The sequence below is a fragment of the Dendrobates tinctorius genome, unplaced genomic scaffold (genome assembly GCF_039654945.1).
Source record: "Dendrobates tinctorius isolate UK_male_01 unplaced genomic scaffold, ASM3965494v1 ptg000012l, whole genome shotgun sequence".
In the NCBI taxonomy this organism is placed as follows: domain Eukaryota; kingdom Metazoa; phylum Chordata; class Amphibia; order Anura; family Dendrobatidae; genus Dendrobates; species Dendrobates tinctorius.
This window is the reverse complement of record NW_027361680.1, coordinates 1,965,066-2,026,013: the sequence shown is the minus strand read 5'-3', so window position 1 is coordinate 2,026,013 and position 60,948 is coordinate 1,965,066. Positions and strand designations below refer to the sequence as shown.

The 60,948-nt window shown below is 46.5% G+C and overlaps 1 protein-coding gene across 4 annotated transcripts; it reads right to left on the bottom strand.

Moving 5' to 3' along the window:
• Window positions 1-215: 215 nt before the first annotated feature.
• Window positions 216-51,169, bottom strand: UCK2 (uridine-cytidine kinase 2). Of its 4 annotated transcripts, none has more exons than XM_073557947.1 (7): window positions 51,031-51,169; window positions 25,917-26,076; window positions 16,389-16,485; window positions 13,318-13,460; window positions 9,434-9,531; window positions 7,127-7,175; window positions 216-1,197 (listed from the first exon to the last, which is right to left on the bottom strand). In XM_073557947.1, exons 1-7 carry the CDS (start codon window positions 51,097-51,099, stop codon window positions 1,055-1,057), a joined length of 759 nt encoding a protein of 252 aa, XP_073414048.1. In that variant the 5' UTR covers window positions 51,100-51,169; the 3' UTR covers window positions 216-1,054. The 4 variants fall into 4 exon arrangements, with proteins under 4 accessions (XP_073414048.1, XP_073414047.1, XP_073414046.1 ...); XM_073557946.1 differs by having other exon boundaries at window positions 51,004-51,168; XM_073557945.1 differs by lacking the exon at window positions 51,031-51,169 and adding an exon at window positions 50,566-50,710.
• Between the last annotated feature and the right edge of the window lie 9,779 nt (window positions 51,170-60,948).

The window sequence follows — 60,948 nt, the reverse complement described above, 5'->3', positions numbered from 1 at the left end:
ACACACAACCCATTACTACCTACAACCAGATGCCAGCATTCATTCTGCCAAAGGTGGCATAAATCACATAAGTGGCCTGATACACAGTGGCATCTCACCTAGACATAAGGCTAGCGTCTTAATTGTTTTTATACAATAAGTATTTTAACCCTTCTTTGCACACCTGTCTTATTGCATTGCAAGCCAAAATACAGTAATTCCACAACTCATTCAAGTAAAATTTTAATTTTTTTATTCCAATGTTTGTACTTTATATTTGTGGCACCCAGACAGCAGACCATATAACGTGATCCACAAAAGAGTAGATGTCAGTAAATATTAAAAAAAAAAAATTATATCATCATAAGCAATATCACATGACAAAGTAAATACAATAAATATTTGCCAACTTCAAAAAGAATGAAAATTGAGTTTCCCCTTGTCCACAGCACTGGCACGTGAGAAGGGCAAGAGTTTTGGTCTGCTGGGTAGGAACCGCCGATTGCCATAAACCCGCTTAAAGGTCGAAACTAACAGAATCAAATGAAACTTCCATGCCACCTCAATGGAGGTTCCAGGTATAACCCAATACATGCTCACCATTTTCTCTCAATGAACACTTTGAATGCAAAAACCTTTGAGAATACTTTTGTGGCAAATAACTATTGTACAGAAATTCACATTGAGACAAGATACAAATAATTAGATTCCACGAGATGTATGAATTTCATTTTTACAGTAGTCACTGAGCGTTCAAGTTTGGATAACCGAAGCCACCATACCATTCCCCTAATTCAAAGGTACAAAAAGGGAAAAAAACAAATAAAAAACCCTCACCCTGGTCAGCGTACTAAGCCACTGATTTCAACTCCCGCACAGACACCAGAAAATTCCAGCAGGTTTGGTTCTAGTCGCAGTAGTCAAGTAACACCGTACTTTCCTTGCACAGCACTGTCAGCATGTAATACGCTGGAAGAAAAGCCTCGGCGCCAGGTCTCCATCCTAGCCTCATGGCAGAGCTGCAAGGAACGCGGATTGGTTTGCTTGTGGACAGATTCCTTTGTCACTGGGCCCGTTAGTGAGGTCGGCTGCTGCTGGACTCTGAGGAATGCCTGCTCCGATGGCTGCTGTAACCGTTCGTATAACCATTGCTCTGACGCTTTGTTAAGCCACCATTTAAAATATCCTGGATGTGCTGAACAATCAAGTTGATTGCAACTGTGACAGAATTAAAGCAAAATAGTAACAGTCATTAGGGTTTTATTAAAATACAGTTCATATCTATACATTTGATAAACAATTCGGCACAGCACGCTACAAAGAGTTTGTTGCCTAGTGGTAAAGGTTCTAACAAGAAGTATCCAGAGAAAAGACAAACAGAGGGAGGTTCAGAAATTCTTGGCATTTCAGCAGATTCCATGCAGCAGGCATCATCCCCACAGCGGTCTTATCACAGACCGATCCTTCAAGACAAGGCTCAATCATCACTTCACAAGAATCAATGAGATGTGAAATTATTGAAGTCTCATGGTATGTGGGCTGTGAAGAAAAACTGAGAAAGGCCACACTGAAGGATGCGGCCTGTCCATGCCTTACATGGTTGGCCAAAGGTGCAGCTACCAGATGTGGCATCCCCATGTGATAGCTGATCACCATGCCAGCATCAGTGGACAACTATTAGAAATGACCAGGAAATAAGTCGGCACCTTTCATCTCTTCCAGGAGATGTCCGGTCTAAACAGATAAGTCTGTAGTCAGCCTGTGTGACTGCAGCCTAATGACCCACCCCCAAGCGCATGGACTGCACTGCAAGGAGTCACAGTTTTCTGAGCCATTATAGAGGCCAGTGGGTATAGGGTCTCCATACACTTGTACTGAGTGAGGCTGCACTCACTAGAGTGCGCATAACAAAGTACATCACCATCGTTCCCGGCATCGCAGAGCACAGTGCGTGTGCTGGAGATACAGAGGGCTGCGGTCACACAGTGACTGCACACAAGCGGGAGTCACACATAGCAATCTCGCTAGCGAGATCGCTGCTGAGTCACAAGATTTGTGACACAACAGCGATCTCACCAGCGAGATCGCTGTGTGTGACAGCGATCAGAGACCGGCCCCCCTGCCGGAATCGCTGATCGCTGCAAGAAACCTCTGGACATATTTTTCGTCGCTGGTCTCCCGCTGGTCAGCACACATCGCTGCTTGTGACAGGCGGGAGACCAGCGATCAGCTGTAAAAAAAAAAAAAAAATGTTCTTCTCACCTTCCGACGTCCCGCCCAGCCATCCTGCCTCTCTCCACGCTCCCGGTCCCAGTGATCCTTTGCACGTATGAGACGTCGCGCTACCGCGAGACCGTGACATTCTCGCAAGGGATTACTGGGACCGGAGCGTGGAGAGAGGCAGGATGGCTGGGCGGGACGTCGGAAGGTGAGAAGAACAATATTTATTTTGATTCTATTTTTTGTTTTTTTACAGGGATATGGCATCAGCGCTAACGAACACAGCGATGCCGGGCGCTCGGCATCACTGTGCTGATCGCTGGTGAAGCTGCCTGTTTGACAGCTCACCAGCGATCACATAGCGACTTACCAGCGATCCTGACACCTTGATATCGGTGTCGGGATCGCTGGTAAGTCGCTGTGTGTGACTCCAGCTTTAGTTTTAGACCAGATAACCCTTTTAACAATTATATGGCACAAGTTGGAAGCAGGCTCATGCAGCAAGCCCACCCCACACCCAGCAGTTGATGGCTGTGTATTACAGCCAGGACCTGCCGCTAACAATTGCGGGTGCAGCTGAGCTCCGCCCACAATTGTTAACCTGTTAAATGCCACTGTCAATCTCTGACAACAGCATCAACAAGACTGAGTACCCACAAGAGTGAGTATCCTTACTTCTGCCCGTTAGTGAGCGCGTGACGTGATCACGGGGTGCCGATGGGTTGGCATGACAGCCGGGGGTCAGCCGATGACCTCAGTTACTGCAATTACAGAACTCTGAGATCCTGCCTGAGGCCGGATATCAAAGGAGACAGACTTCTGCTATGTGCAGTGCTGCATATAGCACAAGCAATCGGACAAATCGCATCTTAAAGCCACCTAATAGGGCTAACAATCAGTAAAGTACGAAAAAAAAAAAAAATCACCACCCTTTCACCCCCAGTGAAAATAAAGATACACATATTTGGTATCGCCACATTCAGAGAAGTCCGATCAAAACATAAAAACAATTAACCTGATCAGTAAACATCATAAACAGAAAAAAAAAAAATTCAAGAACGCCAAAATTAAAGTTTTTTGGTTGCCACAACAAATATAAATAAAATGCTGTAACAAGCGATCAAGAAGTCACATCTATTCCAAACGGTACTAATAAAACCGTTGTCTCGCCCTGCAAAAAAGAAGACCTTCAGCTCCACCGGATGAAAAATAAAAAAATGTTACGGGTCTCGCAAAATGGCAATAACTCTCACATTTCGTTTTCACCACTGAAAAAAAAACAAATGCACATTTGGCATCGCTGTAATCGATAAGAATCGTATTGCATGGTCATTTTTACCACAACGTACACCGGAAAAAACACATTTCTAAACAATGTCAGAATTGTGATTTTCTTGTTTTCATAATTTTACCACATATAGGCCGGTTTCACATTAGCGCTTTTTAAGCGCACGCACGGCCGGGGGTAGCTCCGCCCCCGAGCCGGCTCTCTGCCCGGCATGCCCGCCCCTTGCTTGTAGCGCCGCCTACTAGCGGACAGCGGCGCCTGCGATCGGCGCACCCTATCTTTAGCATAGGGTGCGCAGGTCGTGCGCAGGCCGTGCGCTAGTTGCGCTTTGACCTGCGCTGCGCACTTTTGACGGTGCGCCGTGCGCGCCAAAATTGAACTTTTCGGATTTTGGCGCGCACGGCGCACCGTCAAAAGTGCGCAGCGCAGGTCAAAGCGCAACTAGCGCACGGCCTGCGCACCCTATGCTAAAGATAGGGTGCGCCGATCGCAGGCGCCGCTGTCCGCTAGTAGGCGGCGCTACAAGCAAGGGGCGGGCACGCCGGGCAGAGAGCCGGCTCGGGGGCGGAGCTACCCCCGGCCGTGCGTGCGCTTAAAAAGCGCTAATGTGAAACCGGCCTTAGTCATTCAAAAGTACAACCTGTCCTGCAAAAACACAAGCCTCATGTCTAAATGGACAGAAAAATAAGGAGGTATGGCTCTGGGAAGAAAGGGTGGAAAAACGAATGTGGGCTGTGGTGACAAGGGGTTAAAGCGTAACAGTCATTTTCATTTTATCAATCAATAATACACATGAAAATAAGAAACTTTGTAATATATCTTATCTTTCTCCTCTTGGACTGAGGTTTCATTCTCCATTCCCAGGTGAAATCTGTATTCAGTGAAGACAAACTTTACCTTTACTGGGATAAAAGGTGACAGTTGCCACTGATTCTATATACAGGGGAGGGGAGGAGCTCCAATTCTAGCTCCTCCCTCTACTACGAAGAAGGTGACAGTTGCCACTGATTCTACAGATGGGAGGGGCTCCAATTCTAGCTCCTCCCTCTACTACGAAGAAGGCGACAGTTGCCACTGATTCTATACAGAGGGGAGGGGCTCCAATTCTAGCTCCTCCCTCTACTACAAAGAAGGTGACAGTTGCCACTGATTCTATAGAGGGGAGGGGCTCCAATTCTAGCTCCTCCCTCTACTACAAAGAAGGTGACAGTTGCCACTGATTCTATACAGAGGGGAGGGGCTCCAATTCTAGCTCCTCCCTCTACTACAAAGAAGGTGACAGTTGCCACTGATTCTATAGAGGGGAGGGGCTCCAATTCTAGCTCCTCCCTCTACTACAAAGGTGACAGTTGCCACTGATTCTATACAGAGGGGAGCGGCTCCGATACCAGCTCCTCCCTCTACTACAAAGAAGGTGACAGTTGCCATTAATTCTATACAGATGGGAGGGGCTGATTCTAGCTCCTCCCTCTACTACAAAGAAGGTGACAGTTGCCACTAATTCTATACAGATGGGAGGGGCTCTGATTCTAGCTCCTCCCTCTACTACATAGTTGACAGTTGCCACTGATTCTATACAGAGGGGAGGGGCTCTGATTCTAGCTCCTCCCTCTACTACATAGAAGGTGACAGTTGCCACTGATTCTATACAGAGGGGAGGGGCTCTGATTCTAGCTCCTCCCTCTACTACATAGAAGGTGACAGTTGCCACTGATTCTATACAGAGGGGAGGGGCTCTGATTCTAGCTCCTCCCTCTACTACATAGAAGGTGACAGTTGCCACTGATTCTATACAGAGGGAAGGGGCTCTGATTCTAGCTCCTCCCTCTACTACATAGAAGGTGACAGTTGCCACTGATTCTATACAGAGGGAAGGGGCTCTGATTCTAGCTCCTCCCTCTACTACATAGAAGGTGACAGTTGCCACTGATTCTATACAGAGGGGAGGGGCTCTGATTCTAGCTCCTCCCTCTACTACATAGAAGGTGACAGTTGCCACTGATTCTATACAGAGGGGAGCGGCTCTGATTCTAGCTCCTCCTTCTACTACATAGAAGGTGACAGTTGCCACTGATTCTATACACAGGGGAGGGGCTGATTCCAGCTCCTCCCTCTACTACATAGGTGACAGTTGCTGTTGATAGATTTTATATTGAGGATGAATCTTGTCTTCAGTGACAACAGATTTTACCCTAGAATTGAGAATCTGGAAAATTAATGATCAGCCCAAGATCTGCTAAGATATATTACAGAGTTGATTATTTTATTGATTTAGGGAATTCCCGTTTACGGCCAGGAAAACCTCGCAACATATACTGCTATTCACCAGACAGAGGCCAATAGGGTGTCCCATCAGCCTCTGTGTGGCAGGTGTGGCTTGCAATCTACTTGTTGAAGAGTGGACACAGCCGACAGCCTTCTTCCTACAGCAAAGAAGGTGACCATGCAGTATAGAGTGGGCAGAGGTATGCCGCCTACAGCAGGCCATGTACTCTGCCTCCTCTGGCTCTCAGCTGATTCATAACCACAGAACACATCACATTTAAATCTGCAGGAAAACAAAGCCAAACAAGGTGTCAGTATCTGCATTTAACCCCTTAGTGACGGAGCTAAATTTTTTAAATCTGACCAGTGTCACTTATGTGGTAATAACTCTGGAACGCTTCAACAAATCCCAGTGATTTTGAGATTGTTTTTTCGTGACACATTGTATTTTATTATAATGGTACATTTAGGTCAATGTTTTGTTTTTATTTAGAAAAAAAAAAATTTCAGAAATTTGAGAAAAATGTTTAAAAAATTAGCAATTTTCAGAGTTTGAATGATTATCCCTTTAATCCAGATAGTCATACCACACAAAAACATTCATAAAATAACATTTCCCTCATGTCGGCTTTACATCATCATCTGCAAAATGTTATTTTTTTGTTACATTTTTAAACCTCCTAAAATGCTATCAGTAATTTTTCATTTTATCAAGGAAACTTACAAAAATTTTTTTTTTAGTGACCTATCCAAGTTTGAAATGCCTTTGGGGGTCCTATATATTGGTAAACCCCCAAAAGTGACACCATTTTAAAAACAGCACCCCCTGACATATTGAAAACTGCAGTCAGGTAGTTTATTACCCTTCAGGTGATTTTCAGGAATTAATGCAAAGTGGCGTAACAGGAATGAAAATGTGTATTTTTACCACCTAAATGCCACTAACTTCTGAACAGGTTACAACAGCCGTCAGACTCTAAGGCCGCTATTTGGGCGTGAATTGCCATGGCAAACATCAGGACCACTCAATCAAGATCTCAGGGTGCCGATGGGGATAAAGAGGGAGAAGCCCTCACACTCTGTTAACCATTTATATGAGGTTGTCACTATTGACAGCAGCATCTAAGGCGTTAAAAAGATTTGGACGGTGCAAACACTGATCGTGGATGATGCAGCAAGTTGTCAGCTATAGTGTACAGCCGACAGCTACTGGATTGTCACCTGTATGGGGAGGCTAGTCTTATATCTCACGTCAGTTAAAAGACGTATTGGTGGTCATTAAGGGGTTAAGGAAAGAGGGGAAAAAAGGGACAACCCCTTTAACACTCCTACACCCGATTTGACTACTCGGCAGCTGTAACTCCTGCTACTTACCCAGGTTGTCAGCGCCTCTGGGAATGATCACATCTGCATATTTCTTAGTCTACAAATACAATAAGGGGGAAAGTGATTAGTAACATGCATTAGAGCCCTCATGCAGCAACTCACTGGCCGCGACACGGACTATGGCAAGCACCTCCAGTCGCTTATACAGACAGCGATTACCCCCCATGGACTAGGCATATTTTGACCTTAATGAGCAAACATGGTTGCTCTTTTCCTCCTCATCACATTCCAGAAGCCATGTTTAATTTCTAATCGACGTGGGAACGTTGTGGGTCGAGTTGCATTTGTCATCGGCAATATGAAAAAAAAAAAAAAAAGTTGAGTAAAAAGTTACCCCATTGGTGTGGTGGTGGGGGAAACCAGATGACACATTTTGACTTTCATGCTTTAAACTTAAATTGTAACCGGTTTACATTTTTAATTTCATAAATCCATATCCATGAAAATAACTTGCAAATGTATCACTTTAGACAAATCTGCTTCTTTCTCCTCCAGGACTGATCTTCCATTTGAAAGATTTTCAATTCAGAGATATCCAAGAAGTATCATTTCTCCTTGCGGAGAATGACATGCTAAGCACGTCCAGATGAGGAGGCTTAAAGCCGCAATGCTCCTCTGGGAAATATGCTAATTATGCAAATTGTCTCTTCAGTGAGGAAGAGGACTAGAACTCTAGTGCCACCTACTGGAAGTTGCAATCCTAAAAGTCAATGTCGACCCTTTAAGGAGCCTTGTCTGCAAATTGAGATTCTGGCTTGGCTTTTATCCTAAGTCATGTAACAAGGCTCGTTAAAGGGTCGACATTGACTTCTAGGATTGCCAATTCAGAGGTAAAAATTTGCATTCAGTGAAAACGGAGATGGGGATCCAAGGGGTAAGATTTCTCCTTGTGAAAAGTAACATGCCAGTGTGAGGAGACCTACACGCCTGCTCAAATCACACGCTAATTGCATTCAGCACTCGATATCTGTAAAGACTGAGCTGTCATCTGTATGTATACAGCAGGGCATACACACACACACACTGCTGTATTCCCTTTATAATGTGAGTACACCAGCATCCCCAGTCACAGACCTCGGGATGCAATGCAGAGAAATGATGGCTCTGCGCACCCCAGAACAATGACCAGTGCAATGCAGGCAGAGAATCTCTGCACCATTAGTATAATGCATACAACGGCTTAGCAGGCAATGCCTTACACCAAAGACTGCATGACTCTACGGGCTTTATCCATGGGACAACTATGGAGTAGAGTTGAGCGACTTTGGTCGGATCGGGTTTCATGAAACAAAATTTGAGTCGGATGAAACTGGTCCAACTAGGGCAAAAAAAGTCGGCGTTTCATCTGAAACCCGACCCCAATGCAAGTCAATGGGGAATAAAAGTCGGCATTGAGCGGATGAATGTCATCCGCTCAATGGAGACTTTTCCCATTGACTTGCATTGGGGTCGGGTTTTGGACGAAACGCCGACTTTTTTTGCCCTAGTTGGACCAGTTTCATCCGACTCAAATTTTGTTTCATGAAACCCGATCCGACCAAAGTCGCTCAACTCTTCTATGGATCTTTCATGATATGGACACAAGCTGAACTTTTACAACACCCATGGTGAGAGTAATTTACACACCATCTCACCTTAGTATCTGTGCAATTATTATTTATAATCTGTGATACACCCATCACTTTCCCATGAGGTGCTTTTTCCATTTTCAGTTATCGGTAGCAATTTAAATCAGACTGCTGGTTTTAAAGCGTTGTCTTTGGTGCTATGTACACTTTTATTCCCTGCAGGATCCTGTACAGATCGCTGGGGCTGTGCGTGACACTGGCGGGTACAGCTCTGTGCTCACTGCTGGCTTGCAGCCCAGCACAAGACATGATCGGAAACATAGTAAGAAAGGAGCAGAGGAATCTGAAGGGGGAAGTGATCACTATGACAAAGCTGGTGCCAGCACACAGGGAGCAATGCAAAAAAAAAGGTATATGGGGTCATTTAGGGGTAGTATCCTTAAGCATTTATGGAAAAAAGTAACAGTCAGGGTTGTGAACAACCTCTTTCATGGTTTTCTGTATTTCATAGGGTTAGAATATTGTATAATTTATATTGTACAGAAGTTAATCACATGGAAAAAATAAGGCTCAAACTAATTTGCTCTCCCACCACTCAATTGCCAATAGGTGCAGCATCTGTAGAATTATATTGCTTGGATCAGGGCCAGTCCCAGCAGATGTAACGAGAATCATGTACATGTCCGGACGTGGGAACTTACTGTCATCAGAATGTACAAATACTTACTGGTAGACAGAATTCTTCAAAGGCTGGCTTCACAAATTTTATATATTGTGAAAGGACCTGCTCTAAATCCCGGCCTCGTTCATTGATGTCTCTCAGCACTGAAAAAAGCAAATCACTTAAATCGCAAATACAGTACAATATAACAGTTTGCACACCATTTTTAATTGCGAAAACTCAAATTTGGTTTATTTCTTTTGCATTTCACTTTTATTTATTACTCCCAGAAAGGGACTTGAACATATGGCAGTCCACCCCATGAGACAGTCACTGGTAGGATCTGATAAGCTTTGTTGCATGCAAATAACCAAATTGATCTGGCTGCAATCAGGCTGCATGGGGCCAATGGACTAATGTAGGGAGGTCTACCAACACCCTTGGTTGTCATCATCAGGGTTTGAACATCGTTCGCATAGATTGAAGTGATCCTAGAAGTATTACTCAGCCTGTATTTTTCAAAGCACTATCGAGTTCAGGACATTCATGGATAACGCAATTAATACAGGAGATGCACAGGAATATTGAATAGGATCTAACAAGGAGCAAAGATCAGACAGGAAAGAATATAAAATTATAAATGTATGTATGTATGTATGTATGTATGTATGTATGTATGTATGTATGTATCACCAACTAATCACTAAGCATCTCTCATTTCACCAGAGCTGGTTAAAAGTAGCTGAGCTGCGATTGGTTGCTATGACCAACAGTTTTCTTACTGCATGACAACACCTCAGCAGACAGACATGGTGGGAGAAATCTAGCATCCCCAGGAACATAAGCTCCCAGCCATTGTCTACCCCCCAGAAAGGAGCACAGAGCACATGACAAATGAAACCCCCCTTCCGTGGATCAATGGTATACAAGTTAGGGCAAATCCACTCAGCGTTTTGGTACTGACCCCAGGCCTTTATTAAAGGGATCTCCTGGGTGGAAGGCAGGGCAAATCCATCCAGTGCTTTTGTACTGACCCCAGGCATCTCTTAAAGGGATCCTCGGTATGGAATTCAGGGCAAATCCATCCAGCGCTCTGGTTCTGATCCCCGGTATGGAAGTTAGGGCAAATCCACTCAGCGCTCTGGTTCTGACCCCAGTCCTCTCTTAAAGGGATCCCCAGTATGGAAGTCAGGGCAATTGCCTTCAAATGCTCTGGTACTGACCCCAGGCTCTCTTAAAGGGATCTACTGTACAGAAGCTGGGGCAAATCCCTCAGCGCTCTGATTCTCACCCCAGGGTTCTATTAAAGGTATCACTGGTATGCAAGTCAGGGCAAATCCACTCAGCGCTCTGGTTCTGATGCCAGGCCTCTCTTAAAAGGGATCCCCGGTATGGAAGTTAGTACCGTTCCACTCAGCACTCTGGTTCTCACCCCAGGCTGACGGGATGATGCGGAATATTAGGGGGAGTAGTCCAGTGGCTGTGGCTGACGGGATGATGCGGGATATTAGGGGGAGTAGTCCGGTGGCTGTGGCTGACGGGATGATGCGGGATATTAGGGGGAGTAGTCCGGTGGCTCTGACGGGATGATGTGGGATGGATGTGGGATATTAGGGGTAATAGTCTGGTGGCTTTAATGGGACGATGTGGGATATTAGTAGTCCGGTGGCTCTGGCTGATGGGACAATGTGGGATATTATAGTGAATGTGGCTATACACTCAGATATATGTGTGTATATATATATTTTCATTATAATTCTGACCGTAGTTAGTTACTATGCCCGGGCTCTTCAGCTCATTCAAAAGAGTTTTCTTTATTTTCCTGACTATGAAAATTGTAGATTCACTCTGAAGGCATCAAAACTATGAATTAACACATGTGGAATTATATAATTAACAAAAAAGGTGGTGATATGTCGCAGACATTGGGGGAACCAATGCCCTTCATATTCTACAGTTAATAACTGGGTTGCCAAATTTAAAACGGCCACTTCAACACCAATGATGAGGAACGTCCTGGACGACCAAGAGTGGTTGTTCCGGAGATCATCGATGCTGTGCACAACCTCATACTGGAGAATCGGTGAATTTTAGCTAAAGCTATAGCAGACATCATGGGGATTTCCCGTGAACGGGTTTGTGTAATTATCCATGAACATTTGGACATGAAGAAGCTATCTGCAAAGCGGGTCCCCAATTGTTTGACAACAGATCAGTAAAGAATGCGAGTGAAAACTTCCCGGTCTATTTGACAGCATTTCCAGACTGATAATGTCCTGTATCGACTGAGGTCTAAGGGGTAAGATTTCTCCTTATGGAGAGTGACATACCAGCTCTGGCTTGTCAAGGTAAGGAGGCTTATTCACTGGTATGTCACTCTCCACAAGGAGAAACCTGACCCCTTAGACCTCAGTCCAGAGCCTCTCACCTAGCCAAATCAGTTCTCATACTTTGCACTGACAAGGGCCAATAGCCCGAAACACCGTGTCTGCAAATTGAGATTCTGATTTGGCTTTTATCCCAAGTCATATTACAAGACTCGTTAAAGGGTTGATTGTGACTTGTAGGATCGCTACTACCAACAGGTGGCGCTATAGAATTCAAGTCCTCTTTCTCTCTGAAGATGCAATTTGCATACTGGATCGATTGGTCACTATGGACGAGACCTGGATTTATTTTTAGGACCATGAAACCAAGGAGCAGTCAAAAGAGCGGAAGCACAGTGGTTCTCCTTGCCCAAAGAAGTTCAGAGTGCAAAAAAATCAGCCACTAAGGTGATGGTGTCTGTGTTCTGGGATAAGGAGGGGTGCTGCTAGTGGACTACCTTCAAAAGGGTTCCACCATCGATGCAAGGTATTACATTGAACTTTTGGGCCAATTGAAGGCAGCTCTGAAGGCCAAAAAGCGCAGCAAGCTGTCCAAAGGAATCTTGTTCCTGCAAGACAGCGATTCCGCTCACACTGCACAAGCGACCAATGCAAAACTGGCAGAGCAGGGCTTCCAGCTGGTTAACCACCCACCTTAGTCACCAGATCTAGCTCCCGCATCTGTTTCCTAACCTGAAGAAACATCTCAACGGTACCAAATTTCACACCATTTCTAATGCCATGGCTGTTACGGATGCCTGGCTTGAGGCACAACCAAAATCCTTTTTGCAAGGCTTACAGAACTTGGAATACTGATGTAAGAAGTGCGTTGACATCAGTGGACAGTATGTGGAATAAATGCTAAGTTTCACCTTCATACCTTGTTTCTTTCTGGGTAAAGCCAAAAGACTTAGCAGCCCCTCGTATATATAGTTAGTTTTCAGTGTGCTAGATAAAATTTTCATCCATTTTGGACCTGAACTCTCCCATTTTTTTCCTTGAACCCCTTTTTTGAGGGATTATGGGGGAAGACAACCACTAACCACTCCCCCCATAAACAATACTGCAACATGTGAACAGCACCATAGGCCAAAAGTGGGTGTGTACCACCCCCCCATGAAAAATGAAGATATGGCAAGCAGATAAAACAATCGTGTTGAAGGCACCCAATGCCATGTTCACATTGTATTTTAGGCCATGCTCAGTGACTGTTGGCGCTCACCTTTGAAGGATTTGGAGAGTTGCGCTGCTGGGACCATTGACTTTAATGATGCAGATTGACTTCAATCATTCTCTATTGGACATCATGATCCGCAGTATTCACCTGTTTGAAGGGGCACCAAGAACTGGCCAGCCGCACTTTGGTGCCTGCTGAAAAGGATGTGACCCTAGCCTGCAGCATTAAAGTCAATGGTCCCGGCGGCGCAAACATCCGAATCCCGTTTTCCCATTTTCCATGGCTTCAGACATAAGCCCCAATGGAGCTGCTGACTATAGTGTAAAATACAACGTGAATATAATTGAATACAGGAAGTAAAAAATTTGTTGAATATCTTCACACGCGCAGTCATTCATCAGACGCACCTCTTCTTGACAGCCTTGTGTCTGCATCGGTGTCCACAAACAGTTTCATCTGGAACACGTCCCTGATGTCTTGAACATAAAATGCCAGAATGCCCTCAAAAAGTATAACGTCCGCTGGATACACGGTGACAGATTCCTCTTTCCTAATGGGAAGAAGGATTATGCGACAATGCAGTGTAAGCAAAACCCAGCTCAAGGGGTATGGTGCCACACACATTAAGCTGAAGTCTGTCTTGTGAGTAACTTCATACACAGCCATATTGGCCATTGTGATCAGCCTGGTCAAACATAGTCTATCACAATAGCCCAGAAGATTATTAATTTATTGTTTTTAACATATATACATAAATCATAAATAATCTCCATGGACGAATCCATTGAAAGTCAATTGTGACCGTCATCGGTCAGCAAAACGGTCAGTCCCTTACTACCCGATGAACGTTTATTATGGCTGAAATCGTCCATTTAAACCAAGGTCGATCATGTGCGTGGCGTCGTTCTGTCAGAACTGCTCTCTTCAGGTCAGAGCATCAGAAAACTCCCAATTAGCAGGTCTAATCCTACCAGAGCAAAAAGCTACAAGTGGCTGCAGTAAGGATGGAGGAGCGTGGAGCAGAGACCATGGAGGACTAGTTCACAGGTGTATCATGAAGAGCCCTCTGACTGGAGCCTCACAATACACTGATTAATAGCCAATCATCTAACAATTTCACTTTTTTTGTATATCGACTTCGGAGACTCATCAATGACACATTGGAATACTATGTATAGCAATGCACTTGGTATAGAAAGACTACATGGCAGACCTAGGAGGCTTCCATTACACCGCTGCTGTCATGTCAGCCCATCACTCCCAACCAAGGAGACTGCTGCAAGTAGGAGATCGGCTTTCTCTGTAATCCAGACCCTCATCGCTGATGTAGGCAGTTTTCTGCCACTGCCAACTTGGGCACAGCCTCGGAACAGGCACCAGTACTGTGGGAATGACCAGCTTTTGGTGGCGTGCTATTCTTTAGTGAGATGGATTCGCTAAAACTATGCTTTTGTTCCATTTTATTCTTCATTGGCACTAGAACATTTCCTCCAGCAGTAGGACACGTCTCACATGGCCGCCCTGAAGATTGCCATTCATAAGGGGGTAATATTCCTGTATAAGTATACCAGTACCATCATATACTGTGAGGGAGCAGGGGATCTCAGTCTTGCCTTATAATCCTCCTACCGATGCATGGGAGCTTGTCAGATAGAACATGATACCCCATACTCCGTGAGTGGACTTATCAGAAATTAGCAGCCTACTCACGGAGGGCAAGTGTTACACAGTATCCTGGGTTTCCTGGTTATATCTACAACCATCTGGGCCTAAGCCATCCCGTTCCGCCAACAGCCATCCAAGTCCAAGGACTGTGTGAAGGTCACTGGAACCGACTCCTTACCAACTACCCGGATCTAGGACCCGTCTCATTACGGACTCTGCTGTAACCTTCGTTATCCCTTTTGGTCCCGCTGGGACAGCTGCCACGTGTTCGGGGTCTAACTGGAGGTAGCACCTGTGTCCTCCGGGTATTCCATTCTGGCCCTGCCTGAGGGGCTTAACTACGGGTGCCCGGGGCTCACTAGTGACGCCCCCTTCAGAGCCCCCCGGACCGTGGTCCCGAGGTTCCACTTAAAAAATAAAAACGAATGTGAACTTCACCATCTCTGCCTCCGCTTCCATTCGTTACAGCCAGATCTCTTCTCTCCATCATAACATGCAGGTTATATGGCTCAGACACTGCATTTAAAATGTAATTACAAAAGGGAGAGCGCCCCCATCTGTGACTATGCTGCTGACGGGTGGACAGGAAGCGTATTGTGTCACACACTTCCAAACCCCTGGCATTTGGTCCACCCACACATATTGCTGGATTCCAAGACTTGTGGGTGGTACACGCTGCAAGATCTAGACAAACTATCCATGACCCGAGACGAAGGAAAACCAAGTATAGGATCATTTCAGAAACTGGTTACTTTACTTATCCGGTCCACCCAATAATGACTGTATAACTTCCCCAATCAGTGAACTGCAGACCACCTTTATGATGGGGCATGGGAGGGGTGCAGATGGCCATCAGAGGGGCCTTTCTAAATGGTTTGCACATTCTGCTATAGGGTGAGGTCCAAAACACAAAATCTAATGAGCGTGTATGACAAATGACATTTCAGATTCAGTGAATACTGCTGAAAACATGAATCTGCACTGCAGTGGTCTACCTCTCATATGTGGACATAACAGGGCCATGTTTTGATAAGAATCACACTAATTTTAGAGTAGTGGCAATTAAAGGAAATACATTTTGTCATCCAATCAGGGGCAGCATAATGTAGGGACAGAGACCCCAATTCCAGCAATGTGCCACTAACTGGGCTGCTTGCCGTAGTTTTGATAAAGTCAGAGTTTTAATCAGCAGGAGGTGATCACTAGAGGACTATTAAACATGCTGTCACATAATCCTCCACATTCATGAGCTGTGTATAACTCTGTCCCCATCACTGATTACCAGCTTTCTGCCTATGCACAGTGTACACAGAAAGCTGCCAATCAGTGGTGTATGTGGAGTTATATACAGCTCATCATTCTGAGCTCTGATAGATCTGCCAGAGACAACAGTTCAATTCTACCAAAACTTCAGCAAGCAGCACAGTAAGTGACATTGCTGGAATCAGGGGCTATGCCCCTACCATGCTGTTCTCAGCAGAGAAAAATCCTGGTGATAGATTCCCTTTAAAACTAATTTTACTGGAATGCACTAATAAATATCAATGCAAAATATGAGCGGTATATTTCAGTGAACCTGTCAGCAAACAAGACAGTAATATGCAAAGACATTTAGAAATGCTTTGGTGCATGAGGAGGGCATTTAATGAATGCCATTGCCCCCACCAATATCCACTGGTGGTCTTGCTATCAAGGAGTCAAAGATTTGCCAAAAATGTTTTTCTCCCCATTGACAACCCATGTTCAGTATGTATACATCGATGTATTCATGTCACAGTACATGTAACACAATGCAAGCGCCTCCGCCGATTACCTGGAGTGGGTAACAAAGTCATACACTGGGATCTGGACTGTTTTTCCCTCCATTAGCTCTTGGAGAGTCTTCAAGATAAGTTCATTGTCAAAGGCATCTGTGAAAAAAACAATTAATTGTAAGGAGGCAAGTGCTTGTTATAGAGAACTGTACGCTGAACTCCGGTGTACGTATACCCGCTGTTCGTACAACTATCAACCAAACTTAAACTCAGCCATTTGACAAACTACTGTTTTCTCTTTCACATACCCCAATTCTCAAAATACAGTGTATTGCCCCCTCTATCATCAATGACAGCTTGAAGTTTCTTGTGGTAGTTGAGGTTCTTTATTTTCTCAGATGGTAAAGCTGCCCACTCTTCTTGGCAAAAAGCCTCCAGTTCTTGTAAATTCCTGTGCCGTCTAGCATGAGCTGCGCGCTTGAGATCTTCCCAGAGTGGCTCAATGATATTGAGATCTGGAGACTAAGATGGTCACTCTAGAACCTTCACTTTGTTCTAATGTAGCCAATGACATGTCAACTTGGCCTACGTGTTTTAGACCGTTGTCATGTTGAAACGTCAACGTCAAGTACGTCATATGCGCAGCTTCCTGGCTGATTGCAAAATTTGCCTGCAGCATTTGCTGATAACATGCTGCATTCATCTTTCCTTTAACTTTGACCAAGTTTTCTGTGCCTTTGTAGCGCACATCCCCAAAAACATCAGCGATCCACCTCCATGCTTTACAGTAGGAATGGTGTTCCTGTCATCATAGGCCTTGTTGACCTCTCTCCAAATATAACGTTGATGGTTGTGGCCAAAAAGTTAAATTTTGGTCTCCTCACTCCAATTTACCTTGTTCCAGACGTTTTGAGGCTTGACTCTGTGCTGTCTTGCATATTGTAGGCGAGATACTTGTGACAATGGCTTAATTCTGGCGACTCAACCATGCAGCCCATTTTTCTTCAAGTGCCTCCTTATTGTGCATCTTGAAACAGCCACACTGCTAGTTTTCAGAGAGCCCAGTATTTCATCTGATGTTATTTGTGGGTTTTTATTTGCATCTCAAACAAATTTTCCTGGCAGTTGTGGCAGAAATTTTTGTTGGTCTACCTGACAGGGGTTTTGCTTTTACAGAGCCCCTGATTCTTCCATTTGTTAATCATAGTGTGAGCGCTGCTGACTGGCATTATCAATTCCTTGGATATCTTTTTGTATCCCTTTCCTGTTTTATACTGTACAACTACCTTTTCCTGTAGATCCGTTGACAATTCCTTTGCTTTCCCTTTGACTCACAATCCAGAAGTGTCAGTGGCTGGATGAAAGATGCAAGAGTCTGTCTGGATCCCAGAAACTCACTCAGCTTTTATGAACACACACTGATTACAAGCAAACAGGTCACAGGTGAGGATGTTACCTTTAGTAGCCATTCAAACCCATTTGTGTCAACTTCTGTGCATGTTATCAGGCCAAAATCACTAGGGTATGTGAAATTTTAATCAGGGTCATTTGGATGTGTTGGGTTGTCATTCGAAAACACAGTAGTTTGACAAATGGCTTCACCCAACCACTAACCATGAGTCATCATTCATATTCTCTGAAAAAAGGCCCAAAATGGCAAAAATTCTGCCGGGGTATGTAAACAAACAAATGACATTTTGTGCCAGTACCTAAATCAATGACTACATAGGAAACTAAAATTTGGAGGATTTATAATTTGTACCAACTACATTCAAGGAGTCCCGTTTCGTCTACTAGAATCCCCTTGGGAACTTCTTACACAGGACTGCCACCATCCCTGCTCCAGTATGTAATGGTTGATAACCATTTTCATTTGAGGCATGGTTATATAACTTGCAAATCTATATATCTATCAATCTATCTATCTATCTATCTATCTATCTATCTATCTATCTATCTATCTTCCAGTTGCAGAAATAAAAAAAAAATAATAAATTTTTTTTTTTTTTTTTTCTGCAACTGGATGGTTTATTGCTCGAGGGGGGGGGGGGGGGGGTAAGAATCTGCTTTCTACTAGAGACTGAGGAAACTGGCATCATGTAATATGCCCCATCACTTAGAACATGAAAAGCTGTGTGACAAAGGAAAGACTGCTGAACTGTTTAACAGAAAAAAGAAGAAAAAAAAAATGAAAAGAAAAAAAAACCAGCAGATGTTTTGTGCTTACAAGAGACTTGTTTAACAGGAAACCTGTTCTGGCCTCAAGGAGAAAAAAAAAAAAGTGGGCAGTGTGGAAGCATCACTCAGCAGGCAACAAGTTGTTACAACAGCTGTTCTTAAAGGGGCGATACAAAACTAATATTTTAATCCTAAATTTTTTATCTATTTAATATCATCTAGTCTCTTTTCTAATATACTTAAAGAGTCCCCATTGTTCCCACTACTCAGATTTTGGCTTGTTTGATAATGTTTCGTTTGAGAATCCCCAGTGCATGCTGGGATACATGAGCAGTCTTCAGGGGCCAGAGGAGAGGCCGAGATCACTGCTGCAGCCTCTGCCTACTCCCGATGAAGAGTCATCTGTGATGTCCGTTTCAGGGACTGGGCTAGTCCCTGCTCTACTGAGCGTGCTCAGAAGCAGGGCTGCGGAGTCACTAAGCCAAACCTTCGACTTAGACGCCCTCAATTTCCCTGACTGCGATTCCCCAGCATTGCCTCACTACTGAGCATGTACATAAAGCGCAGGACAGGTTCATCCCAACCAAGAACAGAGATCCTTAGATCAGGAATGGAACAAACATTTCATAACTTTCCCAAATTCTGGTGAAAATTTTTTACACCATATCCTGCATTGTACTGTACCCAATTTATTATAGACTAGCTTGGCAAGCTGGTCAAATGTAAATGTATTTCATGAGCTGATGAACACACACAGGTATTTATATATGTAGATTGGTAATACAATAAATTGGTTTGATAAGTAGAAGCCAATAAATGTTTTCTGGTTGAGGTGCCACCTGCTGGTCATTGTGTCTTTCTGCAGGTTTATGAAAATGAATGTTTAAACTGTATTTAGTGATAAAATCATGAATGTGTGGTTTGTTTGGCCATTTTCTTGCTGAAGGGAGCAATTTTACCTTTCAAATGGTGCATCGCGTGTGTGGGGAGAAGAAATCAGTGAAAAAGCAGTGCATGTACAAATGTGTTTACATATGTGACTCACCTGCAGTAAAGTGTGCAATCCTCTAATGTGCCTGAAATGGGGTCTTTCCCGCTTGCCTAGCCTAAGGCAAATGTCTGGATTTGTTTGTGATGTCTGTAAGCAGCTTTGTGGTAGTGTGCTTTGGGGTATTGTGGTGCCACCTGCAGGTCAATTTTCCTTACTGCAGGTTTATGAAAATTAATGTTTAACCCCTTAATCCTATGTGACGTACTATCCCATCCATGTGCCCTGGGACTTAATTCCCAGGGACGGGATAGTACGTCACAGCGATCAGCGGCGCCCACATGGTGAGCGCCACTGATCGCGGCCGGGTGTCAGCTAATTATCACAGCTGACACCCGGCACAATGTGTCAGGGGCGGTCACGGACCGCCCCCGACACGTTAACCCCTTGCACACCGCGATCAAACACGATCGTGGTGTACCAGGGGTTAAAGGGAAGCATCGGCAGGGAGGGGGCTCCCTCCATGCTTCCCTGAGCCCCCCACAGCAGCGCAATGTGCAGCGCTGCTGCGGGGGTCTCTTTCCCTACAGGTCCCTGGATCCAAGATGGCGACGGGGACCTTCGGGGGCCTGTAGGGAGCCGACTTCCTCAGTGCCTGCAAAGCGCAGACAAGAGGAAGTCTGCACCTATGCCTGTGACAGATCGCTGATCTGTCATAGTGATCTGTGATGTGACAGATCAGCGATCTGTCACAGGTCAGTGATGTCCCCCCTGGGGACAACCTAATAAAGAAAAAAAAAAAAAAAAAAAAAAAAAAAAAATTAAATAAATTGAAAAAAAAAATATTACCCAATAAATTCATTTTTTGGAAATAAAAGAAAAAAAAAACAAAAAAAAAAAAAAAAAGGTATCGCTGCGTCCGTAACGACCTGCCCTATAAAACTGTCCCATTAGTTAACCCCTTAAAAAAAATTTAAAAAAAAACAACCAAAAAATAATGATCTATTATCATACCGCCGAACAAAAAGTGCAATAACGCGCGATCAAAAAGACGCATATAAATATCCATGGTACCACTGAAAACGTCATCTTGTCCCGCAAAAAACGAGCTGCCATACAGCGTCATCAGCGAAAAAAAAAGAAAAAAAAAAAAAGTTATAGCTCGCAGAATAAAGCGATGCAAAAATAGGTATTAGACCTACCGGTAATGATGTTTCCAGGAGTCCATCCTGACAGCACTATGGAGGACGTCCTCCTCCTCCTTACAGGGACAGGAAAGCACACGAGAGGTTAAAAGGTCATGTCCCACCCCCTTTCCCTCAGTGATTTGACAAGTACCACAAGGTGGATGATGCTAGTAACGGTTTAATGAAACAATCATATTACAGCATATGACATAACATAATACAACATAGTATAACATAACAGGGAGGGAACTACCCGTGCTGTCAGGATGGACTCCTGGAAACATCATTACCGGTAGGTCTAATACCTATTTTCCAGGACGTCCACCTGACAGCACTATGGAGAGTACCAAAGCACCTCCTCAGGGTGGGATTACTGCTTGGAGAACTTTTCTCCCGAATGCGGTTTGTTGGCCAGCTAACACATCTAGTTTGTAGTGTTTGCAGAATGTATTAAGACTAGCCCAGGTTGCCGCTCGACAAATTTGATCAACTGACGCCCCCGCCCGCTCGGCCCATGAGGCCGATACCGCCCTTGTAGAGTGGGCTTTTAAGGAATCAGGCGGGCTGGCGCCTTCAGCCTGGTAAGCGTCTGAGATTACTGAGGTAATCCAACGCGCTATGGACGCCTTAGAGGCCTTCTTCCCTTTATTCTTACCACCAAAGAGAACGAACAGGTTCGGGTCGATACGCCAACTATTGGTGGCCTCTAGGTATTCTATAACTGCGCGCCTCACGTCTAGCGAGTGGAGCCGCCGCTCCTTCTCATTTCGGGGATTAATCGCAGAAAGAGGGTAACACTACCTCCTGGTTCAGATTTCTTGTAGAGGCTACCTTCGGGGTAAATGCCGGGTCTAACCTTAGGATTATACTATCCTCTCTTATCTGGAGGTATGGATCCTTAGTGGATAGGGCCTGGATCTCCCCTATTCTTTTGGCCGTGGTAATGGCTACTAGAAAGGCCGTTTTACGAGTGAGAGCAGGGATGGCTATCTTCTCACTAAGGGCGAAAGTGTCCGAGCAGAGGAACCGAAGTACCAGGCCCAGGTCCCATGGCGGGGTGAGCTGCCTAATCGTGGGGCGCAGGCGCTGTGTCTTCCATCTGCATGGTATTTCTGACCACGTGTACCAGCTCGTCCGTATCCTCCAGTCTGAATAGGTACTTTCTGTTCTGTTCCTGACTATCCCCCAGGATCTCTCCTTCTTCCTCCTGATCTGAGTTCCGGAAATCGGATTCCTCGCTAGGGCTCGCCTCTGATACTGGGACTGGTTCCCACCTCGGACGCTTGCGACCTGGCCCAGGGCTGGGGGATCGACGCCGGGACGTAGAGGCCTGAATCTCTTCCCTTATCAGCGACCTCATTTCGGAAAGCAGAGATGGCTGTTCCTCGCCTATGACTCTGGAGGTACAGGGACCGCATAGGGTCTTGCTATAGGTGTCTGGCAGCTTTACTCTGCACACCGGACATCTGACTGATTTGGCGGTGGCTTTCGCCGGGTCCTTCCCCGAGGGGGACTCAGCCGGGGTTCCCTTTTCCTGATAATATAAGGGGCACCTCATCAGATCTGGGCTGTGGGGACGGGTGGGGAGGGTGGTCTGCGCTATGCGCACTTACCCCTCCACCAGATGCAGTGTTGCCTTCCATTCCCTGGCGTCCGATGCAGTCACACAGCCTGGAACCACCTGTGACGACTCTGGAGAACGCTTTGGTCCAGGAGCGCGCGCGCCCTGGATTTGAAACCGGCGTCTGACGTCACCGGATGTGACGCTGGTAAGCCGCGCCTCCACTTCCTGCCGGGCATCTGCGCGCGACCGCGCTCGGCGCGTGCAGGGAGCCGTTCCTGCTATGGTGCTCCGGCCTCCACTGCCCAGCGTCGGCGAAGTCCTGCGGGTACTCGGCCCGCCGCCCCACTTCTGTCGGTGCCCGCATGGCCAGCCGCCTGCGGGGAGCCGACCCGTCCTGGAGCCGAGAGCCCCCCCACCGGGAGGAACGGCTCCCTCCAGGAGCGCCGTCCTGCTCCTGGCCTTTGGAGCCGAGGGACTCCCCACCGGGAAGTTTCGGCCCCGGGACCTCTTGACAGGGGAAGGATTGGACCGGCCGCACGATCCCCTGGGTCCCTCCGGTAAGCTCTCGCGTGTCCCTCCGTGCAGGGACAGGAAAAACACTGAGGGAAAGGGGGTGGGACATGGCCTTTTAACCTCTCGTGTGCTTTCCTGTCCCTGTAAGGAGGAGGAGGACGTCCTCCATAGTGCTGTCAGGTGGACGTCCTGGAAAATATTTTTTATATAAAATAGTTTTCATTGCATAAAACCGCCAAAACATTAAAAAAACGACATAAATGAGGTATCGCTGTAACCGTACTGACCTGAAGAATAAAACTGCTTTATCAATTTTACCACAGGCGGAACGGTGTAAACGCACCCCCCAAAAGAAATTCATGAAACGCTGGTTTTTGTTCATTCTGCGTCCCAAAAATCTGAATAAAAAGCGATAAAAAAAAAAAAATGTCACGTGCTCGAAAATGGTACCAATAAAAACGTCAACTCGTCCTGCAAAGAATAAGACCTCACATGACTCGGTGGGTCAAAATATGGAAAAATTATAGCTCTCAATATGTGGTGATGCAGAAACTATTTTTACAACAAAAAGCGTCTTTTAGCGTGTGACAGCTGCCAAAAATAAAAACCGCCATAAATAGTAAATCAAACCCCCCGTTATCACCCCCTTAGTTAGGGAAAAATAATAAAATAAAAAAAATGTATTTATTTCCATTTTTCCATTAGGGTTAGGGCTAGGGTTAGGGCTGAGATTAGGATTAGGGGTTAGGGTTGGAGTTAGAATTGGGGGGTTTCCACTGTTTGGGCACATCAGGTGCTCTCCAAACGCAACATGGCGTCGGATCTCAATTCCAGCCAATTCTGCATTGAAAAAGTCAAATGGTGCTCCTTCCCTTCCAAGCTCTGCCATGCGCCCAAACAGTGTTTTACCCCCACATATAGGGCATCAGCCTACTCAGGACAAATTGCAATACAACTTTTGGGGTCCAATTTCTCCTGTTGCCCTTAGGAAAATAAAAAATTGGGGGCAAAAATATCATTTTTGTGGAAACAAAAATGATTTTTTTTTATTTTCACGTCCGGGCGTTATAAACTTCTGTGAATCACTTGGGGGTTCAAAGTGCTCACCACACATCTAGACAAGTTCCTTAGGGGGTCTAGTTTCCAAAATGGTGTCATTTGTGGGGGGTTTCCACTGTTTTGGTACATCAGGGGCTTTCCAAACGCGACATGGTGTCCGATCTCAATTCCAGCCAAAAACGTCAAATGGCGCTGCTTCCCTTCCGAGCTCTGCCATGCGCCCAAATAGTGGTTTACCCCCACATGTGGGGTATCAGCGTACTCAGGACAAATTGCACAATAACTTTTAGGTCCGGTTACCCTTGGAAAAATAAAAATTGAGGGTGAAAAGATCATTTTTGTGGAAAAAATATGATTTTTTAATTGTATGGCTGTATGTTATAAACTTCTGTGAAGCCCTTGGGGGTTCAAAGTTCTCACCACACATCTAGATAAGTTCCTTGGGGGGGGGGGGGGGTCACTTGTGGGGGGTTTCCACTGTTTAGGTACATTAGGGGCTCTCCAAACGCGACATGGCGTCCGATCTGAATTCCAGCCAATTTTGCATTGAAAAAGTCAAACGGCGCTCCTTCCCTTCTGAGCTCTGCCATGCGCCGAAACAGTGGTTCCCCCAACATATCCGGTATCAGCATACTCAGGACAAATTGCACAATAACTTTTGCAGTCCAATTTCTCCTGTTACCCTTGGTAAAATAAAAAAAAAAATTGAACCGTATTTTTTTTTTTTTTTTTTTTTTTTAAATATTCAAAAAATTCCTGTGACGGTGGCACCTAAAGGGTTAATAAACTTCTTGAATGTTGTTTTGAGCACCTTAAGGGGGTGCAGTTTTTAGAATGGTGTCACTTTTGGGTATTTTCTATCATATAGACGCCGCAAAGTGGCTTCAAATGTGATGTGGTCCGTAAAAATAAAATGGTGTTGCAAAAATGAGAAGTCGCTGGTCAATTTTTAACCCTTATAACTTCCTAACGAAAAATTTTCAAAATTTTCGCCAAATTTCCATTTTTTTTTTTTCACAAATAAACGCAAGTTATTTGAATGAAATTTTACCACTAACATGAAGTACAATATGTCACAAGAAAACAATGTCAGAATCACCGGGATCCATGGAAGCGTTTGAGTTATTACCTCATAAAGGGACAGTGGTCAGAATTGTAAAAATTGGCCCGGTCATGAACGTGCAAACCACCCTTGGGGCTTAAGGGGTTAAACTGTATTTTGTGATCAAATCGTGGATGTGTGGCTATTTCTTCCTGAAGGGGGCAAGTTTACCTTTCAAATGGTGTATCATTTGTGTGTCTGGGTGCAGTATGAACGCAAACTGACTCCACCAAAATGGACAATGACTTTACAGACCTGGTCAGAAGGATCTTGTCAATGTGCAATATGCATAGTGACAGTGCACTCCCTCACCGGCTCTGATAAGTGATGTCACTTGGAGGGGCTGGGCTGGTCTCCGCTTCTCCTGCACACCAGATAACCTCTTTACAATGTGCAATGATCGTGCTCGGTCGCCAACTCATCACTTCTCATCAGAGTGGTTAAGGGAATGCACTGTCACTGTGTACTAAAGAATGTGGCACAGTGACAGGCTCCTACTGAGCATATGTGAGAATTGACAACCAATGAATGTTCAGTATAGAAGGGATGCTCGTGTCACTGATGACACTGTTTCAGCATGGGGGGGCAGAGGCTGCAGCAGTGACTGCAAGCTCTGTCCCCTGATGACGGCTTGTGTGAATATCCCAGCATCCTCTGGGGGTTCTCAAACGAAGAATCAAACAAACAAAAAGTAGATGTAGATCAGTAGTCAGAATAGTGAGGGATTGAGACTTTATAGTTAAGGTATAATAGAAAAGAGATTATTTTAATCTTAAATGTCTATTTATTGTAGTAATCTAAAGTGTTAATTTCGGAGCACCCCTCTAATCACCAAAATATCCTGACAAAACAAGTATGGACTCCATTAGAATATCAGAGATCATCATCAGCTTCCAAAACTGAACAGGTAATAAGTAGCCTTGTAATTAATCCGGAATTTATCCAACACCCAAGTGTCAGAGTCTGACAATACGGTCAGGGCACAGTAGGTTTTACCTGGGTGATCAAAGTTGAATTGGCCTTTGAGAGCTTTACTCTTCTGCTCCGGCGTCAGGATGCGATAAAAGCTGTCCTGACTTATCATAACCACCTGCTTCTGGTGATGATCCACCTCATTCTGGCCCAGGAGCTGCACGATCTTGGAACATACAGATGACTGTACAAGAAGAAGGGAGAATAAAAAGACATTACCATGATGTACGAAGTGCTTTACCTTACAGACGACACCTTCACAGAACCTGAAGGACCTTGTTAAAAGTCAATGGGGTCTGTAGGGCGCTATTCGTATAAGCCAGCCAGATCAGTGTGGCTATGAGGGCCTCCCTGAATTCTCTCTAACACACTGGTAGTTTTCATTTTTATGGGCAGGAAAACATTGCAATATTAGGAATGGTTCACATCTGCCTAGTACATTTAGCTTGCATGTCAGGCAAGTTCCCCACAGAGCGGCCAAGTGTGTCCATCCTTTGGGCACTACAAGCCTGATGAAGGCCAAAAAACAGAAGTAGCTGTACATAAAGTGAAGGGTGCGAGCAGAATACCACGAGACTGAAAGTACTAAGAGTAAGTTCCTGAAATCTAGCCTGCACAGTCCTTGAGAAATAGAGCAAGTCATTACCAACCAGACATGATTTAAGGAACTTCTCTTCAGTGAAATTTACACTATACAACGCAAACAGATAAGTTATTAGAAAACGTGTGTTTCATACAGCTGGCTTGTCACGTGAAGTTACAACTAGGCCTGACAGTAATCTCCTGCAGGGCAACGTATTGGCTGCGGCAGCAATGGCCATCACCGGAGGAGCTTACTGATCCAACACTGGTGTGGAAACCATCATGCCCTCTGGGTGGAGACACCACCGGCAAATGTAAGAACCAGGCCTATGTGCGGGTACTGCCATTTATCATGGAGCCTGCACACAGTACTGGAGGGACCACCTGTGCTGCTCCCCCTCTATATACACACACATCATGATCTGAAGAGGTCTACCTACATAGGAGCCACTTACACACATTTTCCTATGTGAAGGGAGATGTGCACAGTCTCACACTGAGTAATTGTGAGCATAGTAGTACTGGGCTAGCTCCGATACTGCATTAGTTACAGCGCCACAGCTGCAGTGTGCCATGGCAGAGGAATTCCCCTACAATGAAGCTGGACAGCCTCCTAGAAGAGATGGAGTGGCAGCCATATTGGGTATATGGCTATCCGGAAACCATACACGTGATTATATGTTAGGCTTGACCAACTTGGACCCCAGGTGGCAGATCCCCTTGTGTATATTAGCCAGCCTACATTTGTCCCTATGGTAGGCAAGTCACCCCAGGGATGTCCCAGCAGCCTGTGCGCCTCACCCCATGTAGAGCACATGCATGCTTGGCTCGCTGAGAGTGCATATACAATGGCCAGGAGAACGCCTGTCAGAGCAATAAGTGGGCAGCTGACAGCCATTGATAATGTATTACATACAAAAGAAAAAGGGAAGAAAATTCCATTGCTGGCTGACGTGAGCTTTAGCACTCCAGCAAGCAGCGCTGCAGACGCCTATGGCTCCATCCTAATGCTTTATACTAGGGGCGCACTCAGCTGTAATTCAGCCATGAGATGAAATATGAAAGCTGGGCAGGGACGTGCCTCATACCGGGACGGTTACAACATTAACAGCCCAAGAAGAAACTTGTAGAGCTTCTGTCCTGGAATGTCTCCCCTTACCTGCCTCAGGAGAAATATATTTAGGCACGTGACTCAGACACAACATCTAACCCACTGACCGGTGAACAGCACCGAGTATCTCCTGGCACCTATCCAAGGATGGGATCATTGAGACAGCAAGTGAAGGGTCGCCTCTTCAAGTAGACGCGTTTAACCTCGTAATGACCGCCAATACGTCTTTTTACTGATCTGAGATCTAATAGCCTCCCCATACAGGTGACAATCAAGCAGCTGTCGGCTGTCCACTATAGCTGACAACTTGCTGCATCAGCCGCGATCAGTGTCGCCAACGTCCATCTGTTTAACCCCTTAGATGCTGCTGTCAATAGTGACTATTCATCATATCAATGGTTAACAGTGTGGGGGGGCTTCCTCTTTATCCTCATCGGCACCCTGAGATCATGATTGTGTGGGCATGGCAATTCACGACCAAATACCAGCCTCAGAGTCTGCCAGCTGTAGTAACCTGTTCAGAAGTTAGTGACATTGAGTTGGTAAAAATAAATTTCTTTATTCCTGTTATGCCACTTTGCATGAATTCCTGAAAATCACCTGAAGGGTTAATAAACTACCTGACTGCAGTTTTCAGTATGTCAGGGGGTGCTGGTTTTAAAATGGTATCACTTTTGGGGGGTTTCCAATATATAGTCACTTAAAATCTGGATAGGTCCTTAAAAAAAAAAATAAAATAAAATTTCCTTTAAAAAAATATCAAAAATTACAACTACATTTTTAAACCTCCTAAAATGCTAACAAAATAAAAAATAATATTTTACAAATGGTGCTGATGTGAAGCAGACATGAGGGAATGGTCGTTTATTAATGTTTCTATGGTATGACCATCTGGATTTATATAGTGCCATTAATTCCACAGCACTTTACAGACATTATTGGCGCTCTCCCCGATGGGGCTCACAATCTAGAATCCGCAAGTGTACAAGACTGGAGGGCACCACTGCACGGGATCCCCCGCTACATGCCAAACACTATAGGACCATAAAAATAAGAGAAAAGCAGCATGTATATAGCAGGGATCACCAAATGGTAATAAAAAATGCTTTATTGTAGCACCAACACACTAGAACAATAAAAACATTTAAAACCGCAAAAATGCAATTATCGTACAATCTAGAATCCCCATCAGTACGTCTCTGGAATAAAGGGATAATCATTAAGCCTGTGTGCCCACATTACGTTTAAGGCTGGAGTCACACACAACGAATAAAAAAAAAAAAAAAAGGCCCATTTTAACGGTCCGAAATCGCACAAAAGTATCTTAACCAGTGATGCGTTTTTGATGCGATTTTAATTGCGTGTAAGGATCCGTTTGATATCCGTCTGGCGAGATTTTCTCGCAGGGTAGCTAAATGGACATATAATGGAGCCCAATGACAGATTTCTGCACACAAACGAATTAATAGATCTAGAGAGATAGATATATATCTATCTATCTATATTTATATTTTTATACGTGATATATATATATATATATATATATATATATATATATATATATATATATATATATATATATATATATATATATATATATATATATATATATATATATTTTTTTTTATTTCTAATTCATACAGTTCTTCATTGCAGAATAGCCGCTGAAGCATTTGCCGGCTTTTGTATAATCATTCTTCTGCCCAACATGAAATGACACATGGTTTACATATAGTTAACCATTTCATGTTTTTTTTTATGTCTATCACTATTAATTATATGAGGGTTTGTGGGTAAAATTTTGGAGTTGTAGGGGTTCATTTAGGGGGTTAATTTGTTGTATTAAATTGCTGGGACTCCCGCAGACGTCACTGAGGCTGCAACGAGTCCCCGCAATTTAATACAACGAATTAACCCCTTAAATGAACCCCTACAACTCCCAAATTTTACCCACAAACCCTCATATAATTAATAGTGATAGACATAAAAAAAAAAAAACATGAAATGGTTAACTATATGTAAACCATGTGTCATTTCATGTTGGGCAGAAGAATGATTATACAAAAGCTGGCAAATACTTCAGCGGCTATTCTGCAATGAAGAACTGTATGAATTAGAAAAAAAAAAAAAAAAAAAAAAAAAATTATATATATATATATATATATATATATATATATATATATATATATATATATATATATATATATATATATATGCGCGTGTTTAGATCTATTAATTCGTTTCTTTATTTAACTGGTCACTGTGATATTACTGTATTTTAAATTAAAAAATTGGGCTTTTGGTGCGATTTTACCGCAACTCACACATCGGGTCCGTTTGCAATCCAATTTTTTCTCGCCCCCATTGACTTGCATTGTCGAATCCGATCCGAAAATCAGTGACAATCGCAGCATGCTGCGATTGTCTTGGTCCGAGGATCGGATCCGATAAAAAAAAAAAAAAAAAAAAAAAAAAAAATTGCATGATGGGAGCTGCCCCACAGAATAACATTGGGACGAATGCAATGCGATTTTTTATCGCATTGCATTCGTCCGATTTAATCGCCAGTGTGACCCCGGCCTAAGAGTTTCCGCGGCGCTTTTAGACGCGTGATTCTGCCGCAGAAACGCTTAAGAAAAGCATCCCATGTTATCATAATGGAATCCGCACATGTGCTAATGGTGCATTTTTTCCGCTGCGGAAATGCTTAGAGGAAAAAAAACGCAGCATGTTCATTAAAGGGGCTGTCCGGGCTTTTCACATAATCTCAGTGCATATCTGGGCTGCAGAATGCTGACAGTAAGTAATTTACCTTCTGTGGCCAGTATGCAGGGTTTGCTAGATATCTCTGGCTTGAAAGAAAAACGTCCAGGGGGGGGGGGGGGGGGGGGGTGTTCTGGCATTGAAATGAGAACTGGTCGTTTCCTCCTCACTAGTTTCACTTTCCACAGATCACTGTTCAGCCTGTGTCTGGGGGAGGAGCAGCTGCTCTCTGCACTGAGGCTGCTAGAGGGGGAGGATTTGTTACTGTGTGAGGAGGGCTTGTTCATGTGGTCGGGGAGGGCCTGTTGCTATGGAGGGTGGGGTTGTTATAGAGGGCATGTTTTTAGTAGAGTAGGAGGAAACGACCAGTTCTCATTTCAATGGCAGAACACACCCCCCTGGACGTTTTTCTTACAAGCAAGAGATGATAACTAGCAAACCCTGCAAACTGGCCACAGAAGGTAAATTACTTACTGTCATCATTCTGCAGCCCAGATATGCACTGAGATTATGTGAAAAGCCCGGACAACCCCTTTAATTTTGCGGAAACGCATGCGATTTCCCAGGAAGAGGGTGTGCGTTTCCGCTCAGGAATATTCTGCATCAAAAAAGCAACATGGGCACATAGCCTCAAAGTTTGAAAATTGCTACTTTTTTTTTGTTTTTTTTGTCTTTTTAACATGTCAAATTTGATATTTTTTTTTTTTTAGAAATAAACAAAAAACATATTGATCTAAGTTTTCCATTATCAGAAATTATAATGTGCCACAATGAAGTGTTCCAGAGTTATCAACACATAAAAGTGACAGTGGTCAGACTTAAAAATTTGGCCTGAAACAACCACGAAACAATGGTTAGGCAAATCCTGAAACCATGAGGTGTTGGGGGGCCGTGTGAACAGGGTTTGGGAAACACTGGCCTTTATCAAGTGGATGCCAGATATGTGCGTTTCTTGGAAAAAGATACAGGACCAGTATACACTACAAGAAGGCGGCACCATGTTGTTCTTGAGAAACTTTGGGTCCTCCATTAATGTGTAACTTCCTACCACCTACCTAAACCTTGTTACAGAACAAGTACTCTCCCCCACCCCTCATGATTGTTCAGGATCGAGAGCGCTCCCATCCCTCAGGCCGGTGATTTTTGGGTTGCTAGGTATACAGTCACACATGCAGTCTTTCAGGGTAAAATGTTTATGTGAAGCTAATCTTCAAGAACCATCAAATAGTTTCAAATTTAGCACGTCACACCCAAGAAGGGAAATTCGATATTTCAAGAGCTGCAAAAATGTCAGTCTTAGTGATCCCAGGGTGGAGGAGGTAAGCGAGACACCCTATACATACTGCCTTGACCTGCGCCGCTCGTGTAGCGCGTTTCCAGCTGGTCCTTCACCATCAAGAAGCCTAAAGAAGACTTCTGCAGCTAATCAATGGCTGCCGAGTCAAGTGATGCAAGAGGATAGGAGACACAGTATGGAGTGCAGAGCCTGTGTATGAGGAGAGTACAGGGGGTGCAGCCCTATACACTGCAGTACAGCGTCAAAGGCTTGGTTTATACATTAAAATCGGATTTTTATTTTTTTTTTTTTTTTTTTTTTGGGGGGGGGGGGGGGGGGGGGACAAAAAATTAAAAAGTGGCAGCATTCAATGTGTAAATTACGGTAAACCACCTCGGCCATCAGGAGACTTGCACTCCCGAAAAGATTCGCAATTCATGCCAATGACGACATCTACACTGTGCGTCTTCCCACGCTGCCAGTAAAGAAGGGGCAGCTTTGTCTGTACAGCGATGGAGGAGTGCAAGTGGGGCGGAAGCTGACCGAACCCTGCAAATCTGCCTGGATTCAGAGCAGAGTTGCAAGCTCAAAAGCATGCCCTCCTTGTCTAGGAATCCAGGTGGCAGGTAGCCTAGGCAATGAGCTGGGCACGGTACAATAAAAATTCCTTCCGTTCGAGACTAAAGAGAATTTTAAATGAGAGGTAAATTGCGAAGTTTCTTGTTTTAACAAACACTTTGCAATTTGACCCGTTTATCAAGATTAGACAGCGCCTTTAATTCAGCATGCAATGATTTTATAATATGGAAATACTGCTTTCTCACCACATTTTTCTCCATCAGACAGTAACATGTCACTACAAGTGGAGCAAAGAAGAGTGCGACAACGGAACTCTGCGATCCCAATTCACCTTAATGGTGTATAGACCATTTTGTATTCAGCTACAGATGAAGACTCCGGGATGGAAAGCAAACAGCAGCTGCACAAATCCTCATTTGGTCTCCGATTTCCACACACAATCAGCCGAGAGCTACAGGTGGATCGTTTCACTTTCACCATCAGGACCATGTTCTAATTGCATTGAACGTGAGAATTTAGGTCAGACCTGGGCAAAGCACAGCCCACATCCCAAGACAAGACAGGGCCGACGGGTCATTGTGCAGTCACCCTTCCCCACTAGACCATGGTGACTAACAGTGGAGAAGGGAGCCATCGGCTACTACTTTCACCATTTAGCATGTGCAAACAGCAGACACAATAACAGCACTACATTGCGTCTGTGGTGCAGAGCATCAGTGCACACAGCAGAACCGGAGAAGCCTGATGGGGGTACGGGAGCAAGGCAAGTGTGTCTCTAGGTGGGGGCTGACACTGTATATAGAGGCGTGACCGATACTTCATTCTGCTCAATATTAAATAATAACAATCAGGGTCAAACTGAAGCACCGGAACACAGGACGATTCTTCAAGGCCAGGATCCCCCCCCCCCCCAAGCAGGATGTATATGGGGCTTGCTAGTTTCAACTGAATGTGCATCAAAGGACACACATTCAGTTTAAATGCACTGAGATGCAGAAAGTCTGCACCAGAACAGTTAATATGGCCAACAACCTATCAGAGGTCGGTGGCCACCATCTGTGCACCTGTTGGGCGCACTGACATCAGCCGCGGGCCACGATGATATGACATCACCAGATCGAGAGAAGACACCAGGAGCGCAGACAGGAAAGAATAATTTTTTCCCCCTCCTTCTGTGGATGCGACATGGGGGCCCAAGATGGGGGACGTTGTTGATTAAAGTGGGCAGGTTGATGAACTCAATTACTATATAGGAGGCCAAAATGAGCAACCTACATTATTAGTTTATGGTGGCAAGTACATGGACATAATTACTGTAGGGGCAAAATTAGGGAACATTACTGCTGTAATATTTACTTTTTAGAATACTGTAATATTTACTTTTTAGAACACTGTTTTCCATGGGGGGGGGGGGGGGGGGGGAACGACAGAATAGGGGTCTTGCTACTGTGCAGGGTGGCACTATGCTGACCTTTATTCTTCATCTGGCATAGAGTATCAGTGGGGAATGATTGGAGAATGTGCTCAGCTGTTGATAAATTTTTGTGCAGAAATAAGTCCTGGCTGGAAGAAGTGAAGGCAGTCTGTGCCAGATGAAGACGAGCGAAGATGAGGGACTTTAAATAGAGACACCACTGGTAAGTCAGCGTCTTACCTTTACACTATATGCAGAGCTCCTGTGTATGATGTCACTGGTAATCCCTGTACAATGACACTATATACAGAGTTCCTGTGTATGATGTTACAGGTGATCACTATATTAACTGTACACTTAAAACCCTTTCCCATACGTCTGACACACGGATACATCCTGGCGATTTTAAGCTCATACAGGCTGTGCACGCCACCGGTTGTCAGCTGATTCTGACAGCTGACACCCAGCACTCAGTGCCAGAAGTGGTCCCGCACTGCTCCCAGCACGCTAACCTCTCAGGGCTCGATCGCAGCATTTCGGAGCAAGCAGAGGGCCCTTGGATCAGAGACTATGCGACATCATCGCGAGAACCCGATTGTTGCTATGGTGACCCAATGTTATGACGACATCCGTGTCATTACAGCTAGCAAAGTTGCTAGATCATGTTCAGCAACTTTGTCAGTGCAACGCTGACAGTTTGCATAGCACAGGGATGCTATTGCATCTCTATGCTATACAAGCGATCAGCCTGCAAACCATGAAAGTCCCATAGTGGGATAAATTAAAAATGTTTAAGAAAATTGTAAAAGCATTTAAAAAAAAAAAAAAAAAAAACTAAAATATATTGCACCCAGACAAACATTTTTTATGAAATAAAAAGTACAAATATTTGGCATTGCCGCATCCGGAATGACCAGACAAACTGTCCCACTAGTTAACACCTTTGTGACCACCATAAAAAAAAAAAAAAAAAAAAAACCCCCCAAGGCATAAAATAATGATTTAACATAACGCCGATCAGAAAGACGAATATAAATAAACATGGTACCACTGAAAAAGTCATCCTGTCCCAAAAAAAAAAAAAAAAAAAAAAAAAAAAAAAAAAAAACACACCACAAGGCATCACACAGCTCCATCAGCGGAAAAGTAAAACAGTTCTAGCTCTCTGAATAAAGCGATGCAAAAATAATGTTTTTTTTTCTATAAAATAGTTTAGTGTAAAGCTTCTTTTACACGTGCCGTGTTTTTTTGCAGCATGTTTTTGTGGGCCGTATTTTTCACAGTCTGACGCAAAAACGGGCCGCAAAAATCTTCTCGGATTTCTGCAGGCCTTCGAAGTGATAAACAGTAAGTACATGGGAGTGTCCTAGTAAAAATACAGCGTTACACAAATACTGTCTTCACGGTGTACCGCAAAATCAACACACTGGGCAAGCTTCCGTTGTTTTTGCGGCCCCATTGATTTCAATGGGGGCCGTGTCCATAAGCCATGAAAAATATTGAGTAGGCTCCATATTTTCTCATGGCCATAAATACGGCCCTCACGGCTGTTATGCGCTCAGATGAATTTTTATGGCCCGTCTGTGCGGCCCCATAGAAACCTATTGGGGCCGCATAAAACACGCAAAAACACAGCAAGTGTAAAAGAAGCCTAGAAGCGCCAAAACATAAGTGTGCTATCAATAATCATACTGACCCAAAGTCACATTTATCCTGCTCTCTGCGCTGAGCACTTACACCGGCGTTTCCATGTAAATCTCTGAAATACGAGATTCAGTCAGAACCCCCGGCAGAAGATTCCCTATGAGGCAGATGGAGACACTGGACACCATAGGAGCTGTGATCAGGCAGTGTCAGTCTTTTTAGGATTGCATACAAGTGCCGTCAGCCACAGTTTTTCGCACTTCTGAAAAGAAGGACACCGCTAAACAAAGGCCAAACTAAGTCCAGAGTAACTCTGCTGCCTCATTATTGTGAATAGATGCATCTGGGCTTTCATCTGAATCACGTCACTCGGAGATTTAGATGAAAACCCCAAAATAAGTGTTCAGCGTAGAGCGACAGATAAATATGATCCCAAAGGTTATGTAAAATGTTCCCGTAAATCTTCAAATCAATACACAAGAAATAAAAAAAAAAAAAAAAAATAAGGCCCTCACTTGGGTCTGTCATCTGTTAACGGAAATATAGGGGCTTCCACGTTACTGGTAGTACAAAGGCTCTGGAAAAGTGAAACGGCTCCTTACCCACCAAAAGAAATTCAGCAAATTCTCTGCTCCCAAATCCGAATGTCACCTCCCTTTTGAGCCCCACAGTGTACATAAACCACATACCCGCCTAACATACGGGTGCATGCCTCTAGAAGCATGAGTTGGGCATAACGTACTGGTGACTAATGTACTGGTCACTACAAGGGCAGTTTGCAATTTTCACTCAGCAACATTCATTGCTGCTTGTTTCTGGAAAACATCCATGGAGTCAAAATCATTACTACACCTGTAGATAAATTTCCAAAGGGTTATAATTTCCCAAATGGTTTTACTTAAGGGGAGGGGTTTCTGTTCTTCTAGCAAGTAGGGGCTCTGTATATGGAGTCAGCAAACTGTTCTAGGAACATCTGCGCTCCAGGAGGCAAATAGCGCTCCGTTCCTCCCGAGTCTCTCCGTATGGCTAAGAAGTACTGTACAGCCACATATAGGGTATTGCCACGTTTAGCAGGAATTTTGGTGCCATTTTTACCCACTTGTATGAAAATATAAAATCTGAGGCCAAAACTAAATTTTGGTGGTAAAAATGTAGTCATTTTCTCTTCACTGCCCAATGGTATAAAACTAACTCACCCATGGTGTCAATATGATCACTGCACCCCCTGAGGAGTTCATTGGGAAGAATAGTTTGTAAGATGGGGTCAGCTTTTTTTGACAACTCATGGGCTCTCCTAGTGGGTCAAGGCACCTGCAAACCATAACAGTAGAATCTGGCGCTCCTTGCCTCCTGAGCTGCACTGTGCTTGACAAATATTTCCCAATTACATGCAGGGTATTGGTGCACTCAGGAAAAAATGGACCTCAGTTTGTAAGAAAAAAAAAAAATCCTATTTGTCCTTACAAAAATTAAAATATTGGGGCTACAACATTTTAGTTGTAAAAATGTAATTTATTCTCTCTTCACCGCTCAGTGGTATAAAATTCTGTGAGGCCCATGTGGTGTCAATATGATCACTGAACCCCTAGATGAATTCATTGGGGAGTGTAAGTTTGTAAAATAAGTTCACATATATAGGGGTGGGGGGAGAGAGTCTGCTGTTCTGGCACCATCAAACCATTCCAGCAAATTATGAACTCCAATATGGTGTCTCTTACATTCGGAGCTTTGCATTGTGCCTCAAAAGTAGTATTCCCCCACATATGGGGCATCGGCATACTCAGGAGAAATTGCACAACAGATTTTGGGGTCCATTGTTTCCTGTTACCCTTGTAAAAATACATTTAAAAAAAAAATATGTCTATGGTAAATTTTTGGGGGGGCAAAAATTAAATGTTATTTTTCCACATTTCAAAACAGACAGGAAGCACCTGAAGGGTTAATACACTTCTTGAATGTGGTTTTGAGCACCTTGAGGAGCGCAGTTTTTAGAATGATGTCACTTTTGGGTATTTTCTATCATATACAGGTGCTTCTCAGGAAAATTATATCAAAAAGTTAGTTTATTTCAGTTCTTCAAGACAAAAAGTGAAACTCATAGAATCATTACACACAGTGATCTATTTCAAGTGTTTGTTAATGTTGATGATTATGGCTTACAGCCAATGAAAGCACAAAAGTCATTATCTCAGTAAATTAGAATACTTTATAACACCAGCTTGAAAAAGGATTTTAAAATCCAAAATGTTGGCCTACTGAAATGTATGTTCAGTAAATGCAATCAATACTTGGTCAGGGTTCCTTTTGCATCAATGCGGCGTCGCATGGAGGTGATCAGCCTGTGGCACTGCTGAGGGGTTATGGAAGCCCAGGTTGCTTTGATAGCAGTCTTCAGCTTGTCTGCATTGCAGGATCTGGTGTTTCTCATCTTCCTCTTGATAATACCCCACAGATTCTTTATGGGGTTAAGGTCAGGCAGGTTTGCTGGCCAATTAAGCACAGTGATACTGTTTGTCCACCAGGTATTGGCACTTTCAGTGTGGACAGGTGACAAGTCTTGCTGGAGAATTAAATTTCCATCTCCAAAAAGCTTGTCGGCAGAGGGAAGCATGAAGTGCACTAAAACTTACAGGTAGACGGCTGCGCTGACTTTGGTCTTGATAAAACACAGTGGACCTATACCAGCAGATGACATGGCTCCCTAAACCATCACTGAATGTGGAAACTTCACACTAGACCTCAAGCAGCTTGGATTGTGTGCTTCTCTACTCTTCCTCCTGGACCTTGATTTCCAAACGAAATGCAAAATTTACTTTCATCTGAAAATAACACCTTGGACAGTGGAGCAACGGTCCCGTAAGAAGCTTCTGGCATTGTCTATTGGTGATGAGTGGCTTGACACAAGGAATGCAACACTTGTATCTCATGTCCTCGATACGTCTGTGTGGTGGCTCTTGAAGCAATGACTCCAGCAGCAGTCCACTCCTTGTGAATCTCACCCAAATTTTTGAACGGCCTTTCCTTAACCCTTACAAGGCTGCGGTTATCCTGGTTGCTTGTGCACCTTTTTCTACCACACTTTATTCAGTCGCCATGACAGCACCACGAGAGAGGGGATCCACCCTTTGGGGACAGGAAACCTACAGACATAAAAAGGGCGGCCCTCTCTCCTGCTTCATTTGTTTTCCTGTCGCTGACAGGGGATCCCTGCAGACATACCTTGAGGATCACGGATGAAGACCCAGGCCCGGCGGCCGACTCAGGCAGCGGGGGTCCCCTGCCTCGGCCTGACCAGAATCGTGGAAGCGCCGCACGGCAGGCAAACTGACCCCGGCTCCCTTTTCCTCCTCGCCGGGCCCCGGGGTGGGGTGGGGGCGCTGTCCCTGTCCTGGTTCAGGGGGCAACCGACGGCGTGGGGGCACGGCCTGGTCGCGCCGTGTGCCGCAACGTCAGAGGTGGGCGCCTCTGGACGGGGCGGGCGGCGTGCATGCTTGGCGCCGGGGGTGCGGTTGGGGGGGGGGGGGGTTGAATGCTCGGGAGGAAAGGTACTCGGTGCTGATGGAAGGCACCTGCGAGCCCTAGAGGGGCGGTGCCGTGGCTAAGAGCTTGGGTCACAGGGGGAGCTGCTTCTGGCCCTGTGTCATCCCATAATGGAGTCGCAGGAACAGCCAGAGCCTCTGGAGCAGACGCCTCAGTCCTCAGAGAAGCCGGAGCAGCGTTCTAGTAGCAGCAGCCGTTCTGAGAAACATAGGTCTACTCAGAAGGCGAGACCTGAGAAATCCACGAGCCGTAAGAGTGTGGCAGCTCCGATGGACCCCCGCAGAGTGTGGCGGCTCTGATGGACCCCCCGCAGAACCTGGTACTACGCTGTTGTAAGCCAGGATAAGTGAGCTACAAGAAAGTTAATCTGGGTGATTATCTGTTCCCCTTATGTCCCCTCTCTCCCATTCTACCAGGGGAAAAAAAATGCGCAGGGAAAAGCAAGCACAAAGTGCTGAGTGCGGAGTCCCCCTCCTGGATGGTCAGGGAAGAAAACTCTGTAGACCCTGCATTCACCGCCTGGTCTCGGAAGAGACGGCTGACTTTTCCTCCAGTATAAGGGAGATAGTCAGACAAGAAGTCAAGGGTTCAGTTAGATCCCTGTCTCCGGCAAAGTCTAGAGAAAAGTCTCCTAAATCCCTGGTCCTAGTCTCCAATAGTGATTCGCAGGAGCTAAGGTCAGATGCATCATCATCTTCCTCGTCATCTGATACCAGATCAGGCCATTCCTGTTTCCCACTGGAGCAGGTCAATAATCTGGTAAAGGCAGTTAATACTACAATGGGAATTGAGGTAACCCCAACAGAGAGGTCAATACAGGACTCTGTTTCGGGGTTTGGACCGGAAAAGTCGAAGGTCATTCCCTCTAATAGATAAAGTAAGTGCCCTTATTGAAAGGGGATGGAAAAAACCCGAGAGGAAGGGCTCCCTACCTCCGGCCTTTAAAAGAAGGTATCCATTTGAAGAAACGGCCTCAGAATCATGGGATAAAGCCCCAAGATTGGACGCAGCTATAGCAAAGGCTTGCAAAAAGACTTCCCTTCGAGGATCTGGGTAGCTTAAAAGACCCTCAGGGATAGGAAGGCCGACGCGTTCCTCAAGGGAACTTGGGAGACAGCAGCCGGAGCCCTTCGACCAGCAATTGCGGCCACATGCACCGCCAGATCCTTAGCAGTTTGGTTGGACCAACCGGAAGAACAGATTAGGGATAAGGTCCCAACACAGGACATTCTTTCCTCTCTCTCTACAGCTCAGGGAGCAGCAGCCTTCCTCTCTGATGCGTCGGCAGACTAGGTAAAATTAGCAGCCAGATCCGCAGCCCTCTCCAACGCTGCCTTATGGCTTAAATGTTGGCCAGGTGATATGCAGGCCAGATCTAAATTATGCGGTATCCCATGTGAAGGTGTCTACTTGTTTGGCAAAGTTCTGGATGAGCTGCTGCAAAAAGCGGGAGACAACAAGAAACGCTTCCCATATTTAGGTAGACCACCTTTCAGAAGAGGCTCCTATAGAAAGTGGTTTGATCATAGGAGAACCTTCAGAGAAAGACCCAGATATGACACCAGGAGGAGAGGTAGGGGGTATATGTTTAACACCCCTCGAGACCGCAATGATCCCAAATGACTGTCGGACAGGGGGGGGAGGTTGCGGTACTTCTACCCGGCCTGGTCACGTATTTCAAGTAGTCCGTGGATATGGAGCATTATCAAGACCGGACTAAAATTCGAGTTCCAGCAGACTCCGGGCAACAAGTTAATTCTAACTCCCATCCGTTCTTCATCCACAGAACAGAAGGCGTTGGAGGCAGAAGTCTACGATCTTCTCCGGAAAGGTGTATTGGTTAGAGTCCCTGAGCTACAAAGAGGTAAGGGGTTTTACTCCCCCCCCCCCCCCCCCCCCCTCTTTCTAGTCAAGAAGCCAGATGGCTCTTATCGCATCATTATTAACCTCGAAAGCCTTAATAAATTCATTAAAATCTACTCTTTCAAAATGGAGTCTGTAAAATCGGCGATTAAACTGCTATTCGGTGGATGCTTTATCGTAGTCCTAGACCTTAAAGACGCCTATTATGTCCCGATACATGCAGAACATCAGCAATTTTTAAGGGTAGCCATCTCTCTGAGTTGAGAAATAAGCCATTTTCAGTATACAGCACTTCCTTTCAGGGTGGCAGTGGCACCCCGAGTCTTTACAAAGTTAATGGCGGAGGTTATGGCCCAACTCGGAGTCTCATTGTGCCACCCAGTTAGGGAAGGTAATGTCCAGCCTTCAAAAACTGGGTTGGATCATTAACTTTAAAAAGTCACGACTGCAGCCCACGAAAGTACAACAGTTTCTCGGCCTTACCATAGATTCTGATATACAGGAGTATTGCTTACCAGAGTCTAAGGCTTCGAAAATTCAACATCACATTCGTAGGGTAATAGATAATCCATCGGTTACCCTTAGAGGGTCTATGTCACTTTTAGGTTCTCTTACGGCGTGTATTCCAGCAGTAATCTGGGCACAACTCCACACAAGAACCTTACAGTGGGACGTCCTACACAACACCCATCGGCTGGAGGGTTGCCTCGAGGGTAGTCACCTTATCTAACGTTACCATTCAGTCCCTTCATTGGTGGTCCCCAAGTTCGAATCTGCATAGAGGTGTTCCTTGGATTAACCGAATCTCCCGAATTCTAACCACGGATGCTAGCCCCAGGGATTGGGGGGGGGGGGCTCATATGGGGGATAATTGGGTCCAGGAAGCATGGTCTCCGACCGAACAAAGATTCTCCTCTAACCTTAAAGAGCTACTAGCAGTAGAACGGGCGGTAAATGCTTTCCTTATGTCCCTGCAGGGCGAACACGTTAGACTATTCTCAGACAACCAGGTAACTGTAGCCTACATTAACCACCAGGGGGGAACCCGGTCCAGGCCCTTAATGGATGTAGCGAACCGTATTTTCCAGATCGCCGAGCTGCACCTCCTATCCCTCACAGCTCTACATATAATGGGAAAACAAAATCTAACAGCCAACTTCTTAAGTCGCAACAAGCTCAAAACAGGGAGAATGGACACTAAAAAAGGCCATCTTCGGACAGATCGTGCACAGGTGGGGGCTTCCAGAGATAGACTTGTTCGCCAGCAGAAGGAACAGTCAACTCCCTCTGTTCTGCTCTCTGGATCCCAGAGAAAACCCGTACGCAGTGGAGCTTCAGCCTAGCATACCCCTTCCCCCCTCTGAATCTGATTCCTATGGTGCTAAGGAAAATCCGAGGAGGACAGGGCCAGTGTTATCTTGGTAGCCCCATTCTGGCCCAGGAGGTCATGGTTTCCTTGGCTGAGGAAGAGGTCTGTATCCCAGCCATGGATTCTCCCCGAGCTCCCGGACCTTCTATCCCAGGGTCCAGTATACCACCCACGAGTCTCCAATTTACATCTAGTGGTATGGAGTTTGAGGGGGAGCTGCTAAGGGGAAGGGGGTTCTCCCAGGGGCTAGTTAACACCCTCCGAAAAAGTAGGAAAGCCTCCACAACAAATACCTATGCTAGAATCTGGAAAAAGTTTTTAGCAGTGTCGGGAGCGAAAGTCGGTCAGAAAATCCGAATAGATCAGATACTGGAGTTTCTTCAGAGGGGGTTGGAGATGGGCCTAGCCACAAATACACTTAGGGTCCAGGTTTCGGCACTAGGGGCCTTTTACAATTGCAACTTAGCGAGCAATTACTGGGTGGCTAGATTCAGGCCCATCATTAAAAACAGGCTGGTCCCATGGGACCTCAACTTAGTCCTATTAGCACTAACAGAGCCTCCCTTTGAGCCTATTGACTCCGTTCCCATAAAGATCCTGTCATTCAAAACTGCCCTGTTGAGTGCCCTAACGTCAGCCAGGAGGGTTAGTTATCTACAAGCCCTCTCTAGAATTTCTCCATACACCCAGTTCGGAGAAGATAGGGTCACCTTAAAGCCAGACCCCTTATATTTACCCAAAGTCGCCTCGAAGTTCCACAGGCTTCAAGAATTAGTCCTCCCATCCTTCTACCCGAACCCTTCTAACCCGACTGAGCAGAAGTTCCATTCCCTGGATGTGAGAAGGTGCCTCCATAGTTACATTGCGGCCACGGAGCCATGGAAAAGGGACAATGCTCTATTTGTATGTTTCAGGGAGCTAGGAAAGGACTTAGAGTGTCCAAGAATACCCTAGCTAGGTGGATTAGGGAGGCTCTCTCTTTTGCTTATACAGCAGGTGGGCTGGAGATTCCGTAAGGCATAAGAGCGCACTCTACTCGGGCCATGGCGACATCCTGGGCGGAGAGATCGGAAGTATCCATTGAGGACATATGTAAGGCGGCCACATGTTCCTCTCCATCAACTTTTTTCAACCACTATAGACTAGATTTAGGCGGGTCCGCCGACCTCACGTTCGGGAGAAAGGTGCTTGAGGCAGCTATCTCTCCCTACAAGTTCTCCTCATCTCTGTAAATCTCTCGTGTTGCTGTCATGGCGACTGAATAAATGCTCAGCTACTTACCGGTAGCGGTGTTTTTCAGGAGCCCATGACAGCACCTTCACATTCCCCCCCTCTGCTTTCACGTAATGGTCAGCACCTTTACTTTATTTAAAGAATTAGCCACAGTAGTAGGGACATGTAGTTTGACTGTACATATTTAAGTTGCTACTAACCAGGGAGGTCCTCTCATGCTCTGTAATCCAACTGAAGCGGGAGAGAGGGCCACCCTTTTTATGTCTGTAGGTTTTCTGTCCCCGAAGGGCGGATCCCCTCTCTCGTGGTGCTGTCATGGGCTCCTGAAAAACACCGCTACCGGTAAGTAGCTGAGCATTTTCCTTCCAATCAACTTTCCATTAATATGCTTGGATACAGCACTCTGAACAGCCAACTTCTTTCGCAATGACCTTTGCGGCTTACCTTCCTTGTGGAGTGTGTCAATTACTGCCTTCTGGACATCTGTGAAGTCAGCAGTATTCCCCATGATTGTGGAGCCTACTGAAACAGACTAAGGGACCTTTTTAAACGCTTAGGAAGACTTTGCAGGTGGTGTTTTTTTTTTTTTATTCTAATTTACTGAGATTAGACTTTTAGGTTTTCATTGGCTGTAAGCTATAATCATTAATAGAAATAAAGACATGAAATACATCACTCTGTTTGTAATGACTCTATATATGAGTTTCACTTTTTGTATTGCAGAACTCAAATAAATTAACTTTCTGATGATATGCTAATTTTGTGAGAAGCACCTGTATTTGCATATAGATAAAGGGATGGGCCCCAGACACACCGTTACACCCTGCATTTAATATATAAAATTTTACTTGTAATAGAGCACAATTAATTTCAGCCTAATTGTTCGGCCCTCCAAAACAGTCAAGGACTTTCGAGTGGCCTCTTGGGAAAATTACCGTAATTGCCAGTTTAGACCTAAAAACAGTATTTTCTGGCATTATTTGCCCTTTACAGTCAGGAGTGGTTGCGTCCGATAGGTGCGGTACTTTAGAGACCAAATTACAATACCAGCAACTATCAAAAGGCAGGCGTTGTGTCTGATGAAACAATTCAAAGTCCCAGCTAAGCCATTATCTACACCTGTAAGTCTGCATGTGCTGCCCTCTCCTCAGTGGGAACACACTTAAGCCATACAGTTATGGCCAAAAGTGTGGCACCCTTGAAATGGTTTCAAAATATAAAGTTTTTCTCCCAGAATATTATTGCATTTACATGTTTTCTTATACAGGTTTTATTTACTTTGTGTGTATTGCAACGCAAAAGAACTGAGGGGGGAAAAAAAAAAAAAAAAAAAAAAAAAAAAAAAAGAAAAGTGGACATCATTTCACATTAAACCCCCAAAATAAGGCCGGTTTCATATTTGCGGTTTAGTCCGCTGCGTTTGATGCGCATACATCCTGCATACCTATCCAACATGGGGTACGCAGGGACATGCGTTTGGGTGTGTTTGCGTATGGCTGTGTCTTTTCGCGGTGTGCGGTGAACGCATCTCGTTGCATTTTTTGCGTCAAATATCCGCAGTCATCTGCGTGTGGATGATGTGCGTAAAAAAATACGCATTACTGGCTATGGAAACGCAAGCGTATGCAATAATTTACATAAGACATGCCCATTGGGCGTGGCTTGTGTAAATTCAAAAATTTGCTGGGAAATAGCATTTGCCTATCGTCCACAACCGCACGCATGTGCTTCCATGAGGTTGCGGACGATACGCTGCGGACTCAAGTGAAATGTGAACCTAGCCTAAGCTGGACAAAGTTGTTGCCACCTGCAAATTAATATTTAAACAATATATCTATTTATCCAGGAGAATAGCAGCATTTACACCAAAAGGAGCAGACAATCCTTTGTTAAAGATCATTTCTTGATCTAATTTGTTTATTCCGGACTTCACATAGGAATAAACTAAGAATTATATGAAATCATGGAAAACATCTCTCCACAGACCAATATTAGAGAGGTCATGAGGCTGTGTGCGCAGAATCAAGCTGGATAGAGGGCTCCATGACGGCACCTGTGAAGGATCCAGCACGCGAGACTACACCCCACACACACACACACGACTGAAGCACAGCCCAGCCGGCGGGGACACCAAGCGTCGGTGACAGATCTGGGATCTTGTGATGAACCTCTACTGTATGCGTCACTGCATGGGAAAGGACAGCTAAACGGTTAAGTCTGGCTTCCCTCACATCCTGTGTCTGCAGAGAGGTGGGGGACTGAAGACTTGACCCAATTCTCTAGGCTAAAGTATCAACGACGCACAATCCAGCCCCACCTAACTCATCTCAAGGGTCCCGGCCCACAACACAGCTACAGTCAGGCCTAGTTACCCGGGGGTAAATCTGAGGGTGGGCAGAGGTTTTAGAAGGAGAATAGGCCCCACTGATAACACCATAGTGATACCCCATTATTAGATTTGGGGGGGGTTCTCATCCCAACGGCCAGGGGGAATTTTGGAAAAGACCACTCTTGTAAATGTAAGAGCTAGGGGACACAGCTCCCGCCATCCAATATATGCATGTCGGTCAATCAGGTTCCAGGACACTCCACAGCACTGCGCACAGATAAGGAGTCAGTAGCTTTGGGCACAGTCATGAGAAAGGGTTTACAATCCAGCAAAGATCATTAAAATAAAGAAAAAAAATGGACTTCATTAAAACAGCAGCAGGTTCATAGAAAAATATCTGCCGCGTTTCAAGTCTGGCCAAATTATTTACAATGGTCAGCCAGACAAGAAACGCAGCAGTGATTTTTCTATGCACTTGATGCTTTTTTTTTTTTTTTTTTTTTTTATTCCTTCTGCAGTTATGAAAAACCTGTATCAACCTTTCAAGCAAACATACCAAGAGTGTGCACACTGAGCATTTGCTACAGACATTTCAGCATCAAAAACGTGTCACTTAGAAGAAAAAAGTTGCATAAAAAGTGCGTTTTATAGGCGTTTGTGACTGCAGACTTGTGAATCCACTCACTGCGCACTGTCAAGATTCTCCAGTTACAAGCACAGGTACATACAGTCAGATCAAACCAATGGACATCTGGAACAACATGTTTCCGCCTACACCTTAGTCACAGTCTTCTAGGCCGAACATGTTGTTCAAGGTGTCCATTGGGTCGATCTGACTGCATGTAACTGTGCTGCTTTTTATTACAGTTTTTAGCTATTTCTCAATAAAATGGAAGTTTTATATCAATAAGACCTCTGAAGGTGCAGCGGATTCTTCATCGCCGGGTCATACATTTTCAGTCTAGACTAAAAGCTGAGTGCCTCATATAGGAAGGGGTTCTTGTACAGAGCCAAATCATTCTGGCTCCCACTCTGGATGACTCAGGGTGCCTGGGAATAGCCATCATCACTATGGTTTTAGTCTGCTAAAAGCTATGCCAATCACTGGGTGGTGGGAGGACTCCTCATCTATAGGCCAGGGTCCGATGACTGATCAGGTGCTGTCCACCGGGGCAGCGTCCCACACACAGACAATGGTCTTTGTACTGTTCATGTGCAGGTGGACAAGTCTGACCAGAGAACACAAACATTCATCTAAACTGGACGCTGCAATCACATGGCCATATTTTGATGCAATTAAAGAGCAACCTGTCCGCCCCAGCCATGATGGGAAAAGGGATCAGAAAGAGGAAGAAGCCCAGAAGAGCAGCCTGTGTGCCCCAGCCATGATGGGAAAAGGGATCAGAAAGAGGAAGAAGCCCAGAAGAGCAGCCTGTGTGCCCCAGCCATGATGGGAAAAGGGATCAGAAAGAGGGAGAAACCCAGAAGAGCAGCCTTTCCGCCCCAGCCATGATGGGAAAAGGGATCAGAAAGAGGGAGAAGCCCAGAAGAGCGGCTTGTGTGCCCCAGCCATGATGGGAAAAGGGATCAGAAAGAGGGAGAAGCCCAGAAGAGCGGCTTGTGTGCCCCAGCCATGATGGGAAAAGGGATCAGAAAGAGGGAGAAGCCCAGAAGAGCGGCTTGTGTGCCCCAGCCACGATGGGAAAAGGGATCAGAAAGAGGGAGAAGCCCAGAAGCGCAGCCTGTCTGCCCCAGCTATGACTCCAAACATATTGGATTCCAGTTTTTGTAAGAAATCTGCCATATGGAGGAAATTGTTATAACAAAAAAAAAAATCATGTTTTATCCCTGCGGTTGCTGCTGTGGTTTCTGCCACACTCATTTACAACCAGGGCTGTGGAGCTGATGTCTGTATAAAAATGGTCCAACTCCGATGACAACACCTCAGCAGACACTGACATGGTGGGAGAAATATAGCATCTTTGGGAACATAAGCTCCCAGCCTTTGTCTGCCCCCCTGAAAGGAGCAGAAAGCACAAGACAGAAATGAATCCTCAACTCCTGTGTCTATATACACATCACACATCCTCCATTCCGTAGGCACATCTTCCCTCTTAAAGGGATCATTGGTATGGAAGTCAGAGCAAATCCATCCAGCGCTTAGGTTTTGACCCCAGGCCTCTCTTAAAGGGATCCCTGGTATGGAAGTTAGGACAGTTCCACTCAGCTATGTGTTTCTGACCCCAGGCCCTTCTTAAAGGGATCTCCGGTATGGAAGTCAGGGCAAATTCATCCAGCGCTTTAATTCTGACCCCAGGCTCTCTTAAAGGGATCCCCAGTATGGAAGTCAGGGCAATTGCCTTCAAATGCTCTGGTACTCACCCCAGGCTCTCTTAAAGGGATCTCCTGTTACACAGAAGCTGGGGCAAATCCCTCAGCGCTCTGATTCTCACCCCAGGGTTCTATTAAAGGGATCACTGGTATGCAAGTCAGGGCAAATCCACTCAGCGCTCTGGTTCTGATGCCAGGCCTCTCTTAAAAGGGATCCCCGGTATGGAAGTCAGGACCGTTCCACTCAGCACTCTGGTTCTCACCCTTAGGCTGACGGGATGATGCGGGATATTAGGGGGGAGTAGTCCGGTGGCTGTGGCTGACGGGATGATGCGGGATATTAGGGGTAGTTGTCCGGTGGCTCTGGCTGACGGGATTATGCGGGATATTAGGGGTAGTTGTCCGGTGGCTCTGGCTGACGGGATTATGCGGGATATTAGGGGTAGTTGTCCGGTGGCTCTGGCTGACGGGATTATGCGGGATATTAGGGGTAATAGTCCGGTAGCTCTGGCTGACAGAATGATGTGGGATATTATAGTGCATGTGGCTGTGCGGAGTGGGTGGGGCTCTACACTCAGAGATAGAGATGTGTGTATATTATATATACACACACACATTATTTGTTGTAACTAACCGTCTGCCCGGGCTCTTCAGCTAGTACATAATAAACGTCAGTGAGTGGCGCGGTCAGCCTGCTAGTAACAGGCGCTGGTCACCTCCGCCCCCGCTTGTACAGCGAGAACGACCCCTGTTATGATTGGGTCACCGAGGAGGAGAGCAAGCCCAAGCTACGCCACAGAAAACCAGAGAGGTTGGTAACTAAGCGGATTGCAGACCCCTGATCCTATCCACACAACTAGCAGTAGCCGTGGAGCGTGCCTACGATGGTCCTAGACACCTCGGCACAGCCGGAGAGCTAACTAAGCCTAAAGCAAGAAAAGGGGAAATCTAAACTGCCCCAGAGCAGACCCCAAAGGAATAGATAGCCCCCAAACATATATTGTCGGTGAGACAAGATGGAGACACAAACGCAGGTAGGAAAATAGACTGAGCAAATGATGGGGCCCACACTGACTAGACAGGAAAGGAAAGACACTGTCTGCAATCACGCAATAAACCCCATACCAAAAATTTTTTTCCAACACGTCTGATGCAAAAATACTGAAGTCGCATGACTTCGCCACTATATCAGCACTCTGGTATATTCTGAAGGAAGAGCAAAAAGAGGTCAATCTAATAAGGGACAAAAACAAACTGGCACAAGTAGTAACATATGGATGGAGATTCAGCACAGCCCCAGCCGGAGCTGGCTGACCCACACAAAACTGAAATAGACAAAACCAGATAACATGTGAACAGAATAGCAAAAGAACACTTAGCTGAGCATGCAGGGACTGAGCTGGAAACTAAGACCTCAGGAGGCAGGAAAAAAAATCACCAGCAGGGATAGAGGGAGTCAGCTGTCTTAAATCCAGTCTGAAACCCCAGATCTCCAATCGTCGTCCTCATCATCAGGTGGCAAGCCTCTGTTAATCAGATCAGCTCCATTACCTCCAGTAACCACCAGAGGGAGCCCAGAAAGAGAACTCGCAACCCCTCTGTCAATTTGACAGGCACCACTACCTTCAGTAGAAACCAGAGATAGGCCAGAAAGCGAATTCACAACAGACCCCGCAGTTTGTGCGGCTTCTAGTTTGGCCATTTGGGTATTAGATCCACAGAACAGATTTCCATCTAGTCTGCTTCTGACCACTGCCACTGAACCTTTCACTGTGCCCGCTAAGCTTGTGCTGCTCCTGTGTTCTCTGTTATCAGCCCTCTAGCATCGCCAGGGAGAAATCACAACTCTGGGCAAAGTGTCTGAGAATTGGAGGGCGCTCCGGGCACGTTTTACTGCTGCTCCACAGGCACCAGCCAGCCCATCCACTCACCCACACACTGCACCAGCCATCCTGCCCGCGAGCGCGCACACACACACACACACGGCACCGGCCATCCCGCACGCACACCCACAAACACGGCACTGGTCATCCCGCCCACACACACCAGCCATCCCGCGCGCACGCACACACACGGCACCGGCCATCCCGCCCGCGCAACCAACCACCCCGCACACACACACACGACACCGGCCATCCCGCCCGCACACCCACAAACACGGCACCGGTCATCCTGCCCACACACACAGCAGCCATCCCGCGCCCACGCACACACACGGCACCGGCCATCCTGCCCGCGCAACCAACCACCCACACGGCACCGGCCATCCTGCCCGCGCCCACACACCGGCCATCCCGCCCACACACAAACACGACACCGGCCATCCCGCCCGCACACACACGACACCGGCCATCCCGCCCGCACACACACGGCACCGGCCATCCCGCCCGCACACACACGGCACCGGCCATCCCGCCCGCACACACACGGCACCGGCCATCCCGCCCGCACACACACGACACCGGCCATCCCGCCCGCACACACACGACACCGGCCATCCCGCTCGCGCACATACATACACACACACACGGCATCGGCCAGCCTGCGGCCCCAGTGTGCAGAGCCCGTACCGGCCGCACCGATGCATCAGAGCCTTCTCCCACACCGGAAGGAGCATGCGCACACGCAGCAGGACGTACCGACTGCAGGCCAAGTATGGGGCCAGAAGCGTCACATCCTGACGTTACCGTGCACCGGATCCTGCCCCTTACATAGATGGCGCCAGCTTCCCGGTTATACGGGGCTGCACTCATGGCTGGGAGGTCAGGGACACACAATGCTTGGAGGTGTGACAGATGTCGGCGAGCATATTACCACTATACACTGACACCTCCATTGCACATTATATAGTGATACCAGACGCCGCTGCCATGTGCGCAGCTGTCCTCCCCGTGACTCCCGCCCGGTGAGCGGCTCCCACATTCCGCAGAGCCCCGGTGTCCGCTCCACCACACGGGGGCAGTAGCCGCACCGTCCGTGCTGTCTGCGGCGTGGAGATAACGCGTCCATGTGGCTGCGGTGCGGTGGCGCCAGTCCCGGCAGCACACGGCTGCCCGGCTGCCTCCCGGGTCACTCACTTTGCCGCTGGCTGTGCCCCCACTGACCCCGATCAGAAAGGGCTGTCCGTTGTGCGGTGTGTGCTCGGGCAGTGCTTGCTCGCTGTCCCCGGCCATGCTTCCCCGAGTGCTCCCTCCCTCCAGCGTGTGTCACGGCTCACTGCTGCTCCTCCTCTTCATGATGATGCCCTGATCTCTTATTTGAGGAGTCGGTGGGGGCTGGATCTAGTGCTGTCACCGTGTCCCCCACACACCGACTGGTTGGCACAGTGCCAGGCGGCGGCCATCACCCTGCCCTCAGCCTCCTCCCGGCGGGAGATGGGCGCTGCCAGCATGAGACGTGTGTGACGGTGCAGACCCACAATCCGCCTGATAAGGACCCGCCATAGAGGCTTATTCCAGAAGATGGCCCTTATCCATGGCGACGCCAGTGATCCGTCTGTAATGCAGCACATGCTCAGCATCCTCTCCACTCATTGTGCACGGGACTGCCGGAGCACTTGGCCATATCCCACTGTCCCATAGACAATGAATGGCCTGGGGTTAGGATGTGACGAGCTCCAGGAGGCACAACAGTCCTGCCTCAGCAATTAGTCACCTGCCAAACTACAGTGAGGTGCCCATTGTGACGCTGTGGTGCCCTGCTACCGATTAATGAAAGTTTGTTCACACAAAGCTTTTTCAGGTAGATTATCGCTCAAAAATCAACTGTGACGGAGCCGCTGTCATAGAGCCACAGGCCAGGATGCCGTACCTGCCGGCTCCAATCCGGATACCAATATTCTACAGTTCAGCCCAGATGAGGCACTGACTATAATCTGATGTGAGGGAAACCAAGAAATGACTGATCAGAGGAACAAAATAATGTCTAATCTACTGCAAAGCCGCTGCAAAAGCATACAGGTGCAGCTGATCACCAGTCCTTGTCACCCTCCGACTAATGGCCCATGTGCAGTATCCTGCAGCCAGTCCTTATCACCCTCAGACTAATGGCCCATGTGCAGTATCCTGCAGCCAGTCCTTATCACCCTCAGACTAATGCCCATGTGCAGTATCTTGTAGCCAGTCCTTATCACCCTCCGACTAATGGCCCATGTGCAGTATCCTGCAGCCAGTCCTTATCACCCTCAGACTAATGGCCCATGTGCAGTATCCTGCAGCCAGTCCTTATCACCCTCAGACTAATGCCCATGTGCAGTATCTTGTAGCCAGTCCTTATCACCCTCCGACTAATGGCCCATGTGTAGTATCTTGTAGCCAGTCCTTATCTCCCTCAGACTAATGGCCCATGTGTAGTATCTTGTAGCCAGTCCTTATCACCCTCAGACTAATGGCCCATGTGCAGTATCCTGCAGCCAGTCCTTATCACCCTCAGACTAATGCCCATGTGCAGTATCTTGTAGCCAGTCCTTATCACCCTCCGACTAATGGCCCATGTGCAGTATCCTGCAGCCAGTCCTTATCACCCTCCGACTAATGGCCCATGTGCAGTATCCTGCAGCCAGTCCTTATCACCCTCAGACTAATGGCCCATGTGTAGTATCTTGTAGCTAGTCCTTATCGCCCTCAGACTAATGGCCCATGTGTAGTATCTTGTAGCCAGTCCTTATCACCCTCCGACTAATGGCCCATGTGCAGTATCCTGCAGCCAGTCCTTATCACCCTCAGACTAATGGCCCATGTGTAGTATCTTGTAGCTAGTCCTTATCACCCTCAGACTAATGGTCCATGTGTAGTATCTTGTAGCCAGTCCTTATCGCCCTCAGACTAATGGCCCATGTGCAGTATCCTGTAGCCAGTCCTTATCACCCTCAGACTAATGGTCCATGTGTAGTATCTTGTAGCCAGTCCTTATCGCCCTCAGACTAATGGCCCATGTGTAGTATCTTGTAGCTAGTCCTTATCGCCCTCAGACTAATGGCCCATGTGTAGTATCTTGTAGCCAGTCCTTATCACCCTCCGACTAATGGCCCATGTGCAGTATCCTGCAGCCAGTCCTTATCACCCTCAGACTAATGGCCCATGTGTAGTATCTTGTAGCTAGTCCTTATCACCCTCAGACTAATGGCCCATGTGCAGTATCCTGTAGCCAGTCCTTATCACCCTCAGACTAATGGTCCATGTGTAGTATCTTGTAGCCAGTCCTTATCGCCCTCAGACTAATGGCCCATGTGTAGTATCCTGTAGCCAGTCCTTATCACCCTCAGTCCAATGGTCCATGTGCAGTATCCTGTAGCCAGTCCTTATCGCCCTCAGACTAATGGCCCATGTGTAGTATCCTGTAGCCAGTACTTATCTCCCTCAGACTAATGGCCCATGTGCAGTATCTTGTAGCCAGTCCTTATCGCCCTCAGACTAATGGCCCATGTGCAGTATCTTGTAGCCAGTCCTTATCTCCCTCAGACTAATGGCCCATGTGCAGTATCTTGTAGCCAGTCCTTATCGCCCTCAGACTAATGGCCCATGTGTAGTATCTTGTAGCCAGTCCTTATCGCACTCAGACTAATGGCCCATGTGTAGTATCTTGTAGCCAGTCCTTGTCACCCTCCGACTAATGGCCCATGTGCAGTATCCTGTAGCCAGTCCTTATCACCCTCAGACTAATGGTCCATGTGTAGTATCTTGTAGCCAGTCCTTATCGCCCTCAGACTAATGGCCCATGTGTAGTATCTTGTAGCCAGTCCTTATCGCCCTCAGACTAATGGCCCATGTGTAGTATCTTGTAGCCAGTCCTTATCGCCCTCAGACTAATGGCCCATGTGTAGTATCTTGTAGCCAGTCCTTATCGCCCTCAGACTAATGGCCCATGTGTAGTATCCTGCAGCCAGTCCTTATCGCCCTCAGACTAATGGCCCATGTGCAGTATCCTGTAGCCAGTCCTTATCACCCTCAGACTAATGGTCCATGTGTAGTATCTTGTAGCCAGTCCTTATCGCCCTCAGACTAATGGCCCATGTGTAGTATCTTGTAGCCAGTCCTTATCGCCCTCAGACTAATGGCCCATGTGTAGTATCTTGTAGCCAGTCCTTATCACCCTCCGACTAATGGCCCATGTGCAGTATCCTGCAGCCAGTCCTTATCACCCTCAGACTAATGGCCCATGTGTAGTATCTTGTAGCTAGTCCTTATCACCCTCAGACTAATGGTCCATGTGTAGTATCTTGTAGCCAGTCCTTATCGCCCTCAGACTAATGGCCCATGTGCAGTATCCTGTAGCCAGTCCTTATCACCCTCAGACTAATGGTCCATGTGTAGTATCTTGTAGCCAGTCCTTATCGCCCTCAGACTAATGGCCCATGTGTAGTATCCTGTAGCCAGTCCTTATCACCCTCAGTCCAATGGTCCATGTGCAGTATCCTGTAGCCAGTCCTTATCGCCCTCAGACTAATGGCCCATGTGTAGTATCCTGTAGCCAGTACTTATCTCCCTCAGACTAATGGCCCATGTGCAGTATCTTGTAGCCAGTCCTTATCGCCCTCAGACTAATGGCCCATGTGCAGTATCTTGTAGCCAGTCCTTATCTCCCTCAGACTAATGGCCCATGTGCAGTATCTTGTAGCCAGTCCTTATCGCCCTCAGACTAATGGCCCATGTGTAGTATCTTGTAGCCAGTCCTTATCGCACTCAGACTAATGGCCCATGTGTAGTATCTTGTAGCCAGTCCTTGTCACCCTCCGACTAATGGCCCATGTGCAGTATCCTGCAGCCAGTCCTTATCGCCCTCAGACTAATGGCCCATGTGCAGTATCCTGTAGCCAGTCCTTATCGCCCTCAGACTAATGGCCCATGTGCAGTATCCTGTAGCCAGTCCTAATCTCCCTAAGACTAATGGCCCATGTGCAGTATCCTGTAGCCAGTCCTTATCGCCCTCAGACTAATGGCCCATGTGTAGTATCTTGTAGCCAGTCCTTATCACCCTCAGACTAATGGTCCATGTGTAGTATCTTGTAGCCAGTCCTTATCTCCCTCAGATTAATGGCCCATGTGTAGTATCTTGTAGCCAGTCCTTATCTCCCTCAGACTAATGGTCCATGTGCAGTATCTTGTAGCCAGTCCTTATCTCCCTCAGACTAATGGCCCATGTGCAGTATCCTGTAGCCAGTCCTTATCACCCTCAGACTAATGGCCCATGTGTAGTATCTTGTAGCCAGTCCTTATCACCCTCAGACTAATGGCCCATGTGTAGTATCTTGTAGCCAGTCCTTGTCACCCTCCGACTAATGGCCCATGTGCAGTATCTTGCAGCCAGTCCTTATCGCCCTCAGACTAATGGCCCATGTGCAGTATCCTGTAGCCAGTCCTAATCTCCCTAAGACTAATGGCCCATGTGCAGTATCCTGTAGCCAGTCCTAATCTCCCTAAGACTAATGGTCCATGTGTAGTATCTTGTAGCCAGTCCTTATCACCCTCAGACTAATGGTCCATGTGTAGTATCTTGTAGCCAGTCCTTATCGCCCTCAGATTAATGGCCCATGTGTAGTATCTTGTAGCCAGTCCTTATCTCCCTCAGACTAATGGTCCATGTGCAGTATCTTGCAGCCAGTCCTTATCTCCCTCAGACTAATGGCCCATGTGCAGTATCCTGTAGCCAGTCCTTATCACCCTCAGACTAATGGCCCATGTGTAGTATCTTGTAGCCAGTCCTTGTCACCCTCCGACTAATGGCCCATGTGCAGTATCTTGTAGCCAGTCCTTATCGCCCTCAGACTAATGGCCCATGTGTAGTATCTTGTAGCCAGTCCTTATCACCCTCAGACTAATGGCCCATGTGTAGTATCTTGTAGCCAGTCCTTATCTCCCTCAGACTAATGGTCCATGTGCAGTATCTTGTAGCCAGTCCTTATCTCCCTCAGACTAATGGCCCATGTGTAGTATCCTGTAGCCAGTCCTTATCGCCCTCAGACTAATGGCCCATGTGTAGTATCCTGTAGCCAGTCCTTATCGCCCTCAGACTAATGGCCCATGTGTAGTATCTTGTAGCCAGTCCTTATCTCCCTCAGACTAATGGTCCATGTGCAGTATCTTGTAGCCAGTCCTTATCTCCCTCAGACTAATGGCCCATGTGCAGTATCCTGTAGCCAGTCCTTATCACCCTCAGACTAATGGTCCATGTGTAGTATCTTGTAGCCAGTCCTTATCTCCCTCAGACTAATGGCCCATGTGCAGTATCCTGCAGCCAGTCCTTATCGCCCTCAGACTAATGGCCCATGTGTAGTATCCTGTAGCCAGTCCTTATCGCCCTCAGACTAATGGCCCATGTGCAGTATCCTGTAGCCAGTCCTAATCTCCCTCAGACTAATGCCCCATGTGCAGTATCCTGTAGCCAGTCCTTATCTCCCTCAGACTAATGGCCCATGTGCAGTATCTTGTAGCCAGTCCTTATCTCCCTCAGACTAATGGCCCATGTGCAGTATCCTGTAGCCAGTCCCTATCGCCCTCAGACTAATGGCCCATGTGTAGTATCTTGTAGCCAGTCCTTATCGCCCTCAGACTAATGGCCCATGTGCAGTATCCTGTAGCCAGTCCTTATCGCCCTCAGACTAATGGCCCATGTGCAGTATCCTGTAGCCAGTCCTTATCGCCCTCAGACTAATAGCCCATGTGTAGTATCTTGTAACCAGTCCTTATCTCCCTCAGACTAATGGCCCATGTGCAGTATCCTGAAGCCAGTCCTTATCACCCTCAGACTAATGGCCCATGTGTAGTATCTTGTAGCCAGTCCTTATCTCCCTCAGACTAATGGCCCATGTGCAGTATCCTGTAGCCAGTCCTTATCTCCCTCAGACTAATGGTCCATGTGTAGTATCTTGTAGCCAGTCCTTATCGCCCTCAGACTAATGGCCCATGTGTAGTATCTTGTAGCCAGTCCTTATCGCCCTCAGACTAATGGCCCATGTGCAGTATCCTGTAGCCAGTCCTTATCTCCCTCAGACTAATGGCCCATGTGCAGTATCCTGTAGCCAGTCCTTATCACCCTCAGACTAGTGGTCCATGTGTAGTATCTTGTAGCCAGTCCTTATCTCCCTCAGACTAATGGCCCATGTGCAGTATCCTGCAGCCAGTCCTTATCGCCCTCAGACTAATGGCCCATGTGTAGTATCCTGTAGCCAGTCCTTATCGCCCTCAGACTAATGGCCCATGTGCAGTATCCTGTAGCCAGTCCTAATCTCCCTCAGACTAATGGCCCATATGCAGTATCCTGTAGCCAATCCTTATCACCCTCAGACTAATGGTCCATGTGTAGTATCTTGTAGCCAGTCCTTATCTCCCTCAGACTAATGGCCCATGTGCAGTATCCTGTAGCCAGTCTTTATCTCCCTCAGACTAATGGCCCATGTGCAATATCTTGTAGCCAGTCCTTATCTCCCTCAGACTAATGGCCCATGTGCAGTATCCTGTAGCCAGTCCCTATCGCCCTCAGACTAATAGCCCATGTGTAGTATCTTGTAGCCAGTCCTTATCGCCCTCAGACTAATGGCCCATGTGCAGTATCCTGTAGCCAGTCCTTATCGCCCTCAGACTAATGGCCCAATGGCCCATGTGCAGTATCCTGTAGCCAGTCCTTATCTCCCTCAGACTAATGGCCCATGTGCAGTATCCTGTAGCCAGTCCTTATCGCCCTCAGACTAATAGCCCATGTGTAGTATCTTGTAGCCAGTCCTTATCGCCCTCAGACTAATGGCCCATGTGCAGTATCCTGAAGCCAGTCCTTATCACCCTCAGACTAATGGCCCATGTGTAGTATCTTGTAGCCAGTCCTTATCTCCCTCAGACTAATGGCCCATGTGCAGTATCCTGTAGCCAGTCCTTATCTCCCTCAGACTAATGGTCCATGTGTAGTATCTTGTAGCCAGTCCTTATCGCCCTCAGACTAATGGCCCATGTGTAGTATCTTGTAGCCAGTCCTTATCGCCCTCAGACTAATGGCCCATGTGCAGTATCCTGTAGCCAGTCCTTATCTCCCTCAGACTAATGGCCCATGTGCAGTATCCTGTAGCCAGTCCTTATCACCCTCAGACTAATGGTCCATGTGTAGTATCTTGTAGCCAGTCCTTATCTCCCTCAGACTAATGGCCCATGTGCAGTATCCTGCAGCCAGTCCTTATCGCCCTCAGACTAATGGCCCATGTGTAGTATCCTGTAGCCAGTCCTTATCGCCCTCAGACTAATGGCCCATGTGCAGTATCCTGTATCCAGCCCTAATCTCCCTCAGACTAATGGCCCATATGCAGTATCCTGTAGCCAGTCCTTATCACCCTCAGACTAATGGTCCATGTGTAGTATCTTGTAGCCAGTCCTTATCTCCCTCAGACTAATGGCCCATGTGCAGTATCCTGTAGCCAGTCCTTATCTCCCTCAGACTAATGGCCCATGTGCAGTATCTTGTAGCCAGTCCTTATCTCCCTCAGACTAATGGCCCATGTGCAGTATCCTGTAGCCAGTCCTTATCGCCCTCAGACTAATGGCCCATGTGTAGTATCTTGTAGCCAGTCCTTATCGCCCTCAGACTAATGGCCCATGTGCAGTATCCTGTAGCCAGTCCTTATCTCCCTCAGACTAATGGCCCATGTGCAGTATCCTGTAGCCAGTCCTTATCTCCCTCAGACTAATGGTCCATGTGTAGTATCTTGTAGCCAGTCCTTATCGCCCTCAGACTAATGGCCCATGTGTAGTATCCTGTAGCCAGTCCTTATCTCCCTCAGACTAATGGCCCATGTGCAGTATCTTGTAGCCAGTCCTTATCGCCCTCAGACTAATGGCCCATGTGTAGTATCCTGTAGCCAGTCCTTATCGCCCTCAGACTAATGGCCCATGTGTAGTATCTTGTAGCTAGTCCTTATCACCCTCAGACTAATGGCCCATGTGCAGTATCTTGTAGCCAGTCCTTATCACCCTCCGACTAATGGCCCATGTGCAGTATCCTGCAGCCAGTCCTTATCACCCTCCGACTAATGGCCCATGTGCAGTATCCTGCAGCCAGTCCTTATCACCCTCAGACTAATGGCCCATGTGTAGTATCTTGTAGCTAGTCCTTATCGCCCTCAGACTAATGGCCCATGTGTAGTATCTTGTAGCCAGTCCTTATCACCCTCCGACTAATGGCCCATGTGCAGTATCCTGCAGCCAGTCCTTATCACCCTCAGACTAATGGCCCATGTGTAGTATCTTGTAGCTAGTCCTTATCACCCTCAGACTAATGGTCCATGTGTAGTATCTTGTAGCCAGTCCTTATCGCCCTCAGACTAATGGCCCATGTGCAGTATCCTGTAGCCAGTCCTTATCACCCTCAGACTAATGGTCCATGTGTAGTATCTTGTAGCCAGTCCTTATCGCCCTCAGACTAATGGCCCATGTGTAGTATCCTGTAGCCAGTCCTTATCACCCTCAGTCCAATGGTCCATGTGCAGTATCCTGTAGCCAGTCCTTATCGCCCTCAGACTAATGGCCCATGTGTAGTATCCTGTAGCCAGTCCTAATCTCCCTCAGACTAATGGCCCATGTGCAGTATCCTGTAACCAGTCCTTATCTCCCTCAGACTAATGGTCCATGTGTAGTATCCTGTAGCCAGTCCTTATCTCCCTCAGACTAATGGCCCATGTGCAGTATCCTGTAGCCAGTCCCTATCGCCCTCAGACTAATGGCCCATGTGTAGTATCTTGTAGCCAGTCCTTATCGCACTCAGACTAATGGCCCATGTGTAGTATCTTGTAGCCAGTCCTTGTCACCCTCCGACTAATGGCCCATGTGCAGTATCCTGCAGCCAGTCCTTATCGCCCTCAGACTAATGGCCCATGTGCAGTATCCTGTAGCCAGTCCTTATCGCCCTCAGACTAATGGCCCATGTGCAGTATCCTGTAGCCAGGCCTAATCTCCCTAAGACTAATGGCCCATGTGCAGTATCCTGTAGCCAGTCCTTATCGCCCTCAGACTAATGGCCCATGTGTAGTATCTTGTAGCCAGTCCTTATCACCCTCAGACTAATGGTCCATGTGTAGTATCTTGTAGCCAGTCCTTATCTCCCTCAGATTAATGGCCCATGTGTAGTATCTTGTAGCCAGTCCTTATCTCCCTCAGACTAATGGTCCATGTGCAGTATCTTGTAGCCAGTCCTTATCTCCCTCAGACTAATGGCCCATGTGCAGTATCCTGTAGCCAGTCCTTATCACCCTCAGACTAATGGCCCATGTGTAGTATCTTGTAGCCAGTCCTTATCACCCTCAGACTAATGGCCCATGTGTAGTATCTTGTAGCCAGTCCTTGTCACCCTCCGACTAATGGCCCATGTGCAGTATCTTGCAGCCAGTCCTTATCGCCCTCAGACTAATGGCCCATGTGCAGTATCCTGTAGCCAGTCCTAATCTCCCTAAGACTAATGGCCCATGTGCAGTATCCTGTAGCCAGTCCTAATCTCCCTAAGACTAATGGGCCATGTGTAGTATCTTGTAGCCAGTCCTTATCACCCTCAGACTAATGGTCCATGTGTAGTATCTTGTAGCCAGTCCTTATCGCCCTCAGATTAATGGCCCATGTGTAGTATCTTGTAGCCAGTCCTTATCTCCCTCAGACTAATGGTCCATGTGCAGTATCTTGTAGCCAGTCCTTATCTCCCTCAGACTAATGGCCCATGTGCAGTATCCTGTAGCCAGTCCTTATCACCCTCAGACTAATGGCCCATGTGTAGTATCTTGTAGCCAGTCCTTATCACCCTCAGACTAATGGCCCATGTGTAGTATCTTGTAGCCAGTCCTTGTCACCCTCCGACTAATGGCCCATGTGCAGTATCTTGTAGCCAGTCCTTATCGCCCTCAGACTAATGGCCCATGTGTAGTATCTTGTAGCCAGTCCTTATCACCCTCAGACTAATGGCCCATGTGTAGTATCTTGTAGCCAGTCCTTATCTCCCTCAGACTAATGGTCCATGTGCAGTATCTTGTAGCCAGTCCTTATCTCCCTCAGACTAATGGC

Bases quoted from the DNA above. Each gene is read 5' to 3' on its own strand.
- UCK2 (XM_073557944.1), bottom strand. From the start codon at position 50,679: ATGAGTGCAGCCCCGTATAACCGGGAAGCTGGCGCCATCTATGTAAGG. The intron at 7,176-9,433 runs GTAAGTATTTGT...TTGTATTTGTAG, and splicing joins TTGAAGAATTCTGTCTACCA to ACTAAGAAATATGCAGATGT. The intron at 1,198-7,126 runs GTAAGTAGCAGG...ATTCTGTCACAG, and splicing joins CAGAGGCGCTGACAACCTGG to TTGCAATCAACTTGATTGTT.